The following is a 69,293-nucleotide window of genomic DNA, read 5'->3' as shown; positions in this document are numbered from 1 at the left end:
AGGCAACAATAATCTAATGACAAATCTACAACATGTGTCTTTGTATTATTATTATTATTATTAAAAGCACAGAGAGAAGAAAACCTTATAGATATGGGGATCCAGTAGGTTTTGTCCACCGTCAAAGAAAATGACAGTTTTTTTTTTCCCCACAGAAAATAGTTTGTTTAGTTAATTGTTTTGGAGCAATCAGAGTACGGCAATGGATTTATATAATTGATCCTACAATTTTATAAGAATCCAAAACCCTTTCCATTGTGATTAGACCGTCGTTATCGATATTTTTTTTTGTACTATGGATCTCTTTTGTTACCTTGCTTCTCCAACGGGACCTTTCTGCCTCCTCCCCTTCACAAAATTTAACCTCTACGTGTCCTTTTGATTTTGAATGTGAATGTACCAGTCTTTTAACAATCAATTAAAATTTTGGTCCGAGAGTATAAAGTCCTGCTAGAGTTTTTTTAGTTTCAAGTTCAAGTTTTAGAGGAGATATAATTGTAGAAAGAAAAAGTCATGAATCCTGAATTGGATTAGCCGAGTGATAATATAAAAAATAAAATAAAATTCAACTGTCAACAACTTGCAAGTGGTATTTAAACATATTCCTTTTTATCTTATTTATAAGATAAAGAGATAAAAAAATTTTTAGTTCTATTTATAGAACAAAATTTTTTTTCATATAAACATATAATTTTACCATTAATTTATTATTATCTTGACTTTGTTCTAATGAGTTATATTGTGTATTAAATATAGATAAAGTTAAAAAATTATAAAATTTTAAATGAGATTTAGTAAAGTATAAGGTTTTTTTAATACATATAAAACATGTTAGAAGTGACATGTAAATAAAATTATCAAAGTACTTTTTACTAGGTAAACTCAGAATCCAATCAGATTGATCGATCCAGCTAATCTGACTAAATAGACTATGGTCCGGTCTAGACATCTACAAAAATCCCGGCAAAAAATCAATAGCAAAGATATGTTAATTTGTGTTTTGGTTGGTTTTCCTTCAGTTTATATATATATATATATGATGGTTTATTGGTGATTTTGGTTAACCATAAAAGTTTAAAGCTAGTTTAATTGAAGAATTAATCTGGCACACTTAATTGACTTTAGTTATTTATAATAGGCAATTTATGGTATTTAAGTTGCATATGTATCAAATCATGTCAGTTTGGCATCTACGACACTGATATTAACAAATTTTCACAACATATTTAGGCATGTATGATGTATATCAATATTTATTTGTTTAAATTGTTTTTTGATATGTACTATTTTTATAAACAAAATATTATTTCATTTTTTTTAAAAAATATTTTTTACAACCGATCACAGTCTACCCACAATTCAACAAACACCGGTTGAATCCCAATCTGGTGGTTCTGACAACACTGCTATTTACAATAATTATTTTCAACTTTATACATAAGTTATGCACTCTAATTGTAGAAATAATCAACCTGTTTGGATCACAATTATAAATATTAATAAGCTTGTTTTACGTAAGTTGAAACAATATATTTTTTTATACACTTATCTCATATTCCGTTGGAAAGTGATAATTTTAGGTTCAAATCCTGTTATCAAATATAAGTATTTTGTTGGCAGATAATGTATAAAGACATACATAAAACTTAGTAAGTAATAGAAGATCAATTCACTGTATGAATGAAGCCGGAGTCAGACTGGAAATGGAGATGGAGCGAAGAAGGAGGGCCACGAATTTATTTCATTATCCCATCAATAATGGGGCTTTGATGGGATTGTATGATCTTTGGGTCCCTCCTTCCTCAATGTTGTTTCTGTTTTGGTCATAAAGCTTCTTACTAGTTTTGTTTGACTTAAATGGTATTTATTTCTTTCTTGGGGGGAAAAATAGTATTATTGTCACCATTGATTTGAATTGATTAGTACTGCCTAAATTTTTTTTCCAAACTAAAACATGGATGAAGCAATTATTGAGTTAATTCAGCTAACTACGTTAATTAAGTCACTGGCTCAGTATCCAATCAAACTTAATTTGATTTATTGAATTAATCTAATATCTATGAATGTTTCCAAAAAAAAAATAATTGGATTGTATGGAGAAGTTCATTTGAATAAAAGAATACATTAAAGTCACTGCCTCACCGTTTTAGTGCCTAAAATTGGCATTCATTAACTAAATTAATTTGATAGATTTGGCACTGTTTCCCTTCTTAATAATCTTGTTTTGGTTGAATTATGCTGAATTTGCTCAGCCCTAATTTTGACTTAAATACAATAATTCAAGGTTAATTTTAACGTTTGACTTTCATCTCCATTTTTCCCCATTTAATAACGATGTTAGATTTGCCGGCCAAAACAAAATAAAGTAAAAAAAAAAAAAAAAACATACTGATATATGTCAGATTAACATATATAGTTCGTTAGTTGGTCAAAATAAGATTAAGTGGTTGGTTAATCATAGAATAGATAACGTTCACATCGTCTTATGTCATCTTTATTATTTGTCATTTCCTCCTTTATAATTCAAATCAACCCCATCAAAACAATTAATTTGCAATTTCGTTTTCTTTCGGTTAGCAATTAAATGAACTAAAAAGAAATAACTGTTATATTAGTTTTTTAAAAAAATGAATTAAGGACACTATGGCCAAATTAAACCCAAAAAAAACAAGAGAAGACAGAACTACACTTAAATGAAATGATCTTTTCTGAAATAAAAATACTAAAACAGATGCAATTTCAGAGAATCTTTAATCGCTTATTTTTGTTTTACTCGTCTCCTTAATCTTTGCCCTGGTATTTTAATAATGTTGCTGACGAGGATACTTAATTTTTAATTAGTGTCTCATCATTGCAGCAACAAGCCAAATGACAACTAAAACCATGAGAAAATCCCACCGAGAAAGTAACCATGTTTAATAATTAATGGATTAAATGCCGATAAATTTTTTGTCGGCTAATTTCTCAAGAAATAATTTAATATCTCGGAAACTTCCTGATTGCTTGCTTGTATATATGTTGTTTAATTATTAAGAAGTCTAATATAATTTTTAAAGGTAAATATAATATTTTTAATGTTAAAGTAATTTTAATGAAATCTTACTTCGTATAATTGTCAAAGATAAGCTTGAAAATATGAAATAAATGTTAGGGAATTAAATTTTATTTGAAATTAACTCGATAAACTATTTCTGTAGTTGCAAGGAAAGTTGACGGCAGGACTTCAACTTTATTTACTTCTCAAGGGATCTAACCTTATTTTTTTCGAATTATTCCCTATCTCCATGTCATTGCTTGCTCCTTAACTATATAAAACCATTTGGATTTAAATTAAATTATTCATATTTGTTACTCATGTATTTTAAGTATATTAAGGGATCTAGCCATTTCCCCCTGACTTATTCCCGACTGACAGATATCTCCATGTTATGGCTTGCTCATTGATTATATAAACAGTTTGGATTTAAATTAAATTAAATTACATTATTCATATTTATTATTCATGTATTTTAAGTATATTAATGTTTTAATATAACCTAAGAAACTAAATTAAATATAATATCCTAATTTTTACCTTTTAAAAAATTAAAATTATTATTTAAAATTAAGATTTAACAATTTAAATTTATACCATATTTAGATAAACAACGAATTCAAACACATTCATGTGTGGCAAGGAAGCATTTGAACATTAGCATTTAGCAATAATCAAATAAATATATGAGGAAATTCAAAAATTTAGATTTGGAGCCATTGACAAAGAGCAAACATAATTTATACACTAGACAAGAAAAAGTTGAAGTTAGGTATCGTCAATATTACAATAGATGCTATCTTTTATAGTTCAAGTAACAAAATGATGGTTATTTAATACTACCTCCAATGTTTAATATAAAATTTAGTTAACTATTCTGAAGAAATAAAAAAAATTACTAAATAGCTTAATTATAACTTATTTAGGTTAAGATGTAAATTTGCTCATGAAGTTTTTATTTAGGAGCGTTGGACATCCAGAAATTTTTTTGGAATCTAATTTGCCTCAAAAGTTTAAAATCGTAACAATATTATTTTTATTGTTAAAAATGCTAATAGTCTACATCACTATTTTAATGATTAACGTAAGTTTTTTAATGGTAGATGCAATATTACTATGATTTTAAACTTTGTGGACATATTTGCTCCCCAAAAAACTTTCACATACACAGTGTTTCTAAATAAAAAAATTTGGGACAAATTTGCACCGTAACTTTATTTTACATGATCTAATACTTATGTGTATCATCAAATAATATATCAATTTATAAGTGATGTAAATTAGTATAGAGAGAAACAAAAAATATAAATATTTTAAAATAACCTAATAACTTTTTTAATTTTATCAAATTAGTCAATTGGATATTATTATAAAAAGGGTAAAGCTACATCCAATACCCTGATTATTTACGCTTCATCATACTCAATAGCAGTACTACCTTTGGTTCTTAATGGGATAAAGGTACATTCAGTATCTTAATCTTATTTTTTAGATATACCTATCAACCCGATCTTTTGTATGATGTATTTAGCATCCGATTTTATTTTTCTGGTACATCTAATACTCTGATATTATTTTCTTAGTTATATCCAGTACCATGATCTTTAGGGTGCTATATGCACTAAAAATAATATCATAGTGTTGGATACCAAAAAAAAAAAACAGAATACTGGATGTATCATACAAAAAATCGGGATGCTAAGTATACCTTAAAAAAATCAGGATATTAAATGCATCTTTACATTATTACTACTATTGATTACGATGAAGTGCAAATGAAACACGAATTATCATTCCCAATATACTGGTGTGTGTGTGTATAACAGTTACTGGGGGTACTAAATCGACTATATGAGAAAATCTATATTATTATCAACATCGAATCATCGATCAATTTCTTCTTATAAACAAACAATCATACTTGCTATTAATTTTCTTAGATTTTATACAGTATACGAGGAATCCCCGTATTTATAATTTATAACTAGATGTTAAAAAATTTAAGTTAAATACACTCAAGACTGTAATTCTTTTTTATGTTTATGTTAGAGTTAGGCACAAATGAAGCATCGCTTTCAATATATATATATGTATGTATATATGTATATGCATATGTATATGTGGATGTGGTGTATAATACAGCTCATTTGTGTTAATATACTAAATATACAAGAAAATTCATATTATTATCATTATCAACTCATTTAATATTGAACAAAATATCTACAACTAACTTTATTGCTATAAAAATCCAAAAAATGCTATTTTTCTTTTAGAAGCCATACCATATATATTAGAGGTCCACGCCAAATATAGGGATACCCTAAATTAAAAAAAATGTAAGTTAAATAATTTATAAATCATAATGAGTTTTATAATTATTACGCCAAAAAAATAATGTGTTTTGTAATGAAAGACTACCACCACATCTGAATGTGAGAACCAGTTTTTAATGCCCATTACGTTACAAAATGAATTTCATATTTAAGATTGGCAGTAGTCAAAACTATAATCACCATATCACTATAACAATATATTACTATATTGTATGATTTTATATCTTTTACGCAAAGTCGTTAATTTTTTAAACTAACGTGAACAAAAATAATTTTGTACAGAAAATTTTCACCTCTTGGTACTAGATTTTACAAAAATTACCATCATTCTAAAAGTTCAATTTTGAACATTTTGATTATAACATTCTTAATTATAGTAATAATAATAGCTATCTGTTTTTTAAAATTTGATGTGACATTTAATAATAATTTTAAATAAATTATATAATATTGATTGATGTTAATATTCATTTTATTATTGAAAAATAATTATATTTTTTCAAAATTAATTTATATAATTTTTTTGGGAAATATAAACATTTGGCAATAACTTTCCCTTAATATATTCACACCATGATTTAGGGAATCAATCATGAAAGCCATGGTTTCCAAATCTTGCTAGCACCACCTGTGTGTCTAGTAGCCGCAAAAGATGCTATTCTTCTCCCGCTTTACCAGTAGAGCACTGCGAACCCAATTAAGTATTTCCATCTCTCCCGTCATTATTTAGCTTCACATTACCTCTTGTTTCTGTGAGACTGTGACCTGTTTCTGTTCATCCTTCCTTTCTTCTTTCTTCTTTTTGTTCTCCCTCAGTTACATCACAAGTTTCTTCTTCCTCTTTTATCCTTTTCAATTCGTCGAGACATGTGGGTGTGGGATCACTCTTTGAAATCGTCATGAGCTTCTCGAGTCTTCTGTGGAGGTTTTTTCCACTTGTTCTTCTTGTTATTGTTGCTGTGAATCCGTGTTTTGGATTAAACAGAGATGGTGTTTTGTTGCTTTCTTTGAAGTACTCTGTTTGGAGTGATCCTCTGTTCTTGCTGGGGAGCTGGAATTACTTGGACCAGACTCCTTGTTCGTGGAAAGGAGTTACCTGTCGAGCTGTTTCAGATGCCACGAATTCTTCTTCTCAGGATCGAGTGGTTGGTTTAGCTCTTCCCAATTCTCAGCTTCTGGGCTCCATTCCTAACGATCTTGGTATGATTGAGAATCTCCAGCGTCTCGACCTTTCTAATAATTCTCTCAATGGGTCTCTTCCCTCTTCACTTTTCCAGGCTTCGAAGCTTGGGTTTCTGGATTTGTCTAACAATCTGATCTCCGGGGAGATTCCGGATTCCATAGTACAGCTTAGGAATCTTCAGGTTCTTGACCTCTCCGACAATGCATTGGCGGGGAAGCTTCCCGCCAGTCTTGGAAACATGCAGAATCTAACTGTGGTGTCGGTGAGGAATAATTACTTATCAGGTGGTCTTCCTAGTGGCTTTCGAACGACACAAGTTTTAGATCTATCTTCCAACTTGTTGAACGGATCTCTCCCTTCGGATTTTGGTGGGGACAGTTTGCGACTCTTGAACATCTCCTTCAACCAATTTTCCGGGGAAATCCCCAAAGAATTCGCCAGGAAAATTCCGAGCAGCGCTACAGTTGACCTCTCCTTCAACAATCTCACCGGAGAGATTCCAGATTCCTCCGTCTTCATCAACCACGATTTGAGTTCATTTTCTGGGAATCCCGATCTTTGCGGAGAAGGAATCAACAATCCATGTCCCGCTTCATCGTCACCAGCTCCTTCACCAAATGCCACTTCTCCGACATCTCCTCCTGCATTCGCCGCATTTCCAAAGACACTCGATTCTCCCCCGCCGGGATCAGGACACGGGACTTCGCAGCAAAACAAGACAGGACTTAGAAGAGGAACAATCATAGGTATCGTGGTAGGGGACATTATAGGCATTGGATTATTAGCTATGATATTCCTTTACGTGTACCAACTAAAAAGAAGGAAGCGCGCGGAGGATGCCCTAAACAAGGAACCTATCCATGGGCCATCATCACCCTCGTCCTTCGACTCAAGAGGGTTCAGAAGGTGGTCATGCTTGCGGAAAAAAACCGACGAAGAAGAAGAATCATCATCAGAATCCGCAAGCTCTTCTGACAACGAAGTGGACGCACAAAATGGGGTTCAGAGACAAGAATCATCATCGCAGAACAAAACAGGGACATTGGTGACGGTTGATGGAGAGAAAGAGATGGAGCCGGAGACACTTCTAAAGGCGTCAGCTTTCATACTGGGTGCTACAGGTTCGAGCATAATGTACAAGGCTGTACTGGAAGACGGCACGGCGTTGGCGGTTCGGAGGATCGGCGAGAGCGGTGTAGGGCGGTTCAAGGACTTCGAGGCCCAAGTCCGAGTGGTAGCCAAACTGGTTCATCCAAACCTGGTTCGGGTTCGAGGATTCTACTGGGGAAATGAAGAGAAGCTCATTATCTACGACTTCGTTCCTAATGGCAGCCTGGCCAACGTTCGCTACAGTAAGTCGCCTCACTCTTTCTGGCCAAATTTAATTGTAATTTTAATAAATGAATAATAGGGTCAATTAAAGATTAGAACATTCTGTTCTCGTGAGTTGAATGATCTTTTACCTCAGCATAGTAATTAAGTAGGATGCGGGTGTGCTTGGGAGGATGAGAGAGTTGACGGTGAAGTAGGTGCAACTGAACCCTTTTCTTTAATGCATGCTAGTCAATCTTTTCTGAGTCGCCCTGCTTTTGTGTATAGCTTTCTGATCACCAACCGCGTGCACATAATTATCAACACACTCCCATTTCTTTTTTTGTTTTTGGTCCTCTGACGATATAAAGTTTCTTTATAAATAGTTGGCAAAAAGGTTTTTTTTTTTTATATAAATAAGAGATTATGAGTTTTATTTCCCTTTTACTCCTCTTTTTTCATAGGAGATTCTCAACTAATTTTCACGTATTAAGAAATCAAAGCTAAAGTATCAAGTCTCTTATGAATTAATACTCTTTCTCTGATCTAATTAACTAGTTTGAATAGATTAAAGATATTAGTTAAATTAGTTAATATGATATATTTTTTTAAACACCTTGATTATCTTTCTTAATTTTTTTCTTCATCTACTTGATTATTATTGAGAAAATATCAATAAAATTAATTTTTAAAAAAATAATAAATTTATAAAATAGGTTTTATATTAAAAACTGGAGGATTAATTTGGTTTATGTTTAACCCAACTTAACTGATGTTGACAGAGAAACATAGGGTTCAAGAAGTTTATTAGCACTAAAATGCTAAAATTGGAAAGTAATAATTAGTGAGTTGGTTGATGGCCTGTATTTAAGATTTAAAGATATTTTTTTAAGAATATGGCTTATAATAATAATAAGGAGTAATATGAAACGGTTAGTGTCTATTTTTTAACTTTAAAAAAATAACTTTATACCTTTTAAAATAAAAAAAAATTATGTTACTCCCATTTGTCTTCTTTCCCTTGTCGTCTGCCCTTGCAACTGAAAGAAAACAAAACCTTTTTTCCTCTGTTCTGTCATCCATGTAACCCCACCTACTTACACTCACTCTAGCCGAAATAGATATAACTTGAATCTGGATTGAATTTTCCTTTCCTCGGATTATATGAATTGAATTTTCTGAATTCATGAAAATCAATAGATATTTCTTGTCCCCAGTAAAAATCGTTATACATGATAATAAATATAAAAATTATGCTTCTTTTTCTTGTCCCAGTGTCTTGGGGTGTGGATAGTTGTGTGAACAAAATTTCATGATAGATGTGCTTTGCGTGGCGTTTCAGGGAAAGTAGGGTCCTCGCCTTGCCATGTGCCATGGGAACTGAGGCTGAAGATTGCTAAAGGGGTGGCACGTGGGCTGGCTTACCTCCACGACAAAAAGCACGTGCATGGAAATCTGAAGCCCAGCAACATCCTCCTGGGCAATGATATGGAGCCCAGGATTGGAGACTTTGGGCTTGAGAAAATCGTAACAGGGGATGCCAGTTATAAAGCTGGTGGGTCGGCCCGTATCTTCGGCAGCAAGAGATCCACTGCCTCACGGGATAGCTTCCAGGACATTAACTTTGGGCCAAGCCCGAGTCCAAGCCCAAGTTCTATAACAGGTGTCTCTCCCTACCATGCGCCTGAGTCGTACAGAAACCTGAAGCCCCACCCAAAGTGGGACGTCTTCTCGTTTGGGATCATATTTCTGGAGCTACTGACAGGGAAGATTGTGGTGACTGATGAGATGGGCCAAGGCACGGGGGTGTTGGTGGAGGATAAGAACAGGGCCCTGAGGATGGCTGACGTGGCAATCCGTGCTGACATGGAGGGGAAAGAGGAGGCCCTGTTGGCATACTTCAGATTAGGGTATAGTTGTGTGTCCAGTGTCCCACAGAAGAGGCCGTCGATGAAAGAAGTGTTATATGCTCTTGATAAAATCACGTGCTCCTTTTCTTCCTCTTCCATGGGCTCTTTCTACCATGGACACTAAGCCCTGTGGCGTTCTGTTCTCTCATAATACATTTGTAGAAAGTTGTATTTATGATTGACCAATAGGAGTTTGAGTTCGGTACCAATGGTGTGCGTTCCGCTTGCATCACCCATATTCATTTCCCTAGTTATCTAGGAATAATCTTTCTAATTTTCTTTAGGTTCTCGTGTGTTGATTTAATTCTTTCCAAGCTACCAAATAAAAAAAAATTACTCGATTTACTATCATTGTATTAGATCCCCAGAATTAACCATTAAGAGAATATTACCTTCAATAAAAAGATACGTATAAATATTAAAAAAATTCAAGAATTATTTTAAAAAATCCGGAAAATTTTTTTCGGATTTACTAGTAAGACTGAAATGTGACATTAAAAATAACATACAAAGATTAAAAAGTTAATTAAGTCAGTGATTAAAAAATTAGTGAAGTTAGTAATTTAACTGCGATTTTGATCAAGGAAGTGATTCAGACAACTGTTGTGAGGACATGCACGTTTTTGAAAAACACTGAAAAGTAAGTACGAAATTTGACTCTGGGAAGCAGACTCAGAATTATTGCCTGGCTCATCTGTCACTTGGAAAATACCTCCCACTCTTACGCTGCGCACTCCGCTTTGTGGCTCCACAGTCTTAAATTCCCAACACCTACAAAATTCCTTCATATTCACACATTCATTGGTTTCAAGAAACATTTACACATTTGCTTCCCCTCTGTTACATAAATGCATTACTCCTGTATACAGTAGACACGTTTCCCATTTTATCTCATAGCAACCCATGTGGAGTTTCAATATTCCACACAAATTGGAGAATTTGACACATGACTCTGCTTGTTCCCATATATCTGGTGTGAACTTGAATCCAAAGTTTCCATTCACTTTTTTTTTTTTTTTTAATATTTCGTTTTTTTTTTTGGCCAAGAATGTAGTATAGGAATAAGAACATAATAACCAGAGTTGAATTTGAACGACATAATCGTTGTCAAATTGATGAGGAAAAGAAGGCTAGCTACCATGTTTGAAAATATATACTAACCAGCAGGCAAATTATCGAGGGGCATTAATAAGTAATAACATCAATATGAGCGGCTTAGAGCAGGCAATTGCATAGGCTGCTCCTGAGATCGGTTCTTCTTCAACACTGGCTCCTCTGCAACTGAGACTGTTCCTGAAGCCCACGAATCATTTGAACTATCATTGTTAAAGAACACATCAATCACACCATTTGGGCTTCTCGGTTCAGATCGGCGCTTGCGTCTGCCGTGAAGATTTTGAACGTCTTGGTGACAACATAGTATTCCCAGAACAAGTTCATAACACTGGTTCACTTGTTCCTCCTATAAGAGGTTACCATCAAAATTGTCCAGTAATTCATCAAATTTACGAGTATGGAAGTAAAACTATAGAGAGCAAACCTCGCTGATTTTGAGCAAAGCCAAGAGCTGGTTTCTGCATTCCACTACATTAAATGGTTCAATCTCCCGCATAACATGGACCATTGTAGCAGCAGCAATTATGGAGGGAAGATAACTCATGACCTTTGAATCTGAAACAAAACGAACCAATTCCATCGTTGGAATGCTATTTTAATGTAAATGTCTCTAGTTTGATGTCAAACATGGAAGACTAACCACATAGGCATTAGCTTACCCGCAAGCACTAAAAGCAGAACGCGTTCGCATCGCCAGAGGAATTCGTAATGCAGGTGGCTCTTTAAACGGAGTGCTCTCACAGTGTGTTCGAAGAAGGAGATTGGAGTCACAGGATTCATCCTCCATTGGAGAGTTGTTAACACTAGAAGCTCCATTCTCTTTAAATCCTTTGCTTTGAATTCGTACTTCGATTCCTCCGCCTGGTTCAAAGGCAAAATTCCCAACTTTTTAAGAACTGAACAAACAACACTGACCCGTTTTCAACAAATCCACCAACAATGTTATACGTACTTGAAGGTCTAAGAGATGTGACGCTTGGGACTCCTCCATTTTCACAGCCACATGTAAACAAGCAACTACAGCAAGCTGTGTCGTCCATGGCTTATCTCGCTGGAAGTTCAGACTTTGGACGAACCGATCGAAGTAGTTAACAGCAAGAACAGTGGTGAGAGCAGAGAAATTTTGGTGAGCACAAACCTTTAAAACCCATAACACAGCCTCTTCGCGAGCTTCCTTTAGAGGCTCATCGATTAATAGATTACCCGGACCGAAATGGGTCCCTCTTTCTTTTGAGATTAGAGAAGCAAGAACATCGTCGTCCAAGAAAACATTATTGTCCGACAAAATCAAAGGTAAAGACGGAGACTTTTCCCGATATCTCCCTCCTTCCGTACCATCCTCTGTCAAACCATCTTCCTCACAGAGAAGCGCATCAAGGGACAACGAGTTCTGGGCATCTTTTGTGAGAATCATATTCTTCAGGGAAAATAAAGGGAGAAAAAGCCTTGTTCACTCATTCATATCCTGAAGAGAGCAAACAGAAACATGTTAAATCAATGGAATCCATTGTTTGCTTGTGGCATTTCAAAGACACAGATGGCGTGCGTATCTGGGAAGGAGTGAATAACTGACGAAAGCGCATCATATCCTGCGTTTAAGAGATGATTGTCAAGACATGTTCCTTCCAATGTCAAAGCGCTTGTTGCACACGCTCTCGTTTGTGAGGCGTTGGCAGTAGAAAGTAGGAGTAGGAGCAGGATGTGCGTTCGCAGGGTGTTGGGTCCTCGAAGAACGAAGCGGACAGAAACTGACGAGGTGTTGGGGAGGTAACGGCTGCCACGCGCGAGGGAAAGGCGTTCGGGTCGTCAATGGAATCGTGAAGGCGTTGACGGTGTCCAACGAGGAGAAATGGAGGATCGTGCGGGGGCAGCGCTGTGAGATAGGTGAGGCGCCCAACGAAGCAGCGTTGTAGTCGTACTGCGGGACTGTTGTATTTTCTGACACTAGCAAAACGTGGACCAATAAAAACAGTTGGTCAAGCACGTTCCGATTTATACTCGGAAGAAGAAAAATACTCCATCGCTCCGACCAGAGCTGTCAAAACCGACCAAACCCATCAGTCCAGTCCTTTTAACTTATTTTAAGTAGAGGGTCGGGTTTATATTTTATGTGGTTTAAAAGAAAATTGAGTTTAAAAATACCAACTCTTTAGAGCCAAGGGTTAGTCTTTTTAAACCTGTCTATTTTTTTTTATTATTATCAGTATATTTATAAAATTATAGATTAGTCTTTTATGAATAAGTTTAAATTAGAAAAATACTTAGAAGAATCAATACTCAAGCTAGATAATTGAAAAGAATTAGATGTCTTGGACTTGTGGAAGAACAATTAAAATCAATTTTCAATTCTTTCAAGAATGGTAGCTGATATTCTTAACATTTTAATCACCATAATAGTTAGTAGATCTTCATTTACCATCGGTTTACATATCTTAACAAAGTGTAAAACTTTTCTTATTTAAACAAATGTTCAGACTCTTATTTGTACTTATAATTACTGCATAATTTTATTTTAGATAAGGTAAATGAAGACAAAAACTTTAATATTTTTATTACTGAAGAAGAGCGCACTTGTAGTAAAGAACAATCAAATATTGCTGATCTTGATGATACTGGTGAAGATGAAGATAAAGATAATAATGATATTGATATTGTTAATCTTTAACTGCTAGGTTTTTATCTTTCTGTTTTTTGTGTTTTGTTAGATTTTGATTTTTTTTTATTTTGGACAATAGTTTATTGGCTTTTTTTTTCTATACACCACTAATTTATTTTACTTATATTTATAATTTGAATAAAAAATCTTAGAAGTTTTGTTCTTTTATTTTTTATTTTAAAATAATTAAAAAAAATTTAAATTTTAAAAAATAATATAAAAGGGCTAGCCCTTTTAAGCCCTGAACTCGCATGTCCAAAGGCCGAGCTTTCAAGGGCTAGCCCTTTAGGGCCAGACTGGCTTTTATTGACAATTCTAGCTCCGATTATAAGTTTTGGAAAGGCGTGTTTTTTATTTTATAAGTTTTAATTTGATACTTGTTTTAATATTTAATATATTTTTTAATTTTATTTTTAATTATTTATTTATTTTGTTATAATATTTCTTATAATATTTTTTCATATATTATCTTTTTTTTCTTATTTATTATAAAAGCATATTTGGAAGCGAAAATATATTTCTAACCTATTTATTGTTTTTAACTAATTTTAACTAATTATTTATTATTTATAAATTAATTATTTAAAACTTATAATAAAAATCAGAAGAAATAATTATTAAAAATGTCAATAACAATTTAAACAGTTTATAAGTTTAAGAGTAAAAAATAACAAGTACGGAGACTTATTATGTAATTCTCCTTTTATATTTTTAAGTGGAAAAAAAAACCGATCTACCCAAAAACGTCGCGGTCCGAAATCGAACGGATGTTACTGCACAATTTTTTTCTTTTTTCTTTTCTTCAAAAAGAAATGCGCTACTATCTCCACTTTAAATTGCCTAAATTTATACTGATACCCTTACACTGTAAAATTTTCAAAAGAATTTTAGTACCGGTTACAAAACTAAGTTGACGTATATTTTGACGTTGCACATACTTGTTTTAAAGAGATTACGCCACCTTTATTATTAATTAGTTAATTCATGTAACTTTCCTTCAATTCAACTCTGTTGAAATTTAATGATCCAGAATATAAGTCAAGATTTAGATAGTTAAATACTCCTCCGATCCTTAATATAAGACTCATCTAACTAATTTGATTAGATTAAGAAAGTTAGGTAAGTTAGTTAATTATAAGAAATGTGACACGTTTTTTCTAAAATATCATAATCATCTTTCTTAATATCTCATCTTCCTCTTTTATTTAGTTATGGTTGAGGGAATATCCATAAGGATAATTTAGAGAAAACTGATAAATATGAAAAAACGGGTCTTATATTTAGGACTAAAACTAACTTAATAATTAAGTTCTATATTAAGGACCGGAAGAGTATTTTAAATTATCATTAATCAAAGTATGAAGCAGTTTGAGATTTTTAGGGAAGAATGCCAACCATTGATTAAAAGCAAACAAAAGAATAATTATGTTTACTGCAAATGTTTAACTAACTTCACTAACTTTAATTATATTTTATTTTTTAATTATATAAATGCTTTTTTTGGTGTAAACTTGGAGTTTTCCAAATTATTTTGGACATGAGAATAACCTCTATCAGATTGGGAGCATTAAATTAAAACCTGCCCAATTAGTATGTTTTTTGATATTTAAATTTGTATTCTTCTTTTTAGAAGGTGTCAATTTAACCAACAGCTTAGTTGTATATTAACATATTTTTGTTACCAGTATTAATGCTTTAAAGGGAATGTAATAACAAAGATTCCCAACTAGATTTTTATAGAAACCACTGTGAGCTTCATGGCTAGTTTTTTTTTTTGTTTTTTGCCAATGAGCTTCATGGCTGGTTTGAAAGTAAGAAATGAACCATATTATGGTTCACTATAAATTTTTCCCCCTCTAGAGAGATGTGAATTTAAATTAATCCAATGTTCCAAAACGGAGTAGTGAATTTAAAATTAAATACAAATACAAATAGCTAATGTGATTTTTCAAAAAGCAAATACTCCCCATTGTTATCATTTAGAAATACAGTTACAACAGAGCTAGAAGTTAATGATTAAGTTATTTTAAATTAAAATTTAGAGACAAAGTTATAACAAATTAAAACTATAGATATTAAAATCATTCTCATAATCATGAGAAGGAGAATTTAAATTCAAATACTAAAAAACATATTTATTGAGTGAGTTATTTATTAACTGTGTGAAACCCAAAAGAAATTAGTTTTAAGTATAATATAATTTGTGATATCCTTATTTCACTTGATTTTTCATACTTTTTGTTGGCAAGAAATATGGTGTTGGTGCGTGGGAGAAAGAAACGGGCAGAAGTCCAGAGTTGTTGTCGGCCATTTCCGAGCTTCGCCATACCTGAACTTTCTTCCTCCTTCTTCCGGGGCTCATATTTTATGGGAGTATGGTAACACAAAACAATAGGGCACTCAATTCGATCCTTTCCGCCAAAAAAAAAGAAAAGAAAATCATCCTTTAATACCCTACGTCCTACCCCTACATAGTCCTATCTACTATGAAGCATGAACTGGATCTTTTTATGATCCCTTGAAGAGATGAGAATAGGACGAATCGTTTAAATATTTTTAAAAATTAATTTTAAAGGGTACGTACGTCTGCAGGTCAAATGAAGTTTGATGACAAGGAGACATGAAAGGTTCATTTTCTCTGCTTAAGAGATCTCTGAAGATTTTTATGGCCTCCTTTGCTTTCGGAATCTGAGAGTCCTGCGTTTCCACAGTGTACTTTGTTGCTTGCTTTCTCTTTCTCTTCTTTCTCTGTTTCATGGCCCAAGCGGCCAAGTTCAGTCTTTCAAACACAGCTTAGCACTCCCGCCACCGGGAAGTCGAACTTAGAAATTTAATGTAATGAGTATTTAGATAAAAATTAAATCATAATTTTAAAAATAATTTTATAATATACAAAATAAATATGTAGAAGAATTTATTTCAATTTATAAAAAAATATTTTTAGAAAGCGTTATCACCCCCATCATCTAATACAATCGCTTCTCTTGAGGTTTTCCTTTCTCTTTCAATGCAAAAACCATTTCGTTTCGTCACTGAGCCAATCATATATTTTTGCCAATATATCCTCAACGCAATGACAGTCATGAGATATCTCGTTTGTGAGGGATGGAGTAACACAATAAATAAGGAAGGTTTTTATTTTCTTTCATAACTACTTAAAATTTAACATTTTTAAGTCAAATTTCAGATATGATTCATCTAATAGTACCTCTTGTTTTTAATATAAAAATTAGTTAGATATTGTATTAGATATTGTACTTGATCTTAAATTTATATGTTTTCTCTAAAATATCCTTATTAATTTTAAGGGTTTCTAATCAAGGGATAATTTTAATGCACCTGATTAAATATGGCAATTTATACACAAAAGTCAATACATATTTGTTATAATTAACTAATTTAACTAATTTTTTAATATCTCCAGATTAATTATCTAACTTTTATATTAAAAACTGAAAGCCAGTTCACCGCAGCTTTGCTTGGACTATATCTGGATCTGACTCGTGTCGCACACCTAGCTATAGTGGGTGAGTCTCCCAACAGGAATTTCTGCATACGCTGAGGCTCGAACTCGAGATTTCGCTTAAATGGTACCAAGCCGCTTACCACTTGGACCAACTTTGATGAGCTTTCTCTGGGTGCAGCATGCCTTATGGTTCTTCATCTAGGTTCTTGGCTGTTAACTGGTTTGTTTGGTTCTTTCATTTCTGTGGCTTTTTTACTTTCATCCAACTTTGGGTTAGTAGTATCGTTTTCTCTCTTGGTATGACTTCGGTTTATTTGCTTCATGATGCGTCTTTCTTCCAATGAAAAGCATGTGGCTTACTGTCGTAAGCATTTCTGGTTTCTTGAAGTTGTTGGAAGTAGCAAGGAATTGAAACTTCATACTTCTTCCAAGCTTCGGTCACTCAATTTTTTCTTATTGGCATGTTAGAGGTATGGTCAGAATTGTTCAGCAAGTGATGGACAACCTTTTTGTTATCTTCTTTGGTGATTCTCGAGAAGAAGTCTGATATTTTCTACATATGCTAATGGATTACGCGTCAAAGGGACGTCCTCAAATTAAAAAGCTTGACTTGTGGAGCCATGGTGAACCTCGGAACATCAAGCATAGAATGGTTAGTGCTGTGCTTGACATGCTTCTGCTCAGGCTACTCAGATGGTTTCTGTTCTTGCTTTGTTTTTCTGATTTTCGTCGGTTTCAGGTTTATGCTTGTTCATCTTGTTTGGCTTGAGGTTTTGGATTGCTGTTTTCTCCAGCTTCTGCAGCTTCACTTTCTTATCAGAAGACCGTCATATCGACTTCTGCGACCCCTTTGATCCCATGGGAGATCGATGTGAGGGGTTACTTCCAATTCGTTCATCGTAAGCCAGGCTTAACAATTCCGCATTTTGGGCTTCAAATGCAAAACCAGTTTGCTTTCTTGTCGTTTCTTTTGCTTTTTCTTTTTAGTGTAACGGGTCAATTTTTCTCTTCGAAATATCTGGGCTTCATCCTAAACGCTTTCCAGGTGAATAGTATTTTTAATTTCTAAAATTTGACTACATTTTGATTTGAATTTCTAAAATTTAAAACTAGTGTTTTTTATTTTTAAAATTTAATTTCATTTTAGTCTAGCTTAGTATTGTTGGTCTCTTGTTTTGGTGACCGAAATTATCAGTTTCAAATTTTAAAAACTACTACCTTCGATCCTTAATATAAAACCTTGTTTGACTTTTATTTTGGTCCTAATTATAAAATCTCAATCCACTTTGTCTCTCATATTTATGCAATCTTTCTCAAGATAGTCCCTCTAATAATAGTAGTTCTAACCAATAAACTTCATTAGCAATGATATTTTAGGAAAGACGACACTTATTTATTACAAATAACTAACTTAACTTATTTTATTAATCTCCTCAAATTATTCAACTAACTCTTATAATTAGGACCGGAAGTAGTAAAACCGAAGTGATGTCTTTTTTTTTTTTTGAGCAAAAGAAGTGATGTCAAATTTTAGAGACTAACAACAATATTATTTATGTTTTTATTACGAAAGCTGGCCCAATAAACTTATGGATCCTTTCGTGTGGCTTTTAATAAAAGTGTCTTTTCTTAAAAAAATGAAAAGAGTAAACCCATATGTTTGGGCCGGGTGGTTGGGTTCGTTGGGCATCCAAGACTGCCTGCCAAGATTTTTCGGATGGAAAAATGTCATGGAGACCGAAAGGCACATGCGTTTCTTTCTCATCAGCAATAGGTTTGCCATAAACCAACGGGATTGGGTCTAGCAGAAGAGAAGAGATTAGTTCTTCACAACATAACAGATTAAGATTTGAATCTCTGTTGGGAGAGATGCTCACATTTAATGCCCGACATTGTCTCGAATAGGATTGTCTCTATTAGGAGAATATCTATGTTTTAGCAAAAAAAAAAAAAGGTTTGCCATAAAACTAATGGAAATTAAGTTTTGCAGAAGGGATTAGTCATTCATAATATCACAAATTAAGGTTTGAATTTCTACTTAAAAAGATATCTATATTTAGTATCCGAAAATACCTCCAATAAAATTGCCTGCAACGAAAGAATAGTTATATATAGAATAGCATGAGATGGACGTAGAAGAAGCCGTGTTGCAGAGGCCACCTGATTTTTGTGTGGAACAGCTGGGAAAAGATTTGATTTAGTGGGCCCCTAGATGGATTGTGCTTATCTGGTTTAGTCGTAGTTTTATTAGGTTTCTACCTCTCCACTTGTCCGTTTTGTATTAAAAAAAAAAAGTTATATATAGAATAAAAGGCCGAAATTCCATAGATCTCAAATATTGGGATTTATTTGAGAGTTTTGTCAGAGAAAAGGAGTAGTTTTATTTGATTATTTTGTTCAAAAGTTGTAATAAAGTGAATCAAATTAAACAGATGATAACATTATTTTCAATATTACCCTCATGGTTTAGCTTTTTGGGGAAGAGAATGGTTAAATTCCTGTTGTTTTAGGCTTTTAGCTGCCTCATCTGATATAATAGCTCCACGTTGGCACCAAAAAAAAAAGGAATTAAAATCAAGTCCCACATAAGTAAAATAATTACTAAAAGATCCCAATAACAACCTCAACAGCTTATAATGACAAGTCCTATAGTGAGAATAACAACCTCTGAGAGTTATTTTTTAATTATTTTTCTTGTTTGGGATCTCATTGTAATTCTCTAAAAAAAAGAGACAATAACTCGACAAGAACAACTTTCAAGAATAAAAATCTGCATTATGCAAAAATTTATTCATAATTTATTTCTTTGAAGTTTCATTATGAAATGAGTTCGCGTCTCAGCATATCAAAAACCACCACACACACCACACACTAACTGAAGCCATACACGTTAACATAATGAGGGGAGCTTAACGCGCAAGACGGTGAAGAACTCAGAAGCCTATTCGTATACAGTTTTGGATCGAATAAAGCGTTAAGTTCTTGACTTCTCGGTAGCCTAAAATTCAATTCAGGCCAAGAAGACGATATATTTGTCAATAATGCAGGAATCGTTTTCCTTTTCTCCTTTTCATTTTTGACTACGTTGAACCAGACAGCAACACAGTGAGTTCACAAACCCAGAAGTCCATTGTTCTCTTTTCCAGACCATACTAAATTATTATAAAAAAAAGGGATCTAGAAGCCCACAACAGGTCAACATCACAGCTGACACATTCAACAAGACGAAACTGCACAAGAACATTCCAGCTACGTACAGAGTTAGGGTTAGTGCTTCAACAAAGCGAAAATTGACCAGCCCGCGTATTGAATTACGACTCAGAAGTCTCGTGGTAGGGGAAAAGTCGCAGCACCCATGTGTATGACCCTTTTTTAGCCTTTTTCCTTTGCCCTTTGCTTAAGTCGCTGTGGAAAAACATCATACTGGCTGGTTCTATATATCATAACCGAGAAAACTACGGCCCCACTTAGTTGTCTTCTTGATCATTGACTCCTGTCTTGGCTTGCATGCATTTGTGGAAACTTCCGATCGCCCCCGGCAGAAATTAATGTATTATGGCCAACCAGTTCAATCCCCGTGCAATGGACGGGGTATATTCAAGGTAAATAAAAAGTTTTACAGGCACTTTTTATTTTTTTTTACATGTAATAATTGTTGGGAAGAAAAAAAAAACCTGATAAGTGGAAGGATGATAACTCAAATAGAAAATCAGTTTAAATCCTTGATTTGATAATATTTATTTTTGCAGTTGGATCCACACAAAACTAAATAGATAGTTGTATGATAGTTGTAGCTCAGTATTTAGCATTTAGACGTTCTGAAAGATATGGAACTATGATCAAGCAACAGACCATATTGGTAATGACAAAAGTATAAAGCTATTTTCTAAGCTCAAGAGCACCTATTTTGCTACAACCTTAGACCAAACCAAGAACAATGACCAGATTAGGAGCATAGAAGTCAGTAAATGTTGTTGATTTACCAAACAAATCTGACTCTTATCTAGCAAATGCCTTAGCAAAAATTCAGTATATGTTTTTGCTTTAGTCTTCATTCTCACAATACAGGCAGATGGCATAGACCAGATATATTTATTACTTGGGAAGCAAATAGACTATTCTTTTCTAACCATATTGAAGCCATTTGAAGACAAGTATTTATTTTCTTCTAACAGCATATCCATAGCGACTCAAAATTTATTTCTCAGTCATTAAAAATCCAATTGTCATGAGTTGAAATACACCATTCACAAGACAAATCTAACCTGCCCAATATGGCTAGTTTCATTTTAGTACCTCAGGAGCCAAGTAAGGACTCCTAGCTATCTCATTAAATCTTTCACCTATAGAAAACGACAAGCATCAGTAAATGAATCTTGGACAGAGGCAACTGATCGGTAAAAGATAGATTTCTTGTAGTTATAAAATCTCACAATGACTGCAGTAGATATAAATTTATAATACTCTGTCGAAACCAGCTTCCAAAGGATCGTCGTGCACTAGGTCCATCCTTTTTTTATTTTCCAGAATTAAATGTATACACTGTTAGAAACAATCTCACCCAAGAGGGGGGTGAATTGGGTGAGTTACAAAAATTTTAAATCTAAACCGTGACAGTATTGAATAAAAACAGAGAGTCAGAGTAAGGAGAAAATTTAACCGCAGAGAGAGAAGACGCAAGATTTATACTGGTTCGGTCTAAACCACGTGACCTACTTCCAGTCCCCAGAACACCTCTGAGTATTTCACTATCTTCCAAGATCGACAGGGCTCTTGGTGCCTCGGTACAGTAATTGAATCGCTCAATCACTCCCCCTTACTCCCGTAAGGATACAAGCCCTCTCAAGAGTCCACACTCTTGAGTAACACTCAAGTTTTTAATAAGAGTAGTAATTGACTCTCTTACAGAGTGAATTTAATGATAAACACTGATGCTCGGTAGTAACGTGAAAAACAGAGTATTGAATGCTAGATTAGATAATCGCAGGTGGTAGTTCCAGTATTCAATCTCTTCATTAATGCTTCTTCGCGCCTTTTATAGTTGATATCGTTAAGTAGCCGTTAGACGGAAGAGCTTCTAGCCGTTGTGACTCCATTTGCGTGTTTCGCTGGTTTCAACGGCTCCGCCATTAATGCGTCTGAGCTTCTGACACTGTAGGTTGCAGTCTACGTAATCCCGTTGAAGAGCCGTTGCACTCGTTTTCATTAATCTGCATATTTTAAGCTTTGAACAAATGAGAGTTTTGCGGTGAAGACTTTAATCTTGAACAAGGAAGAAAAAACAAATTTATCATTCAAAGATTTTGTGACGAAATCATTTATCAGTAAGAAGAACAGAAAGTCATTCTGGTTTAGTTTGATCGAAAAGGTGATCGATTACTCGATGATAGATCAGGTTATCGATAAACAGAATGAAGAATTTTCGAATTAGTTCACCAATATTATCGATCAAGTGTTGGATCATTGACTCTAAGAATTATCATAGAAAGAGGAATTTGTTCCATGATCGAACAAGTGATCGAACACTTGTTTGATCGAACAGATTATCAATAATTCAAATGTTATTGAAATGAAACTTCAGTCATTGATGATCGAACAATTTATCGATAAATGTATGATGAATAATGTTATCGATAAACCATGGGTATGTATATATTCAATGAAAGACATAGACTATCTGAAGTGATCGAACAGTTGATCGATTAATGAATATTCGAACAAATGATCGAATAAAGTAAGAAGAGAAATTTAATCCTGTAAGACAAGGAAACTGATTATCGATCACGTTTTGTGAAAACATGAGTTTCAGGGAATTGAATGATCGATCATATTATCGAAAAACCAGTGATTGATTAGGTGATCGAAAAATAGTTCAACATAAATTAATGCGAATATAGCAATCCTTAGACTCTTTATCGATCATGTTATGTGAAAAGTTATTTATGCAAACAAGTTAAATTTATCGATAATGTTATCGATAATTTGGTTGCAGGAAAACTAAATAAGAGTAGATAAAGGCAATGATTATCGATCATGTGATCGATAATTTTATGATCAATAAGGTTATCGATCCATCAGTGAAGTTGATTACCTGCATTCAGAGAGTTAGAGCATAATGTTCAAACATGTGATCGATAAACAAATGATCGAGAATATGATCGATAAATTGGTAACAGAATTAATGTGCAGAACAAGTAGATTGTGTTACCTTTTATCGAAGTCGTTATTGATGACTGATTTATCGATCACTTGATCGATAAATACACTTCAGATTTGGTTCTCTTATCAGTAACTCGATTGTTTATCTGATATTATCGATCAGTTGATCGATAATTAACCATACTCTTGAGAGATTTTCACGTTAGCGATAATCGATCACTTTATCGATTAATTACTTATCGAATAGCTCTTCGATCCAAATACCTACTATAAACCTGATTTACATTTGAACAATTATCTGAAACCTTAGCGATAAACGATTGATCGATCAGTTGATCGATCAAAATACTTAACCCAGATTTTCTGACTTTGTTATCATCAAAACTATAATCCTAACATACACACATACGCTTTATTTTGAGGTGCATGGTAGAAAAAATTGAAACAGCAAGGGACAAAAAAAGAAACTTTTTAGAATTAAAAATCTACAATACTAATTAAGCACATACTTGAATGAAGACCAAAGTTGAATCAGTAGATAAATTTTCTGATAACTAAGTGATAGGATGGACTGCTTCATCTTGCAGACGCATAAGCATAACCTAATTTACCAAGAAGAAGGAAGCTAACAGCCCAAAAAACAAAAGAAGGCCTTTCACTTGTGAACTTGTTGAATTTTCTTTTTTGGTTGGATGTGAGCTTGTTGATTTGAAAGAGCTAATGATGGGTTAGGTCAAGAACTTAGAAGGAAAAAGAAAAGTGCATACCAGAATTTCAAACTGAGAAGAGATTTCCTCCTTCAAACTCAAGACAAATCTTCTTTACCCAAATCAATGGAATGAAAATTTGGTCATAGATAAATGGTCTTTATTTTTTATTTTGATTATTTTTTAAAAGCCACGTTTCCATGTTTCTACCCAAATCAATAGAATGAAAATTTGGTTCTTTTATTGTTGACTACAAAAAATTGGAGAAGTGGAGACTGAACAGATTGACCAAAAAACTGCCTTAAATCGGTTGCTTATAGCCACCACACGTATATACGGCTACAAAATCACACACACAATCAACCCCACTAACTGCAATCGTCGCTGAACCCACACCTATGACCATGGACTATTACCGTCGAAAAGGCGGATTGCTGCAAACCTTGCTACAAAGTGGAAACTACCACAATATAATTGCCAAATACAAAATTTGAAAGCCAAAAAGTATGCAAAGTGGGAAGGTCTGGTTGACGTGTACTCATGAATAACAGCCGCTGAAATTTTATTTTAATCTATTAATTAACCCAAACAATAGCCACTTTTTGTGAAATGTTAATTTTAATTAGAAAATTAAAATATTAATTTAAATTTAAAATCTGAATCATTAATTAAATTTTATTTAAAATATGAAATATTATTTGAAATTAGAAAATTTGAATACAAAGCAATGTGTGGGTGTAATGATCAAAACTCACAACATTAGAAATTCCTCCCAATTTTCACTTTCAATTAAAAAGATCTGCAAAAACAAAGCCTCAAAATATGAAATAACAGTAGGAATTGCTCTTATTTTCATTTTTCTTATTAAGAAATTCTCTATTTATCTAAGAGTACAGCCTGTCACGTGGCATGCTATAGAAGATTATTGATTGTTGATGAAGTTGAATGTTGTAAAACTTCATTTCCACTTTAAAGATTTATATTAATTTGAATTTAAAATATGAAATATTGACTTGAAATCTAAAAAACTAACCAACCTCAAAAAATTTCTCCCAAAAATGTAACAACATGGGCATACAAGTCTATTCAATTATTTTTTTAAATTTTATAAATATATTTGTAAATTCAAAATGATTTAATTGGGGGATGAAGAACCACTTTTTATGAATTATTAATTTTAATTTAAAATTTGAAATATTAAGATCTTTTTTTTGAGATTATTGAATTTAATTTCAAACCTAAAATATTTCTTAATTGGAATTAAAAAAACTACCCATAACAAGGCCGTAAGACTCGAATGTGTTCTAGTGATCAAAATTCACATGTTGGCTTGCAACCAACTCCTGTTTTGTAACCAACCATCAAATAATTGTGAGTTAGATCATGTTTTGAATTTTAAATTTTATAAGTACCTTTTTCCATAAATAATTTGCCCAAAAAAAATGAAAACACATGAGTAGAAATGTAAATGTATGAATAGGGGGAAATGAGTAGAAACATGGCTTTTACAAAAATTTAAAATAATTACTTCCATCTGATATATGCGCCATGAATCCATGATTTGTGATGGCATGAAAGGAATTAGAATTAGAAGATCATATATGGAATATTGTGAGTTATGCATGGGGACGTGCGGGGAATTTCAGTTTTTGTAAAAAAATAGAAAAATAAAACATATTTATCTAACACCACAGGTGAGTTATATGCAGGAACATGGGGAACATGGGTAGAAATATAGAAATGTGGCTTTTAAAAAATAATCAAAATAAAAAATAAAGATCATTTATCTATGCACAGGTGATGTCACATGTCATGCTGTCATCTACTTCTACCTTGTACTCTACTTTTATATATTTATAGTACTCGTGCAATGCACGGGTATGAATTGGTGGTTTCTTTCATATAAGATAAAAAATTGAATTACCACAAAATAATTAGTTGAATATTAAATTACTATTTTAAGTCATGATTTCAACTTAATTTAAAATAAAATATCATTAAGCTTTTGAAATCTACAGTACAAGTAGATCCATTATCAACATTTTTAGAAATATGCTATATATGTAGGTATATAAATGGATGTTCCTTTAAAAAGATTGAATTAATGGAGACAAAAGCGTTAATAGATTGAAACTCAAATATTTGATTATATTCAATAATTACACAGATAATATCATGGTCAATAATATTATATTGGACAAATATGATATTTGATTCTGTATTGTAAAAGTAGGCTATTTAATATAAGAAAAATTAATAGAGACAAAATCGTTACTGAGTTAAAATATTTTGAATTAGATTTCAAAATAATTCATAAATAAAAAAATAATAAATATTTTAGGCATAAATAATAGTTTAGATTTAGGATGTAGGATATTATTTTCAATATACTAAATTACTAATAAACCAGCTAAAATTAAATTTGAAGCATAATTAATTTTAAATAATATCATCAAATGTCAAATTATGAACATACGTCATGCCTCGTATATATGTCATGATTTTCGGGATAAGAGAAGTTATATAATTTTATTTATTTTTCTTAATTTAAAATATTGCATATAAAGGGTATTTTGGTTTTTACAAAAAATAGAAAAAAATAAGGCTCATTATTGGAGATAATTGCAATAAATTCTGTAATAAATCAGAATTAAATGAATTAATAAAAAAATTATAAAAAAGTAGATTTATCTACCATTAACAAAAATCATTATTTTATAAAAATAAATAGAAAGACATGAAACATGCACTCAAATAAATATGATCGAACTAATTTCCAAGAAAAACGCATAAATAGAGAGATCATGGGTAGAAATATGACTTTAACAAAAATAAAAAATAAAAAATTTATATGCAAACAATTCAACTAAAATATAAATAAACAATACATCCTAAGAATTCAACTAAAACCATTTAAATAAAAAATACTGCATTATGAGATATAACTAACTTATTCTACCACAAAAAGAAACAGATAGTTGGAATAAGGAGGAACATGCATCATGATAGTGAATAACACGTAAATAGGGAGTTGGACATAAAATTTTGGCTTTAGAAAAAAAGGAGAAAAAAAACCCATTTATCTATATTCTGGTGAAGCCAAGTGGCAGTCTGCTAGTAAGTCATGCAAGATACAATTATATGAAAAAATTGCCCATGTTTCTAGATTTTGTGAATATGCTTCTTCCTATAATTTATCCATTTATAAATCAATTTAATAATTAAGTGGCCAATTTAAATTTTAAGTTGCTTTACATTCCAAATACAAACTTTCAAAGTGTCTTTAGATAATATAAGATAATTCGAATACTTGTTCATATCCTAGAAAAAACGTTTAAACTAAACTAACTATCTGATAAATATATAATTAAAAATTGCCACACGTTTCCATATTTTGGGAATATACTTCTTCCTATAATTTATTCATTTATAAATCAATTTAATTATTAAGTAGCCAATTTAATCTTAAATGACATAACCGGGTTTTAAATTCCAAATTCAAACTTTCAAAGTGTCTTTAGATAATATAAAATAATTTGAATAATCATTCATATCCTAGAAAAAATCATGATATGTTGACTAGAAAATTCTCTCAAATAATAAACAGTTGGTGAAACGTGGGCAGAAACCTGGGTAATTAAATGTGGTCATTTTTTTTTAAAAGAAAAGAACATTTATCTGATCTTTGGTGATGTCACGTGTCGTGTTGTCAGATACTCATGCTTTGTATTCTACTTTTATATATTAATACATAGATTCGCCTTTTTTGTAGATAAAGCTACATGCATTAAAATTTATGCGTATAGTTTGCTCTGGAGTGCCATTCTCAAATTTGTAAATCCATTTTTAGCCAATCTTGAGGAGAGGGGAAAGTTTTCAATGCCAAGCTATCGTAGCGGCAGCCCCACCTTCTGTGCTTGGTTGAGATTCCAACTTGAGGCATCAATATGTTCTGTATGCAAGTTTGTTTAATTGTATAAATAAAGGGGAGGAGACAGATTTTGACTGCATAAAAAGAGAAGGAAAGACCATTTCTAGTAAGATTAATCATTCTTCTTTAAACCTTTGAGTAGCTCTACACTAGGTTTTTGTTATGAGTCTCATAGTAGGATCCTCACAGTTATGTTGGAGTTTGCAAATTTAAGGGGTCTTTTTTCTGATGGGCTAGGATTTGGTTTTTTTCTCTAGAATTCTTATCAGAAAATAATTGTCGTGAAAGCTCTGGGGAATCTATGCAAATCATTTGTGTCAAAAAGAGGCTTAACAACCTTGCAGCAACACATTTTCACCAATCTATCATACGTCCGGATCTACGAATGCTGTTGGCATTCTTCCCTGAATTCACTTCTTCTATAGCCAATCTCCTATTTCATCGTCTGGTATTAGCATATCATCATGTTTGTTCATATATATGTTATGTCAGAACCATGTAATTTCTTCCCTTTATTACTAATATTATTTGTTAATTTCAGCATTTTTTAAATTAAGTGTGTTCAGAGTTAAAGAAATTTAAAAGATACTTTATAATTCAAATTGCATTAATTCATTAAAATCAAACACATGGTTAATTTTAATCTGATGCTTCTATAAAATTCAATTACAGATCAATTATAGCTTGATTGCTGATGTTTAACCCACCGTCAAACCAATTACTGGTCGGATTTTTAAAGCTTGGTTGGATACGCAATGCGGCAATAGGATATAGAATAAATGCTCACGTAACAATATTTTAGGCAATAAAGATGACATGAGATGCAAAGAAAATTCAAATATCAATATCACCTTCGTGCTTGATATAAAAGCTAGTGACTTGATTAGATTAGATTAGAAAAATTAGTTAATATAATTATTTGTAATAAACAGGTGTTGTCTTTTATAAAATACCTTTGCTAATTATATGTATTAGCAAAAATTACCATTTGATGAAACATTTAACATGTGTAATTATTATAAAAACTACTTTGAAAAAGCATGAGTATAAGAAATAAAGTGAATTAAAATATTATAGTTAAGACTAAATTAAATATCAAATTCACTCTTATATTAAAAATTAACAATTACTTCCATTTGATTGAATGGGTGGAAACATGACCAAGGAAATTGGAAGATTGAGATGTGCATGAATTCGATTCTTTCACATTTTTTTTCCGTGAGAAAAACCAGAAAGGTAGAACGTGAAAAGTTTTTTTAAATATTTTTATAAGATAAAAAAATGTGTTTTTGGTCTCATGTTCTGAAGAACAAACTTTTTTGGTTAAATAAATTGATTTTTATAAAAAGTAAAAAAATTAAATTTATTTTAAAAAATAAAAAATCAGAACATCTTTTTATTTTTTTTATTTTTTGAAAAAACTTGCGAAGATACGGGAACATTGTATTTTTACTAATAATAATCATGCTAGTAAAATAAATTATCCTCTCACCCTTCACGTCATAAATTTATATATATATATATATATATATTATTTCTTGTGGAAACAAGGAAAAGATCTGGTACTTGCTGAAATAATTTTAAAGAAAGTAATACTACTATTTACGACGCATATCAAAAGGTGAGTAGAGATGGACAAAATTTAAAAGACTAAAGGTGCCTTTCACTGATGTAAAGAAATTGGATGGTAATAGCTAAGAAAATAGTAAAACTGAATAAAATAAAGTATGGAAATAAATTATTACTTTCGGTCCATGTTTTTTAATCGAATCATATGGTCTGCTCTTTTGATAATGGGAAAGAAGAAAATATGAGAATTATCCGTCAAACTCTGAAAAATAAAGAGCAACAAACACGAAACCGATTCCCGGTCGCAAGGTTTTTCACCCACTGGTTGTTTTTTTTTTTAATTCAAAGACAACTGCTAAATACGAAGCAAACAAGAGGATCACAAAATGGGATTAGGAGCCTGAGATGAACAAACTGAATCTCAAGGTCTCAGTTTAGAGAAGATTAATGATCTCACATGAATAATCTTGTCCCTCGAAGAATGAGATGGGCCACAGTCAACTTTTTTTTTTGGCCAACTAATTATTGTATAATTTTCGAAATTTTTTTGTATAAATAGTTTTTATCGGGGCCAAAATTTGTATAAATGGCTTTGACTTTCATAATCACCCAGTCTTATAACCGCGCACGAATAGCAATAGCTTGAAGTTTCGCAACAGTCACAATCTACAACCCAGTCAAGAGTTGTTCCTTCTTTGCTATTTCCTTCATCGTTGTGAAAGTCTCAATTATACTACCTTTTGTCTTCAATATAAGATCCTATTTGATTTTTATTTTGATCCTAAATATAAGATCCCAATCCACTTTGTCTCTTATATTTATATATTTTTTTTAAAATAACCCTTCTAACAGTAATAGTTCTAGTCAATACACTTGATTAGTAAGGATATTTTAAAAAAGACAATACCTATTTAGGACAAATAACTAAATCAATTTACTTCTTTAATCTCCTCAAATTAGTCAACTAACTCTTATAATTAGGACCGAAGGTAGTAATAAATACGGCATTAAAGATGGATATTTGTTTTTTTTTTTTTAATATTTGTTTTGGTTTGATTGGGCATGGCATTAAAAAATATGGATTCAACGTTCAAATTTCATGGACAGGACTCCTCACTTTACTCGATAACAATGATATCGAACGGTGGCGATGAATCATATGCCCAACGTAACACGCAAGCCCTCTAGGGCTTCCCTGACCAGAGTGCGTGAACCCACACGGTAGTCCCGTCCTCGCCGACTGCGACGATGGAAGAACCAGCACGCCCTTTCACCGTTTGACGGGTTCTATCATTTATATATATATATATATATCTACTGCTTTTCCTCTCCAATTTCACTTCTCTATACCGCCCCTTTCAATCTTCATCTTCTGCCTTCGTTTCTCAACCTCGCTCTTCTTTCTCCATCGTCTCCCTTATGGGACAGTCACCTTCCACCGCTCTGCCTTCTCTGGATTTGAATCGTCCGGAGATCTCTCCCAGCAATCGCTATAGCTATAATTATGGGGTCGCAGATGTGCCTCCGGAGTGTAACAGAGATGTGGATTTTACGGATGATTCCACCGGTGGTTTTGACTATACCGCTAATCTTCCTGACGATTGCTTGGCTTGTATTTTTCAGTTCCTTAGTTCCGGCGAACGAAGATGTTGTTCGCTTGTGTGTAAACGCTGGATGCGCGTCGACGGTCAAAGCCGGCATCGACTTTCCCTGAACGGTCAAGCGGGGATGCTGGATTTTGTTCCTTCTCTGTTTAGTCGATTCGACTCTGTCACGAAACTTGCGCTGCGATGTGACCGCAGGTCGATCAGCATAAACGATGACGCCTTGATACTGATCTCTCTTCGATGCGAGAACCTCACGCGTCTCAAGCTCCGTGGTTGTCGTGAGGTCACCGAAGTTGGAATGGCCGCTCTTGCTAAGAATTGCAAGGCTTTGAAGAAGCTTTCTTTTGGATCGTGTTTGTTCGGCGTCAAGGGCTTAAACGCCGTCGTCAGTAATTGCACGCTCCTGGAGGAGCTATCTGTCAAGCGGCTCCGAGGAACCCATGACGGTGCGGAAGTGGTTGGTCCTGTTCCTGCAGATTCCTCGTTGAAATCGATATGCCTGAAGGAGCTTGTTAATGGCCAAAGTTTCGCACCGCTCATAATTGGTTCAAAAAGTCTTCGGACTTTGAAGGTAATTCGTTGTATGGGAGATTGGGATAATATTCTTGATAGTGTTGGAAAGTTCAATGCTGGTCTAATTGAGGTCCATCTCGAGAAGATTCAGGTTAGTGATGTGGGTCTTTCCGGAATATCCAATTGTTTGGACTTGGAGACTCTGCACCTTTTTAAAACTCCTGAGTGTTCAAATTTGGGGCTTTCTGTTGTCGCTGAGCGATGCAAACTATTGAGAAAGCTTCACATTGATGGCTGGAGGACCAATAGGATTGGTGATGATGGTTTAGTTGCTGTAGCGAAGCACTGCGTTAATTTACAGGAACTCGTGTTGATTGGTTTATTTCCTACTTCTTTGAGCTTAACGGCCATAGCTTCCAATTGCCGAGAGTTGGAAAGGTTTGCTCTATGTGGGATTGGCACAATTGGTGATGCAGAAATCGAGTGTATTGCTACGAAGTGTGTGGCACTCAAGAAACTTTGCATTAAAGCATGTCCTATTTCTAATGCTGGGATTGAAGCTCTTGCTTCTGGTTGTCCAAATTTGGTTAAAATAAAGATCAAAAAGTGCAGGAAAGTTACTGTTGAAGTTGTTGAGTGGCTGCGTGGAAGGAGGGGTTCTTTGGCTTTTAGTTTCGAAGATAGTGAGGTCGAAGCTTTGGATGGCAATGCCAGTGATAATGGAGCTCAGGATAGCACGATAGGATTTACTACGCACTTAATTGGCCAAGAGCCAGTTGCTGAGGCTGCCTCAAGTAGTAATACTAATAACAACCGCTTGACTATGCTCAGAACCAAATTTGGATTTCTGGTTGGTAGAAATTTTGTGCCTTGTCCCTTCAGAAGATGGTCAACAGGTGATAATATTGCCAACGATAGCGTCTCATGATCTGCGAGAAGGCCGAAATGCTTTTTTGCCATGTTAGGGTGCCTGTGTCCAATTGCTAATTCATTGCAGTTTGATTGCTGAATTTCATTTTCCCCTGGTGAATTGCCAATAGCAATTCCTCTGCTTCATTGAATTTGTTGATTCGCTTTATTATTAAGTGGTTCTTTCAATTTGTTGTTTTTAATGCTAATATCAGTTTTTGGGTTACTGGATTCACTATTTGAAGTGAAAGTTGAACAGTGGACTGTTCAGGATCAATTTGTTGTCAGCATTATGAGCTAATGAATTTTAAGTCCCTATTATTTCCTTTGCTTGTTGTGGTTTGTTATGGTGTGCTCTTTCTCAATGTAACTTGAACATGCTTCCCCAAGGAAGCTTGTCCATATACAACGAGATCAAAGTAAGCTGTACCCCCTGAAGGAACTTGGAAATACCACGATCAAGTATCAGGGTTGCTTTTCCTTAATCATGAGGTAGGGAACAGGCTATTGGAAGGTGGAGGTTTCTGAATCGTTATGTTTGAAATTGAAGTATGTGTTTTCTTCTCACTGCACAGAATCTGAGTTTAAGAAATGAGTTCTGAATTCTGATGTTTGTGATTGTGTATGGTGCATCTTTTTATAGATTTTTATTGATATTTGATATGATCAAACTGATTTTAGATGCTATCATATTGGTAATTCTCCATAGTTATTTGAGTTTGGCTGCAATCCTCATGGTCTTTTCCGTCAAAATCTCTATTGTTTTAACCATCTCATATTCTCCTAAATCTTTCACGCATTCTGCTCCTCTACAAAGGGCTCTCTCCCCGCACTGTTAGTGGTGGCAAACAAGCAAATTCTGTCCCCCCCCCCCCCCCAAAAAAAAAGTAAACTAGCATCCTGTGATCTTATTTTTAGGCACAACGTCTTGATGTTGTTTTCCTGTCCAGCACCCCCATGTACCTGAGAAATAAGACGGTATTCCCTGAAAATAAATGTCGGGTGTTTGATGTTATTTTACCTTCTTTTGGACAAAAGAAGCAAATTCTTCGGCCGTGTCTTTCTTGCTTTGCGCTGTTCTGATAAATATCACTTCTATCCTCTTTCCATTTCAACCCTTGTTTGTGTCCAAATCACTACATATGTGCTTTTGCCTCCATTAATACGAGGGCGTGGTTTTCACGGGAAGCCAGGTTTTTATGTTTTGTTTAAACATTTTTTTATAATTTCAATATTTAAATGTCCTTAAATTTTCCATCATAGGGAGATCGATGAATCATATCATAATTTGAAGGAAACAATTTGTATGGGTGAAACTATTCGAGATTCGGACTGCGATTATCCAATTATGGGAGAACCTAGTCATCGATATAAGGAATGTAGCCTCAAAAGCATACCCGCGCATTAGAAGTAATGCAAAATTGCAAATCAAACATCGATATTTCCTCAGATTGCAATCTCGAAGGCTTCAGTCCCCCAAAAAAGGAAAAAAAAATTCTCCAAGGCAAAGCAATCAAGCCTCCACCTCCTAGTTGATTGGAATCATAAATGAAGCGTCCAACGATTATTAGTCGAACGAAAATTAAACATTAAAAAATAGAGATTAAAATAAAGGGGATAATGGCTAAAAATAATAATGCACTGCATGTTATTATAATATATATAATAATTATTATAAAATACATTATAATATATATTTGTTAGTAAAGAAATAATATATATTGCATCTTTTTAGATAGGGTCAAATGGACAGGGTAGTATACCTTGTCGTTAGGGGTGTTCAAATAGGCATATCCTAGTACCGACCATATTGGGATGGGACAAAAAATAGGTCTAGGATGGGACATGGTCGTCCTGTCCTAGTCTTGTCCTAGTAGTATTATTTTTTATTTTTTCATCATATTATAATTATTTAGTGCTAAAAATACAAAATATTTAAGGTATGTGTAATACAAAATGTTTATATTTGTAGCTTTCAAGACATATGTAGTCAAATGATTATTATTTATTTAGTGTTTTTATAGTTGTTTATAATTTTTGGAATGGTGAAAATAAATTTTGGAGTTATTATGTTATTGATTATTATTTATTTGGACCTTTTTTTTTTTAAGAGAGTTAAGCCTAAAGAAATAAAAAACAAAAAACAATGCTTTCAAAAGGGATGAGCCCAAAGAATTAAAAATAGAAGGAGAAAAATAGCTAAAATTCATTGCAATAGGTCCAACCACAAAAAAAATATTTTTAAAAAAACAAAGCAGAACGTACTGGTTCTGTCCTATTCCTGTTGAGACCGAGATAACACCAGGACAGGACAGGACACGAGACAGATTTTCTATCCCTCCCTCAGTCATCGGGACCATTCCGGTCCCATCTTGTCCCGTGAACAGCTTTACCTATTGCCACTTAGCTCACAGCCTGGCCCGAAGTTGCCTTTTTTTTTTTTGGTAGCATATTTTTGGATCGGATAGGCAATTTTTTTTACGGGCTCGGGCAGATGTATTGGGCATATAGGCTCCATGCACACCCCCTAGTCCCCTACTTATGACTGCTGATCCCGACAGATTCTAATACCACTTCTGATTTTTAATATAAGAACTAGTTTGATATTTAATTTGATCACGAATATAATATCACAATACATCTTATTTCTCATATTTATTTAATTTTCAAAGTAATCTTTTTAATAATTGTATATGTTAAAAGTTTTATCAAATAATAGTTCTAGTTAATACACATGATTAGTAATGATATTTTAAAAAAAATAACACATATTTATTATAAATAACTAATTTAATAAATTTTTCTACTTTAGTTAGATTAATCAATTGGCTTTTGCACGGGAGCTAACATATTTTGTCTCTAATAAAAAGCTGTTTTCCATTGAATTCCCCACTCATCGGTGAAGTAAAAGAAATAATAACGGCCCGGCACCCCGACCCGGGCCGCCATTTATTTAAGAAAATTAATAATTTTTTTCAATAGAAATAGAAAATTTCATAGTTTTCTAATGCTTGCTGACTTGCTGTTTTGCGCCCCTTCCATGCAGGCATAGAACCCTAGTCCTATATTGGCATTTCCCCTTTGCCCGCTTCCTTCCCTGAGCTGTTTTCGCTGGGTCCGCGTTGCTTTGTCCTTCCTCTTCTCTCTCACTCTCCCTTAGTCCTGCTAGTTGCTGGCAGTCAGGCCTGCTAGCCAGGTAGTGGCCTCTCTCTCTCTCTCTGTGTTTCTTTTTTGGTTTCGTCGATTTTCTATGACACAGCTGGGACTGTAACGGGGTAATGTTACTTACTGTGATGCTAAGTCTAGTGTCTAATGCTTGTTTCGAAAGGTGTGGTGTTTGTTTCTGATTGTGATTCATATTATTGATACATGTTCAGGATTTTATATCAGGACTGATTATTTTGTTATGTATCGTCGCTTGTTGGTTTATATAATTTTTTTTTTTTTTGGTGGTAGGCTGGATTGTTTTGTTTCTTGCAGCTCGCTCTTTTATATGAATGTTTAAGGTATCTAATCTATCTAGCCTCGGAACTTCGAAGAATCTACAATGGAGGAGAAGATAGACGTTGCAGACAGAACGGTCAGTTCCGTTCTTCTATGTTTACGTTACTTCTGCCCTAAAATTTAGTTGGTTCATGGATGTCAATTTTAAGTTAAATTCATTTGCTGTGCTCTTTCTTTGGGCGATGATGATCAAGCATGTTGTCAGCTACTATTCAGTTACATAGATCGCTTCTGATTCATTCTTGGTCTTTGACAAGTATCTGTTTTAGCTTCTATTATTTCTAATGAAACAATAAAGGAACATTACATAGAAAAGGATCACGGTATCATTATTAGTACATATTGGCTTAGGGTGGTCCTTTTGTTATATACAAATAATTATTAGTTATTTCATCTATGCGAGCAGGTGCTGGTTGATATTGTAAAATTGGTACAAAAAAGAAGAATGCAGGGTGCGCTGGGAGACTGGAAAAACTTCTTAATGAGTCATGATAAAAAGTTTGGGTCTAATCTGAGTGATCCAGCAAAGAGGTCCCGTGAGACATTGGTTGCATTTCTAAAGACGTTTTCGAAGGAGGGTGATTTAAAGGTGAAGAACATTTAAGCTAAATGCCCTTGATAAGGGATAGTCCTTCTCATTTGTTTCCTCTGTGTGTTAGTGTGTTGGGGGGGGGGGTGTTTGATTGCTTTTTTTACTAAGTTTACGCATTTCCCTGTACTCAGATATTTGATACCATCCTGCGACGCTATTCTAATAAAGATTTATTTGGGTTATTCAAAGATAAGTCTTGTGACATCCCTGAGCAGGTATGTTTCGTAGTGATTGTTATATCCAAGACCACACGAATTGTTCTTGAACTTGTTTTCCAAATTGAATTGCAATTGATATTCTCTTTCTTGACATGATAAAATTGGTTGAGTCATTAAATCTGGGCTTTGCTTATTAATGATAGATTCTTCTCTTGTATGATATTTCAATTGATGATTTAATATCCATTTCCCAAAGGCCAAACTTGCTGTATGCATTCTAGATTCTGTGAACATATCATTAGTGCTTTATCAAGTGACTGTGTATATAATTTCATAGTAACACTCACTCTTTTGATTTTTCTTTATGCATGCATACCTTATGATTTATCTATGAAACTACCCATTATTCTAGTTATAGTTTTATAAACCATTGCTTTCTGAATTTATAACATCTAAATCAGCATTCCATGGTAAGGTTGATTCATATGTTAAGGATGTCTCAACACTGCAATCAAACCCAAGTTTAGTACCTAACATACAAGTGACCCTAAGTGATAATGTGACTTTTCTGAGATTCAGCAAAAGTAATTTTTTGGTACGGGTCAATTTACTTATATCCATTACAACCAATTCTCCGATCAAATCTCAAGAGTTGGATTTTATAATAAATATAATTATAACCCATTATATTTAAGTGAATGATGAAGTGAGGAAAAAATTTGAGACTTGATTGGAAATTCGGTTGTGATGGATGTAAGCAAATGCACCTGAGTTTTATCCTTTTGATATAACTTCAACAACTAGTTATATTGCTGTTTTGTTACTTGTTCTCTCCTGTTTATTGCTTGAAGTGAGGAATGGCAGAATGTACAAGTTTGTATATGATATGCCAATCTTTGAACGTGGGTATAATGTCTTCGAACAACTTTGAGTGGACGATTTTGGTCTTCACAATTTTAGTGGCGTTAATGTAAATGCCTTTGTTTCCTGATGATTCTACTACAATTTTTAACTTCTTTTATTGACAGTGCAGAGGCTCGTCCAAAACACTTTGCAGCACCCATCGTATCCATTGGATTATGCATTTGAAGAACTTGATGAGGTTTGCTCTGATTATCTATGCTCGAATCTTCTGGTCAACTTATTTACGTTTGAAATGCTGATGAACCCTTGACTGTTCTTGAGTATTTGTATGCATTTGGAATTGTCTTTAAATGTGTATCTCCCAACCTGCAAGTGATATATACCATGGTTATCAAAACGAGATACGAATCGTGAATCGGAAAGCCTATTTTTTGAATCTTGAATCGTAACGTATCGTGAATCGTAAGATTCATGAATAACTATTAAGGATGATATATAGGTAATTTTTGTATAAAAAGATATCAAAAGTTTGTAAATATTAGTTATTTTAAACTCACAAAGAAAAAAAAAAGCCAACATATGAAATTCTAAAGACAAATAGTCCTCAAAATCAATTCACAAAATCAAAATCCTAGTTTAAAAAGACTAAAATCACTGAACATAAAATTCAATTCCTCATTTATCATCTCCAAGATCAATGTCACTCAATTCATGATCATCCTCCATTAACAATGTCACTTCTTCATCATCCTCCTCTTCCCCATCTTCAGCATCATCTTCATTCTCATTCTCTTGTCTTACTATAGATTTTCCTTTGTTATTGGCTTTGGCATTCAAGTTTCTTGGACCTATGGGAAAAAAAACTTAATAAGTATGATGGTATATATTTAAACTACAAATTAACTTAAGTTTAGCTTTGAAATATTATACCTCTCTTTCTTTTCTTACTTGGAGCTCCTTCATCAAGAGTAAAACTCTCATGTATGTCCATCCATGACCCGTCCACTGGCAAGCATGGATTTTCTTTTTCAGTGATCCACTCATCATCAGATTCAATATCTGATAAACAGATTGGATCATATGTCTCTCCTTTTTCCTCTCTAATCTTCTGCCTCATCTCAAGTTGAAGGTTGTACTTGACAAATACAAGTGCATTTAACCTTTGTTGTTCTAAACGATTTCTTCGCTTAGTATGCACTTGATCAAATGTGCTCCAATTTCTTTCACATCCAGTAGCACTACACGTGAGACTCAAAATCCTCATAGCTATCTTTTGCAACTCCTTGCCCTCTCCTCTATAACTTTCCCACCAAAGAGCTAAAAAAGATACAATAATGAGAAATGATTTCAAAAATTCATATTTATTATTAAGATTAAAAATTACAGTCTTCTAAATAGAATAGACTATAGACTAGAGAATGGTACCAGGTTGCTTTTTGTTTCTAGTATCTATTGCCATGCTCCTTCCAAAAAGCCCCTTAGCAGACTTAAATGCTTCAAGTTGTTGATCAACTAAAAATCTTGTCTTTCTATCTGGAATCATTCTCTCAATAGTTTCATATAAACCAAAATAAACTTCCTGGTCCGCATTAAATTTTTCATCATAATGAAACCTACGAAAATAACAAATAAGTTATGTTTTTCTAAGTTCTAACATACAATTAAACAATAATATTTAAATTTTAAAGTGTATAAAACTTACTTAGGATTAAGAAAGTAGGCAGCCGCATGGAGGAGTCTATGTAATTGCAAAGTCCAACGAAGATATTCCGTATTTTTTTGTACCTTGATTCCTTCTTTTTAAAATTGTCAGCAATCTCTTCTTTGGCTCTGTCCATTGCTTCATAAATATATGGCATAGCAGGTTTAGAGTCACCATCTACAAGTCTTAAAACTTTTACAAGTGGACTCATAAGGGATGTGGTCAAGCAAATAGTGTGGATCATAATATAACAAGATTTGGACTCATAATACTAATACACTGTATATATAGTGTGGATCATAATATAACAAGATTTGGATGTGGTCACTTGCAGAAGGGTTAGCATGGCATCTATTGGGAAAAAATGGCAAAAAAATCCTTTTGAGGTGGTTTAAACAAAAATTTGGTTTTTTGATAGGGCATAGTGGCATCATGCATTCATGCAGCTGACTCTACTTAGTGGGATAAGATGGTTGTTGTACTATTTGATTAGCAAGACATTGGATTTTGTCTTGTGGATAATGTACATTGTCCTTGAGTTTTATATGACTTCAAGTTGATGCTTACTGCGTCCTTACTTTATAACAATCAACTAGCATTGGCTTTATATATATTGCTTATGTGAATTTTTATTTAAATAATGCAATTACTTATTCATTTTTTCTGCCCTGCTTTTTGTTATTGAAATGAAGGACTGGGTGGTTATAAACCTTAGGAAAAAAAACATGTTGCTGAAATCTACCAAGATGGTTGCTATTGATTGTGAAATGGTTCTCTGTGAGGATGGGACTGAAGCAGTAGTGAGTCTCTGTGTGGTTGACCGCAATTTGAAGGTATTTTGTGCCTGCCCCTTCTCTTACTCTCCCCATTTATATGGAAGCATGGTTGGCAGGTTTTATTCTTGTCTGAGACTTCAATGTTGTACTTTTGAATTAGTATTTCCTTTTTGGAGCTTAGCCAGCTGAACTATTTAGTAACTTTACGCATTGACTTTTCAGGTTATACTGAAAAAACTTGTACGCCCAAACAAAGCAATTGCTGACTACAGATCAGGGATTACTGGTGTCTGTCCTCAGGATCTTGAAGGTGTCACTTGCTCATTGGCTAACATACAGGTAAGATGCTGTTCACTTTATGCATTATCTTTATCATGCTTTCAAGTGCTTAATTGAAAGTATATGTTGTTTTTTCAACAGAATTCCTTGAGAATGATGTTACTGGATGGAACAATATTAGTGGGACATAGTTTGCATAATGATTTACGTGGTAAGCATCATGATGTTTATATTTGTTTGGTTCTGTCTGAATCTACCTCCGAGTTTGGTGTATATGAAGGGGGCATTGCCTCTGAAATTCTTTTCCTTGGTTACAAATCATCGACTAATCTCTTTTGGTTGCAGCACTGAAGCTAGATTATGTTAGAGTGATTGATACTTCATATATCTTCCAATACTCTGATGGCAATATTCTCAGGAGACCTTCTTTGAATGCTTTATGTAAGGCAAGTATGAAGTATATTTTTGTGCCAAGGACAAGATTTGTATTGCATGATGCCTAGTTTATGAAACAGTATTATGATTTGCTAGTTGGTCCATCTTTGGAGGGATTCCCTATGGTACATTTGTCATCTATTTTTGGCAACGCTTATTTATAATGTTGAGAATTTCCAGCAAACATGGATGATGTTAGATTCACATTTAGTCACCAACTGTGTTTGGCAGGCTGTGTTAGGCTACGAACTTAGGCAAACAGGTGCTCCGCATAATTGTGTTGATGATGCAATGGCGGCAATGAAACTTGTTCTTGCTAAGATAGAGCGTGGTGTGGATAATGCGATTCCCTTGGCTCAAGAGCCCGTAAGTCTTTGTGTATTAGCATTGGTATACTGATCTTATGGTTGGTTGTAACTTTTTGGTCCTATTATCGTACTAATTTTGCAGGTTCAGGTTCCTCAAAGCGAAATGGCTAAACTTCTTCTTCACAAGATATCATCTGGGGTTACTAGTGAAGAACTGTATAAAATTGTTCCTGGGGACTTCATTTTAGAACTGAGGGTAGATTATGTCCTCTAAATATCTCTACTTTTTTATGGAAGAGCTTGACTTGTAATTATCAGAATGAGAATGTTTTCTATTTGGCACCATTTAGATCATCCTAACATTATGGTGCTTTTTATCAGCCTTGAGTTGTTGTGACTTGTGAATTCTGCTGCAGCCGCCTAAAGGGAACAAATATTCTGCCCTCGCCATCTTCAAGAATCCGCAAGAGGCCCATGAGGCCTTTGAAAGTCTCCAAGGCAACCAAGAAAAGGTACACATAGTTCTATTCACATTTGCTTCTTGTTAGTGCAAGGTAATGCTCGACTGTGGTGTGCATTTTAATGCACCAATGCATTTGTTGGATGTCCTCTTTTTTTATTTCCCAACACTTGATTTATTTACTAGTTTTTATAAATCTTTTAAAGCCCGTTTGGTATGCTGGAATTGAGAGGGTGGAGATGGAATCCAGGTAAATTGCATTTTTGGTTCATTCCACCAAAATTGATCGGACTGGCTTCCTTATGGGGGAGCATGGAAATCCATTTCCACTATTCCTTGGACCATGCGGGTGGTCATTGGTGCCTTGCTGTGGCCATGGTCATTGATGCTTCAGTATGGCCGCTTGTGGCCTAACGATGGTCGCCAGTGCTTCATTGATGCTTCAGTAACAAGGGCATTTTTCCCTTTCGGTAATATATATTTAATGAAAATTTTATAAAGAATTCCATAATGATGCCCAACGCATTTTTAAACCCCTGTCCATATCCATCTCTATTTTTATCAAGATCAGTTCCAGCATGTCAAACGGGGCAATATTTGCATGGATAAGAAACTTTCAGTGAATTGGCATTGCGGTTACTGCTTGCTTGTCATGGAAGCTGTGCTAATGCAACATGTTTTTGAACTAATATTGTGCAATTATTATTTATTGACAGGATTCATTTGGACGTCCACAGAAACATGTCACATTCAAACTCAAGGCAGGTGTAAATGCCAGTATATTTGTTCGGAAAATGGCACCTGATGGCCCCAATGACTCTAAGAGAGCTTTAGAAGCGGACGAAACAACAGTGTTGAAGAAAGCAAAGATGGATCCCGAAATTGAAGGGAGAGTCTCAAAGAAAACAAAGATGGATCCAGAAATTAAAGGGAGAGTGTCGAAGAAAGCAAAGATGGATCCTGAAATTGAAGTGAATGCCACGGCCATCTCTAATAAGTGCGACTGCGACACCCACTTGAATGAGATTGAAGCACTAAACCAACGGCTGAAAGAAAATGATTTGGAGATTGAATCGCTGAAGCAACAGTTGAAACAAAAGGATTGTGAAATCTCCATATTGAATAAAATGGTATCTTCCTTGAACAAGAAATTAAGGAAATGATACGGCCTTCAGGTGAAACTTATGGTTTGCTTAAAATTATTTGGAAGATGCTCTGATCTTTAACACAGGGATCACCAAATGTGGGTTTCAGAAAACATGCGGGTTCTGCCCGTGAAATTTTGGGATTGAGGTTTTGTTGTACTCTAACACCGTATTTTTTATTTAATTGCGATTCTGATTTATGGCTTTGACACGTGTAAATGGAATATGAGACTATAGCCTTGACCATATCGAGAACAAAGCATCCTTCCAATCTCTCGTGTCCGGACTTTTGGCTCAACTAGGTGAAATATCTTGAGGACCTGGAAGATGACAGGTAATAGCATATGTGGAAATTAACACGCAGCTTGAACAGGATGTGAATTATATAATAGCACTAAATTTGGTCAACATATACAAGGAAAATGGAATAAATATTGTAATTTCCAGTGCGTTTGCCACTAATTATGACTCTTTTTGGTAGTTCAACTAGGTGCGAAATCCCGAGCAATCTAGTAATTCCGAAGAATTGATCTCAGTCGCCCTCAATCGCTTTCAAAATCTTCATCTCCGAAAGAAAAAACTGAAGCATCGGCTGCCATGGCCTTGATCTCATTTGCCTCAGCGTACTCTATTTTAGGGCTCCGGGGAGTTCTCTGAATTTTCGGACTATTTGATCCTTCTTCGTAAGCATTATTTTGTATACGTTCTTGATGCTGGAGTGACAGCTGCTTTGTCCCTGAGGTCAAGGTTGCCTCATGGTCTGTAGTGGTATCAGATGCTTGATGACCTTCCCCGTCTCTGAAATCAGATGTGGCTTTAGTTTCCCTGGTCTTTGAATCTTTGGCTTCCTCTCCTTCACTATCTGAGAAGACGTCATCATCCCCGTTTGTAGGAACCTTGCTCTTTCTTGAATCAGAAGCAAGCCTCGGATCTGAAGCGGAGACATTTCCTGTGTTGCTACTAGACCCTTTGCTGGCGGGTTTGACTTTTGTACGAGGAGGTAGGGTGCCGTTATAATCTGCCATTACCACTTCGACCTGAAATCCGGGAGCAGGGATCTTTCTCTGGATGGCAAAGTAACAGTTTATTTTGGGTTAAATAAATAATTGCCAAGCAAAGAAATAACCAACAGGTGTAAAATGGGCAAGGACATGATCGTGAAAGAAAATTGCTTTATACCTTGTCAAAACCATCAAGATCCGAGGCGTCCAAGATTTTTCTGTTTTCTGTCATGGTTGTATTTAACCAACTGCCAGAAAAAGAGACATTTAAAAAACTGCTCTTCTATGTCTTCAAGAAAATTAATTTCCATATCCGGCTTGAAAGAGAGAAATAACACTCATAGTTCTGATAAATTTGAGTTCTCATTCACAAGTAATTGTGAGAGGCAGAGGCTAAGTAATTGGGGGTCAAGAGAAGTAGGTGCACTATACAAACCAGTAGAAATCTCCCTGTCCATCATTAAAATAGATTTTGAAGTCCCCAGCCAACTCCGTTAGACCAGGCTCCCCAGGCAATGCAAATACCACAATTCCTTTCTTCGGAATACTGATCCAAAAGTCTTCCGGCTACAAATGAGTTAAGGAGAACAATTCAAGAATTAAATACTGGCATTACCCTTCAATGCCTTTTTTTTTTCCGTTCTTTTTTTTTTTGGGGGGGGGGGGGAGAGTGGGAGTGGGAGTTTATCTGATCAAATTCTGTCATCCAAAATAACATGCTTACCATCAGATCCTTTGTTTTTGGATGCTTTTTTGTGGTGAAAAGAATTCCTGAGGATTAATGAAGGCATCAGCAAGGGGTTATAACAACTCGACAGATGACATTTCATCAAGACGAGCACAAACTTGCGTCCGCAGATGTAGGAATGCATGTCAATTGCATTAATATAGAACAGTTCCAAATTGAAAAATGTAGGCATATTCGAGGACTAAGTTAAGCATATGTTCAATTTCTAGATATAATAACAAAACAATATGATACATGGCAAAACCTTGAGAAAGCAAAACAGCCAAATGCTCCTCAGTTCATTCACATCATTACATCCAATAGAGGTGTCGCTGGGTTACCTGATAAACTTTGGTCAAATCCTCTAAGTACCCCGTGTTCTGATTCCCTAACTACCCCTGCCCTTGATTTCATGTGACACAATGCATCAACATGGACTCGAAGCTTTTAAGATTCACAAGCTACTTGCACACTAGTTAGGGTTCTAATGCGTGATTTGTCCACCGGGCCAATGAAACTTAAAGTTTAGTATGAAGACAAAAGGGCAATCTATGATACTGTAGTTCTAAAATTAAGTGTAAGACTCTCCTAAGATTGTGCTCTCAAGTTTAATAGGAAAACTGCGCTGAAAGTGGGACTAAAGCTAACGAAAAGCTCAAACTATTCATCTTCTATATCTCTTTCGTTTGTGCATTGTTTAATCAGATATTTTTAAACATCTTTTTGAACTCTGGTTTTTATACTTTATATTAATTTTCTACTCAAGGGGCAAGTTCAAACTTGTGGGAATTTTCCACCTCTGCTTTACTGTAGTTCAATGTGCGATCGGTTTCCATAGATGATCTTCCGAATATAGCTTCAGAGTATGACAAAGAATCACATGAAAATAATGTACAACTACTTACCAGTATGATCAGAAATCGTAATGGAAGGCCTGATCCAATAAGGGCATTTGTGAAGCCGAAATCCTCTTAGCATGCACCTGTAAGATTCTAAGGTAAGAAATTAAAAAGCTTTGGTACATTGTGAAAAAAAGTACATCTTACCTCCGTCCAGGCTGAACCTCTCCTTTGAAGTGTGTTAACGTCCGTTCAAAGTATTTGACATACCTCTAGAAAAACCACAGAAACATTTAATCAGGAAAAAATGTCTAGAAGACGTCTTAAACAACATAACAAACTCGTAGTAGTAGTAGTAATAATAATAAGAAGAAGAAGAAGAAGAAGAAACAGACAATCTGACTAGGAAGAACTAGAGCTTTCCCATCAATGCATCTTTTCTGGTTAAAGCAATTAATGGCCTCCTCAGCAGTTGGGAAGAACTGCAAAATTACTGCTGAAGTTATTGACAATCAATATACGCAATGCATAGAAACAAAAAATGTAGCCAGTAACAAAGACTCCCAATCTTTTGAGACATATAAACAAAACTTGCCTTAAGAAACAAAAGAAGGCTACAAATCATCACCCCTGTTCTCCCCATGCCAGCTTTACAGTGAACAACTACCACATTTTGAATATCCTCCTTTAACCATGAATATGCACTTCTACAAAATGATGCTATAAGTTCAATAGGAGGGCAATTATGATCATCAAATGGGAAACTTGCAGCCTGAAAATAAAGTCAAGAGATTAATAGGGCAAGCATGGATCATGCCATTGTACTTCGATGTACCAATAATGACTCAATTAGTAGCATACAAATATTGTCTATATATTTGATACTTTCTTATTGACAGCACAGAATGATCCCAGGGATATAGAAATTCACAAACAAACCGAATTGGAAATACGGGATGCCTAGACAAAGTTTATGATTTTTATGAGCAAAATTGTGCATAATTAAATACTAGTCTATTGATGTTATGACTGAAACCTGAACATGCATATATTGAACCATTGAATGTGGAATTTCTGATATTTACTCTGAAATAAATAAGCAGAAAGCAAGAAAGAAAGAGAAGCCAAAATAGCGTTTCTATGCGTTTGAAAGGTACATTAAGGCCATAAAAGTAACCGATGTAGAGAAGGGTAACACGACAGCGGATGCAGCACGAGCACTTAATTTGATATAAGACTAAGTCGATTAAAACAATCAAACTTGATATCGAGTACATAGAAGAATATGCGCTTAATGCAGTAGAGAAGAAAGTGTAAATGATAGGTCCTAGAAATCTCACACGATCATCCAGATCCATATGACTAGGTTGTCCTCTGTGTGTGTGTGTGTGTACCAAGATATCAATTAGAGTGCTAAAATTAAAATTAAAATGGAATCATACCTTCCCCTTGAATAGTGATGCATCATACAACCTCTCTGAGCAAAGATTATATACTTTGTACTTTCCCTGCATTCATCAAAGAAAAAACTTAAGCACTATAGCGAAGCAAAATGTGGAAAGAAGTTTACATAAGACTAGACCAGACTCTTTCTAGATATAAATGCTGAGGAAAGTCAAGAGTAAATGATTTTGCAGGTTATAGATGCTGCCAAAAGTTGAATTTGAGGCCCTGAATATTTCTAAAACTTTCTTTCTGTAACGGGATATTCTTTTTCCTCTGGAAGCTTTATCAAGAAGTTCCGTTTGAAAATTTGTCATGAACACCACTTAGGCCAAAACTATTAAGCACTGAAAAGTTCCAATGCATGAATTATATTCCTTTGCATTGTGAGAAAAGGGATTCTTCTTTCATTCTACTAAAAACAGGCCACGAATATATTCATTCTACTGATGTTATTACTACTCTTCAATAACACCTTTCATTGCTTAAGTTATTTTGGGTAATATTTTATTACTTACCTTTATCTTTGGCTACAAATCATATGTCATCCAGAGGCCACCCACTAAAGAAACCGAAAATGTTCCCGAAAGCCCAGCTCTCTTTATTTCATGACAAGTTGTCTAGAATCCATAAATCTCTAAGACATTTCTTTTTTTTCTTTTTGGTTGTTGGGTGAATGTAATAGGCAGACATTAAGACCTTACAATTGAAGCAGGTATATCTTACCTCATGACGAGTTTCGAGAAATCTAATCACTTCTTCCATGTGATTGCGATAGAAACCCTGTTCCAGAGCTCTCCTTTAAAATACATTGAGTGACAACCAAACAGAGCGAACTGAACATTATATGCAAGACAATATATAAATACATATAGAGATACCTCGATATATCCGAAAACTCCAGAGCTAGAATCACCAGCTGGAAATCCCATAGCAATTATATTTTCGGTAATGTATGCCAGATCCAAATCGAACTCTTCATCCTGTTATGAAGATCAAAGAATAAGAGATATATTTCAGTTGTAAACAACATCGCGCATCTTTTGGCCAAAAAAAAAAAAAAACAACATCACGCATCTGAGTCAGTTTTCCCAAAAACTTCAAAGATCAATTCATTACAAGTTGAGGGGGGTTTCATTTAGAACACTACTCAACAGATTCAACACAATGCTGTTAGTTGATAACCTATAGAGCATCACATATAGAATAGTATCGATGGAATTGAATTAATACCTATGCAGGACTAAATTCCATTTTCAATCATCAATCACCGCGTTTATTTTCCATGACACTAAAGGAAAACCAACATATTCTGAGTTCATAGGAATAAAAGCGGAAAGCTTCACTGTATTATGAAGGTATGATTAATCTACGTAAAACTTATGTGAATAGGCCCTCTCTGCTACTAAAATTTTTGTGTCTCTAGTTTATACAGAACTCTGAATTTAGATATGAGATGCTTTCCTCGAGCATAAGTCATATCCATGCCCTTGCAGGAAACAATTAACATGTCTAAATTTTGATGTATTGGATAAATTATTATTAGATTAAAAATAAGCAGTGCTAATACTGACAAGTGAGAGTAAAATTCAGTGTGCTCGACCTGATTAGGTAGTCAACGTATGTTTCATCAAAGAACATTCATAGGTATCAGTTAATTATTTTCAAAAGCTATCAAAATTACTCTCAACTACTGTAAGAACCCAAGAGCAGCGCATGGACGATGCAAGAAAACCATCTGAAGTTTTTGCGTAGCGTTCATAATTAAAACAAGACAAAAGCAAGCCAAAGTTAACAGCACTAAAAGTAGGATTGATATAACAAGCAGCTTGATTCAATCAGTACAAATAAGGCTATATAATCAGGATTTAGACAATGAAATATATGGGATTCAGTTGAAATAAGGGAAGCAGAGGAGCCACATCACATTTCAAGTCCAGCACTTTGGGCACAAGTTATAAAAGAAAAATTGTGCAGCACGTTAACCCGGACAGGAGAGCTAGAGATATTAAATAGTAGGATATTTAACCATGGCAATAATAAGATCGAATCAGGAGTATAGGTACTGTGAAAACTCACCTGGTATCTACGTTTGTTTTGAGAGACAATATGGCGTGCCTTCACCTGCATCTTCTTTACTGCAGTCTTTGATGAGTCAACTAACCCTTTGGTAAATGATTCAATTAAATTAGGCTTCTCAGCCCCTGAATCGACCGGAGCAGTCTCATTGCTAACAGATGGCATTGATAGCATTCGTCCAAGCCCACTGGTAAGGAAAGAAAAATTTGACATCCCAGTATCTCCAGTCTGGGAGTCTCCTTGTCTTAATCTAAAGGCCTGTGAAAATTTCAGATTTGTCACCGGGGATGATTTGTCAGTAGCCGATAATGAGGGTGCCGGGTTATGGGCATTGTCATTTTGTCCAGAAACATTGGTGGAATGATGCTCAATATTGGGAGCTGAATTGATAGGTTGAGATGATGAATCCGCTGATGCTGGCTCCATGAGTCACCCAATGCTGGTCCGGAAACCGGTGCAAATTAGAGTTGGAGCGCCGCGGAAATGGCTAGCAGTACAAGCAACAGGAAAAATTAATTAACCGACAACTATAAAAGAAGGCCGACAGTATAGCCCTGTGCAATTACAAGATGAACGCAATCCTGAACCAATAACGGCAGAAACTACGACCATCCTCTGTAAATTCATAAATGTTCCATCAACTTCTAATAATCCAATCTACGATAACCAAACGTGGACAGCACAATTTTCAGATAAATCATAACTCTCATATACGGATCCTGACTACCATTACTTGATAAGCTAGTTAATTTCATTCCAAGTTATAACTCAACCCGCATTAGTCATGAATGCAAGCCCTTGAAGCAGGCACCTACGTCACTTTCTCTGATGTACAAAAAGGGATCTGGGAAAAGATGCTTGAATGATACAGAATTAGATACATTCGCGTTATACATGAAGATACGTGTGAGAACCTCCATTAAAACTAAGCACACCTATTTGTAAAATGCTGGATGAGTGAATCGCTTACCAGCAAAGGCGAATGATTCGATCTCTGTTGCACGAACTATAATGAGATAAACGGATGCACGTGAATGCGGATCATATGATGTGGAGCTCGGGATTTAGATAAAAGGACGTTGCCAGTGAAGAGCGTCGAAGGCAAGCGACAATTCAACTTTTGCAATATGAAGAGGAAACGTGGTGATTTGCTTAAACTGGCTTGTCCTGTGCTTGCTTGGGCTGAGCTCCGACCTTAGAGCGAGTAGGTAATGTAAGCTACAGATAATCACGACGTATCTCATTTCATGACATATTACTTCCTTTTTAACAAAACTCAATTCTGTTATTAGAAAGTTAGCATGTTTTCCAATTAAAATAAAAATATTATAATTATCCATTTTTTGATATGAGAATATAATAAAGACGATCGATTAAAAATTATACAGTTATTTTTGTAATGCTTTACCACTCGTATTTCAGCTCTGTTAAAGTTTAATGGAATTCCATCATCTCTTTATTTGATATCACAACAGTGCGCTTTTAAGTCTAAAATTAAGGATAAAATGCTTAATGTTACGAAAATAAACCAATAAAAAAAGTAAAGTATAAAAAAGAGAATGGGAGTAGAATAGTAGTGGGAGTTATTTGATAAAATTAAACAGCAAGAAGGGATGAACATCTACATTGGTAATATTCACAACACTCAATTTTCTCTTATTTTTAGGAGATATATTAACTATAGACCATAAACCACTTGTGTTCAGAAATGCCTTCAATTTCTTTTCTTTTTTTGGGATATAAAATGCCTACCATTTGTTTGAAAAAGAAAAGCATTACCCTTTTCGGCCATCATAATAAAAAGAAAATTACCCTGAAAAATGTACTCAACCAAATACTGCAATTTTAGGCACGCGACCAATGTTGTTTGGGTTACAAAGTTCATGGGCTCAAGGAGGCCCAAATTTTAAAGATCAAAGTAAAGAAACTCAACTGGCCCAAGATATCGGGAGAATCAAAGACAATATATTTTTGTTTAAAAAAAACCAAACCGTCTTGTAGCAACAAAAAGGAAAAAAAAAAAAAAAAAGGGCCAAACAGCCGCAACGATGAACCATGTGCGATTCGTGACCCGGGAACGGAGGGATCTCGTACAATACCAGATGTGCCATCCGCGATAGTTTCATTTCTACGCAGGCACTAAGGGGAGAAGGAGGAAACAAACAAAGAAGCGCCTACCATTTTAAAAATAGCTACTGCTGGGCCTTCAATGGACGCGGGAGCAGCCGGCGCCGCCTCCGCCACCGATGATCTTCCGATGACGGCTGCCATATCTCGGTGGAAATTCGCCGTGTCCCGGCAGTATCAGTATCTGCTCGACAAAGCGACGCCGCATGTCCTCCACCGTTGGATCGCCTGCTTAGTCGTGGCCTTCATCTACGTCATCCGCGTCTACATCGTCCAGGGGTTCTACATCGTGTCCTATGGTCTAGGCATTTACATCCTCAACCTTCTTATCGGATTTCTCTCCCCCCAGGTTGACCCCGAGATCCGGGAAATCTCAGATGGTCCGTCTCTTCCCACCAGGGGGTCCGATGAATTCCGTCCTTTCGTTCGCCGGCTCCCGGAGTTTAAGTTCTGGTACGTTTTAGAACTCTCTCCCTTTTTTCCCTTCAATTCACCCTGTGGTTTTCGATTGCTGTTTGACATTCATGATTGACCGTTTAGGGTCTCTGAATACTTACTCGGAATGATTCTTAGCCAGATTCTTTCTTGACGTACTTATGGAACATTGCTGTGTGCTTGTTCTGGGTACAGAACCAGTTGATTTATAAAATTCTTGTTTAGGGTTTTGTACCAGTACAATTAATGGGTCGAGTTTGTGCATGATCTTTGCTTGGAAGTGTGAGCGTAGTGGTTCAAATTGAAAATTGAGAGTTGAGGCATTTGACGACTTGGACTTGCCTGCTATTAATTTAGTTTGTGATGGGTTCCTGACGCGATGTTTGGGGCGGGGAAGCAATTGGGGAAATCAGGATATTGTGTGGATCAATGTGCTTCGTCTGTAAGCCTGACTTTGTTTTATAGTTTTTTTTTTGTATCGCCATACCCATGAAGTTCAGCTCGACGGAGCTTTACCATGTCTTCTGTGGTTTTTTTTTTTTTTTGGTTGGTTACTAATGTGTTATTTATGGTATAACTTTATGTTTGGCCCTGTGAAAAGGCCTGTGGAAAAATTTATTTGTTGGTTATTAATGTTGCTCGTACTGAAGCTGCTTAATTTTCATTTGTTGCAGGTACTCGATTACAAAGGCATTTTGCATTGCGTTTGCGATGACATTTTTTAGCGTATTTGATGTACCGGTGTTTTGGCCAATTCTTCTCTTCTACTGGGTAGTCCTATTCTCGCTTACCATGAGGAGACAGATATCTCACATGATCAAATACAGATATGTGCCATTCACATTTGGGAAACAGGTAAAATGTTTGCTGTTTTTAGTCGTCACAGATGTGGTGTTCGTTACTGAGCAGTATACGTTTTAGATCATACATGTTACTAATTATGGTTTTGTTTTCATTATTTTTATTCAGCGCTATGATGTAAAGAGAGCAACGGCAGAGAGCTCAACCCTTCTTCCTAGGGACTGAATCCTTCAGGTTGATTGAACTTTATTTGCTTCATTTAAGTGGCAGACCCACAAGTTACTTGATTGCATATGCAGTATTCTTTGAACAGCTGGAGCAATCTGAGTTTATTATGCCTGACTACCTCGAGGACGGGTTTGGGCGTCCTGGATGTGCAACTTTCAGTTGAGCACTGATGTGCCACCTGGGAAGATTCTACATCCGAGTGAAAGATCTAGTTTTGGGGAAGGAAAAGGGTTGCTGAAGGCTCTTAACCCTTACCCCTAGTTTTCTTTTAATATTTACCTTTTTCTAATTTCTTGGATTTCAATATAGGTGGGCAATTGCCATACTCCTTTTGCTGAATTCCTATTTAAATGACATGAAATTCTATTAAGCCTGTGTAGAAGGTCTCCCTGTCATAATTGCAATGAATTTATAGTTATAGTGATCGATCTATTGCAATGAAAGTAATTTTGGCCAATCTGTTTTGATAGCTGAACTGCGTTGCCGCTGCTTCTCATAGGATTCATTTTTCTTGATATTATTCTTTCTGTTATGTCAACCTACTATCCATATGGAGGAAACATGTGAGGACCTAACCCTACTGTTAAGACTTTCAAACCATCATAAACAAATTGAACCCCATAAGAATCACTGAAAAAGTCTATATTTTTACTAGACACCCGAAGAAAGAAAGAGAAAAAAGTGCAATTGCTCCCCTTATAATGTTTTACAGTGGAAGTAATCAAATAAATAATTCAACAATGTGATTTCAACCTCCCCGTATCCAATCAGGATTACACAAACACTCAAATTCCTGGTTGTTTAACTTGGTCTAAAAGAATGGCAAACCCAGACGATGCGTTGATGAAAGCGAATTGAAGGAAAATGACTAGCCGCCAGGTCTGTAATATGCGTATATGGTGTAATATGTTTGTGCAAAAGTCATGCGCAACAAAACCACGGCAGCAACCAAAGAAATAATGGCCCAAGGATTACTAAAGTAATTATGTTTTAAGCTAGCGCGCCAAGTATTCCATCTGTGATCGTAATACCGATTCACAGCCTCCGACAACGGCGAGAGGTAGCTGTTATTGATGTCAAACACAACTTCTTGGCACAATCGATTAAAAAGATCAGCAACTTCAGCGTCACTCCCAAGCCAATGCTCTATAATCCCACAGTAATGAAGATACCCCACATCCTCCGGAGAGTTAATCAGATTGTCCATGAAGACCGCATACGAGGTAATATCATTACTGCAATCTAGATGACTCTGCTCGAATGCAATAAGGTTTAAGAACAGAGACTTGGTGCCATCATGAATCATTAACCTGGGCATCCTCAGAATCCCATTCTTAAATTTTATATCCCAGAATCGATCAGTCTTCCTTTTCCTGAACTTGATTCCGGCCTCTTTAAGCTCCGTCACGCAATGTATAAATTGTTGTCGTCGTTTGTCAGCAACTCTATGAGAATGTGACCATCGTTTGATCCAAACTCTGGGTGATCTTTGAGGCCCGTACGCAATAGACTTCTCCGAAACACATCGAGACAGTGAAGACCATCCTGATCACCTAAAGGGTCAAATGGGGTGGTGCTTCGAAGAGACGATTCCAATTTGCTTATGTCACTTTTGGTCAAAGGTTCATCTGTTGGCATCAATGGGTCGAAGAATCTGAGTGCTAAATTCGCAACAAGCCCCTTCAAATTTGGGTCACCGATCTGAATCCCCAGAAGACGATCTAGCACGAACAACGGAAGCTGATTCTCCAGCATTATCATGTCTCTCTGAATCGAATGCATGGACCCACGCATCGCGAAAATGGGATCGTTTCTGGAATATCCTAGTGTCTTGAAACCCTCTGTGGCTCCCCTGAACAGCTCGAGCACGAAGCAACCATCAAGAGCCAACATTTCCACGAACTCGTTGCTGCTTAGACTGATGGGTCCTTCATAACAGGACCTTGCTCTTTCTTCAATCTCTTTCATGGAGTCAAGGTAGAGCTTTATGTCATGGTTGGTTCGCTTAAGAACGTGCTGAAGTGAACGCCATTTGTGACGATCCATTTGGCGAAGTCGTCTTTTGCCATGGTGATACGGACCCAATGACACGATCTGGGGTACAAAAGCCTTGTCGTCGCCCCCACTTTCTCGTAGGTAATGGGGAATTTTGTAGATTGAGATTTTAGACCATGAGCTTTCTGCGTCATCTTGACGAGCCTGATCGAGTTTTTCCTTTATGAAGATGACCCATTCAGAATCTGGTGATTTTTCCTCTTCAACGTCGATGGGAATTTGTAATGATTCTGAAGGTTTCTGCTCTGGGAACTCAATGGATCGGGTACCCGAAGTTGGAAAAGATGGGTTTCCGGGTCCTATAGTTTCTTTGAGCTTAAGGGTGATAAGGTACCAGCTCAAGAGATCTTTGTTGAATACGGCGACCATCTTTGTCAGCCAGTGGCTTCAAGGGCTTAGTTCACGTGATAAAAATGGAGGAGGAGGCTAACTTTATGTTGCCAAAAAGAGTTGGATATTTTATTAAGTAAAATTGTTTAATTGACCTGAACAAATTTTGCAGCATATATTCATACTTCTCCGGTTCTAAACGTAAAACTCTTACACATATTAGTATAAGACTTTTAAATTTAGGACTGGATGAGTATTTCATTAATGAAGTGAACAGCCTGCTGCCTCTATTATGGAATATAAATTGGCATCAGAGGATGATAATTAGCATCTTCAAGAAGCACACGACCAAATCACTTCCTAAGCAATTTTCTCATAAATTTTGGGGATTATGTTCACACTTTCTATTTTTCATACCACTCACATCATACTTACGTACCTGACATTTTCATATACATACAATTGACTTGATTATTGGCCTTTTTCTTGGAAACTTGGGGCATAAGCAATACAAGATTTTTATAGTCATTATCAGTACGTCAATGGTAGTGTAAAAAATTTATAACAAAGACATTAATGTGCATATGAAATATCAAATTTATGACAAAAATACTATTAAAAAAAAAGAAAAAATAGCAAATAAAGACCCTTAATATATGAAATTGCAATTTGGGGCTCTCAATTTGAAAAATGGCAAAACAAAGGCCCGGTTTCATATTTCAAATATGAAATCTTGATAAAATGTATGAAATGCCCTCAGTAAGTTGTGATTTGGTCTGCTAAAGTTATCATTCATTAAAGTGAACTTGTCATTTCTCATAGTCAACTTATCATTTGGCATATCCTTAGCCAAGTTGTTATTTGGTCTACTGAAGTTGTCATTCACTAAAATGAACTTGTCATTTTCCATAGTTAACTTGTTATTTGGCCAAGGAGCATTTCACCAAGACTTCACATTTGCAATATGGGACCGAATCTCTATTTACTATTTTTTAAGTTGAGGGTCCCAAATCGTAATTTTACATATTGGGAGGTTTTTATTTGCTATTTTTTCTTTAAAAAAAATGTGAAAATTAACCAATTTCTCAAATTTAAATTGAAAATAGAGGGTCAGCTGAAAAATAAAGAATTCTGCACATGCCAGGTCCCATTTATTAATAATTGAGGAAGGTGGGTGGATGAAGTGACGGGGAACGTGAAAGCAATTAACATTTAAAATTATATAATAATTCCAGCGTGTCTTCTTCGTTTAAAGGCTGAATTAACTTCAAATGACCATAATTAAATATTTAGTTTGTGATTACCCACGCTTGCAGGCGTGTGATGAGAAGAGGAAAGGAAACGTAACAGCACAATAGATACTTCGATTATAAATTTTACTATTTTAGATGTCCAATCTCTAAAAAGATGTGAACCGTTTGTTTGCTGCAACGGGAAGGGACTCCAAGTTCCACACTTTTCAGCTATATATAAACAAATTTCAACTTTCCAAAATAAAAGTATTACATAATAAGTTAGTTAAGCATACATCTAATTCATTAATCACCAAATAAACGTTTTCTTTGTTATGGTCAAATCCTTCTTTTCTTTTTTTTTCAAAAGCATCTAATAGTTAATACTTTAACATGCCTTAGCCAATTAGAAATTGTTTAGTATGCGTAATAAGATTATAAAATATAATTTTGAAAAAAAATGTTTTATTCTAATTTTAAAATTATAAAAAAAAAATCAAATACTTGACTATCCAACTAATGATTATAGAAACATCAAAGAAAGATACTCTTCCGGTCCTGAATATAGGACTCAATTCTTGAGTTGGTTTTGGTTTTAAATATAAGACTCATTTCTCATATTTATCATTTTTCTTTAAATTACCCCTATGGATACTCCCTCAGCCATAATCAAGTAGAAGAGGGAGAGAGGGTATTAATAAAGATGATTATGATATTTTAGGAAAAATGTGTCACTTTTCTTATAATTAACTAATTTACCTAACTTCCTTAATCTAATCAAATTAATTAAATGGGTCTTATATTAAAGACCGGAGGAGTATTACAGAGAGAAGCATAAAAAACTATTGTTGCTTCCAGCATGTCCGACGAGCCAATAGTCTCAACAGAATCAAGAAATAAATAAAAACTAATCATAGTGACATAAGCTACAGCATGTATTATTCATGCCTGTGTTGACTATAGCATTTTTGCTAATTAGCAAACTAAGTGTATGCATAAAACTTTATCCTTTCCATAACTAAGTAAACCTCATCCTCTTGGCCGAAGGAGGGGACAAAATTAGCTCTTACCATTAAAGTCCGTTTGGGCCTCTGGTCAATAAAATATCAGAGTCAACTAATGGAATCCCAATGACAGACCCTTGTCCTCTTTGCTTTGCTCCCTTACTTCAATGTGATTATTGAAAGATCACCTCAAGCCAATTATAATCCAATATTTGAGCTTTTGATCTAATGGATAAACAATTAGGAAAATAGCAGTTTGATACTTTCCTAGTTCTCTTTGCATCAATCATGTGCCTAGAGTCATTGATTTAGAAGAAAGTACAAATAGTATGTCAAACTTGCCACCTTGAAGAACAATTTGAGGTACAGAGTCCTAGGAAACCAATATGAATATGTAAGGACGTTGCTGTACATAGAGCTAACTAAGGATCTCAGAATAAACATTCAAACGAAGTAACATCCTCAAGCGGCAACCACAATAACAGACTTCCAGGTTTAGTCCTTATGTTCATGAATCTATATACAGTAACCATAATATCAATGAGCACACCTAAATTGTCCTTTAGTTAACTTAAAAGACTATCCCTGATACAGTGAGCAGAAGGTAGCATAAACATCAGTTTCTTGCACCTTTTAGTACTCATTCCTCTTCCATGTCCAAAAGGGATAATGCTGAAGCAGAATGCAAATCAAACACTGCTGATCTTCATTTCATTACTTCCGTAAGTTGAAATAGGATTTGCAGAATTAAGGCCGTTCTTAACAGGGTACAAGGCCTCCATTGCGATCCCACATTTGCCAGTAAAGGTGCTTCGGACATTACGTTCTATCTTCATATAACCATTCTCACCCCAGACAGTTCCCCAGGAGTTCCTCACCAGCCAATAATCCAGACCATTTTCAGTACCATATCCCACAATAACCACAGCATGGTTTATGTTTGTCCCACATTCACCAGTGAACACCCCCTGCATATAATAAAAACACATTGTTAGTCATCGCCCTCAAATCTTAGGCTTGTTGTTCAATAGTTCACTGTCTTCTCAGAGAATTCACCAGTGACATCATGTTAAGAGATTAGCAGAGATAAGATACTCCTATAATTCTATCCTATGTCCTAAGTAATAGGTAAAATCAGACAAGAAAGCCCTCCATTTTATCAATTATCTAGAGACATCGCATCAGTTTGCAGAAAGCACTGCTAAACTAATGATAAAGATTACATGTTCTTCTCTTTTTTAGTTTTACCAGATACTAGGAAGGTAATTTAGTAAGCTTACTGAGTGATAGAGCTGGAAATCCCGGCCAGTGGCTTCAATACCAACGCTAACAGGCTGATGAGCTACGGCTTTCTTCAACGCATCCTCATTAAACGGTGGAACGCGCTCGTACCCATCAATTTTCACCACTCTAGCATTCTTCTGCATCAGGACAATAAAACAAGCACCACCAAAATTAATCAGAGAACGAACCGAATCGACCATAATGATCGACACTTGCTCAATTCGACATACGAATACGGACCTTCATTGGATCGCATTTGCCATCAATGCCCAGGTATGGGTAGTCATCTTCTGAGTCGATGCCGCCATTTTTGACGATGAAGTCGAAGGCGTAGCGCACAAGACCTCCGTGGCAACCATTGTTGTGGGATTTATCGCAGTCCACAAGCTCTTGCTCTGACAAAGAGACCAGGTCGCCTGTGACAATCTTGTTGATCGCTTCCACTGTGGCCACTGTTGAGAACGCCCAACAACTTCCTGCTCACATCAAGGATCAGCGAAAATGTCAAACGGTCTGGGCTATATATATATTGGACCTCCTTAGCCCAAAAGTATGAAAATGTCCTCCAAAATTGACCAACGGGATCATCTCAGATTATTTTATTAATCTAACAGATTGCTGGTAAAGAAAAGAAAAGAAAAGGGTCTGAGATAGAACTGACCACAAGATCCCTGGTCTTTGATTGGAGTAAGGGCAGCTTTCAACCTCCAATCTACATGTGACGGCAACTTATCACCGTCGTTTAAAGCATAACGACGAGAGGCACTGTTGGCCTTGACGACCCTGCGCTTAGGGTCGCTTACAGTGCCCAGGTACATGGTTGCATATTCGTGGTTCGTCAAATCAGCAAAACCATTCAACCCAAGTTTATAGGTGTGGTTTTGAGAGTTATGGTCATCTATATATTTGAGATTGTCCTTGAAAATCTTGAACCTCCTAAGCTTCTCTCCCAATCCATTACTGTTTGATGCTTTTCTGTGTTTCACTAGCCACTCCTCGTATATGCTCATGACTTCCTTGTCGCTTCTGGTGGCCAAAGATGAAGTGAATAGAAGGAACGAGAAGAAGGTGAGTATGGGCATGGCAGGATCCATGGTTGGTAATGGAATGTGGAAGAAGAGTGAAAGAGTATCAACGAAAGCTTCAAGAGAAAGGGTCTGATCAGAAGAGAAGGCTTTGTCGCTGAAGAGGGCTGGTCAGTGAGGATAAGCGGAGGAGAAAGTTAGTTAATAGGGGACTCATCACTGGTGGGTTTGACAATTTGGAAGATATCACCACTCGTAGGACAAGGTAGAACGGTCAAAACATTTCTTCCAAGAAATTTAATTCATCATGAAGAATCGATTGTTTTTTAATCATTTCCCAGTTTCTCTCCGAAAGCTTTTTGATTTCCATGAGCAGCTCGAAATCATTAACTTTTTACAGTGCATTGAATAGATTTTTAATTATTAATATACATATATTACTATAACATAAGAAATTCTGAGTGAGGTTGGAATTGATTAAAAAAAACAAAACAGGGAGAGATCAGCTCATTTAACATGTGAGACTTCTCACTTTTTTTTTGTTTTTTTTTTAATCTTATGAAATTTACTTGCCATCCTACCCGAGCAGACTGCAGAGCCATTAACTTGGACGACTGGGCTTGTTTGTCACTAGCCTATAACCATTCAGAGGAAGAAACGGCATGCCGTTTAGTGAATGAGCTTCCAGTCGTTTTATCAAGGGAAGGATTTCCTAAACCCCACTTTATCGGAGACGTAGCGTCATCGTAGTCTCCTGCTCAAGACCTTCAAAGAAAACTACCTACGGTAATACTCGTCCTTGGCGGCGATGGGTTGCTTGGGGATGCCCATCGTGTGCCCATGAATTTCAAACCCCTCCCTGTTCCCCTGTTCTCTCTTCACTGTTTTCATCGTCTCAATAGGTATTTCTCTGCAGCAACCCCTCCTCTAATGGATTTTCCTCTTGCCAAAACCCCAACTCAGATCCCAACTGATTCTCCCTATTCAAATCTCGCCGAAGAACCTGACAATCTTATTGGCTCTGATCATAATCAAGACGAAACTCGACAAGAGCCAGAATGTCCACTTTATGCGCCAGATATGGGGACTTCTTGCTTGGATTCTTCGGCGAGGTGCTTGACAGGTGTTTCTCGGGTCGAACGCGCCTGGGCTTATTGGACTAAGTTGGGTCGACCCAAGTACTTAGTCGCCCCGATGGTTGATAATTCGGAACTACCCTTTCGAATGCTCTGCCGCAAATATGGTGCCCAGGCTGCGTATACTCCTATGTTGCACTCTCGCATTTTTACCGAGACCGAAAAGTACAGGAAAGAAGAATTCACCACTTGCAAGGTAATTTGATATTCATCTGACTGCTTATGTCAAAGGACTTGCTTGATGTTCCGTCTGGCTACGCGATTTATTTGCATTACTTTTTTTTTTTTTTCATAATATGGGGGTAACTGCAGGAGGATCGACCATTGTTTGTCCAATTTTGTGCGAATGACCCTGATACATTGCTGGACGCCGCGAGGAGGGTTGAAGCGGATTGCGACTATGTTGATATCAATCTAGGGTAAGTGATCTTTTGCGTACTATTTACTCAAAAATCTACTTTGTGGTTATTGTATTTATTATTCATTCCACTGTTCAGCCAGAGTACATATGGTTCCACAATGAGCTGTTTCTCATTGAAGTTACTTGGTAGGACCGTAGCATGGGAAATGGAAATAAAGGGGAGTCTGCTAAAGCTGAAAAATAGGCCTAGACATGCTTGAAATCTAACGCTTCGTGTTTTGACTCCTTTCAATTCGTAATCCAAAAGATGGGTTAGGTTTATGTCTCTGATCCGAGGAATTAGCCCTTCCAAAGGTTTTGCACGAGTAAAATCAACAGTTATCAGCAGCATTATTTGCTTGCACTCTCCCAATTTCAGTAACATAAAGTTAATGATGTCTGAAATATTAATGAGAGAATACAGAGAAGTACCTAACCTGGTGCCTGTATTGAGATGATCAGTTTGATTTGCTTAGACTGAGATAACAGTATCCATTTTGTATTTTATGTATCCTATATGGTGTATGCTTTGACTTTCCTAATCAAACTTTTGGTGGAATTATGCGGTTCTGTAGGTGTCCTCAGCGCATTGCTAGACGAGGAAATTATGGTGCCTTCCTAATGGATAACCTTCCTCTTGTAAAATCTCTAGTGGAAAAATTGGCTCTCGACCTCCAAGTACCTGTATCATGCAAAATTAGAATCTTTCCAAACTTGGAAGATACATTAAATTATGCTAGGATGCTAGAGGAGGCTGGTTGTTCGCTTTTAGCTGTCCATGGCAGGACAAGGGATGAAAAAGATGGAAAAAAGTTCCGAGCTGACTGGGAAGCCATCAAGGCTGTGAAGAATGCTGTTAAAATTCCAGTCCTTGCCAATGGGAACATCAGGCACATGGACGATGTTCGTGACTGCTTGGAAGAGACAGGAGTTGAAGGGGTGATGTCAGCTGAGACTCTGCTTGAAAATCCAGCCCTCTTTGCTGGATTTCAAACTGCTGAATGGGTGACGGGGAGTGAAGTGGCCAGTGTGGATGGAAATCTGGACCAGGCAGATTTGCTTGTAGAGTATCTAAAGCTTTGTGAAAAGTACCCTGTTCCATGGAGAATGATCCGTTCTCATGTTCATAAATTGTTGGGAGACTGGTTCAGCCTTCAGCCTCACATTAGAGAGGATCTTAACCAGCAGTCTAGACTGACTTTTGAGTTTCTTTATGACATGGTCGATCGGCTTAGGGACACAGGTACGAGAATTCCACTTTATCTCAAAGATAAAGAAACGAGTTCAGCAGTAAATGGCCAAACATACTGATACGGCCGAAGGCCAACAAGCGGCTCAGATTTAAATTAGAGCCCCATAGTTTTTACTCGTTATGCGGGAAGATTACTCATTCTCTTCAGATGCAGTTTTGTAGCGTTAACAAATCACGTTGTTTCAAAATAGGAATTTTTCCATGTTGTAATTGACTTCATTCTTAAGTTATTTGACAGTGTTGTACCCGTAATAGCGTCAAGACACCGGTTTTTGTACTGAGCTAACGCATGTGATTGGCCAAGTCTAAGTTGGTTAAGATTTCTCTCTCTGCTTTTAGATGATTAATTGTTGAATTGGGATTTTGTTGGTTATGATTCTGGATTTGGCGAGAGCTGCAGCTTAGCGACTAGCGTATAACAAAAGGGAGTCGAATGGTTTCTGGTAGGATGCTGTGCAGTGTTACATGTCATACATAGCAGAAAAAACGTCTCTCTACTATTATACATGTTACTGACACTAATATTAGGCACTGGTATATCCACTCATGTAGAAGTTCTTTTTTAATGATTTTGATCATGTTTTCTGAGGTAATGATAACAAGGGGAAAAATCATTGAAGAAAACAACGTTTGCTTCAAATTTAAATTACACCTTGTCTTGATTGCAAAATGTATATGTCCTTGATTTTGTCCTTCGGGTGCCAAACAAATTAGCTTACTATGGTAAGCAATACCGATGTGCAAATCTGAGAAAAATAAACACCATTTTTCCTGCTCTTTATTGTGTCTTATTCCTTACTCTTGGGATCATCATAAATCGTATATATCTTGGATCCAGCTTCTCTCCGTTGCTTTTCTGTCCGTGACTTTACTGTTCGCTGCTCCTCCGCTACCCTGAAAATTACGACGGATGCAATGAAGGGCGGGCCGAAGGACTGGAGTAGAGAGGAGAGGCACTGAGAATATATATAATTTATTAATTATTAATAAATTTAAAAAATCCCAAAAAATAGAAAAATAAAAAGGCAAATTAACTGGGTGAAAAAATTGGGTTAAACAGCATCTAGCACCAAGTATTTTTATTGACTGCATCTAAAAAAATAATTTAATGTCTTGAATTTACTAAAAAAATATTTGCGGATACTAAAAATCATTTTAGGATATTAGGTATTATTAGAAAAAAAATATAAGGTAATGAATGGGTCAAAAAATTACATTAGGATGTTCAAAGCTATTAGAAAAAATATCCTAAAATAATTTTTATTACAATTTTAATCTTAAAATATTTTCTGAGTAGTAATGAGCACCATAAACTTGTGAGTGTTTCTTAGAAAATACTTTAGTGTATTGAATGCATTAAAAATTATTTTATGGTATTAAGAATTACTTTAAGATATTGGTCATTGAAAAAATAGTTTAGAATAAAATGCATTCAAAATTAGATTAGGATATTCAATGATGTTAAAAAACGCTTCAAAGTACTACTAAGAAAATATTTTTAAAAAACAAAATTGCTCTAAGAATCCGTATAAGATATGGGGTGTTATTAAAAAAATACTTTAAGGTAAGGTACTTGATCTGTCAAAAGTTACTTTATGATATTTAGTGCTATTGAAAAAATATTTAGTGTTAGATTTTATTTAACCCAACCTGTTTACCTAGTTAATTTGTTTTTAATAAATTATTTATATTATCAGAGCCATCCCTCCTCTCTGCTTCAGTCCTTTGGCGATCCCTTAACTACGTACGTCGTCGTTTTTAGGGCAGCGGACAGAGAAGCAGCATAGAGAAGCTGGACCTTATATTTTATCGTGATAATATTTACATCAAGTTTCTTATATAAATTGTGTCAAGTTTTTTAATCACGCATGACAATATGTCTTATTTTTAAAATATTATTCTTTTGATCTTTAATATAAGACCTATTTAACTAATTTAATTAGATTAAAAAGATTAAGTAAGTTAGTTAATTATAAAAAATATGATATATTTTTCCTAAAACACCATAGTCATCTTTCTTAATATCCTCTGTCCGTCTTCTACTTGATTATGTTTAATGGAATATCCATAGAGGTAATTTAAAAAAATTAATAAATATGAGAAATAAGTCTTATATTTAGGATTAAAATCAACTTAACAATTAATTCCTATATTAAGGACTAAAGAAGTAACATTTAATTATAAATTCTCATGAAATAAAAAAAAACACATGGCCATGTATTATTGAAAAAATTGGCCTAATAAATATAAGAAACTTCACCTGATTATAAATTCTCATCAACGTTGCCATATTTTCTACTCTACTAATCATCATTATCTCTTTCTTTTTTTCCCGTCAAGCACTCACTCTTGTTACTTCATCCGTTTCTTTTCGATTGTTGCTTTAAGTTATTTTTATTTATCTATCATTTTAAAAGTCTAAAACATTATTAATTACTATTTTTAATCATATTTTATTTTTACTAACTTCAATTCTAGGGTAAGTGAGATAATCAAGGGGAAAATAGATAAAGTAAATTAATGACATATTTAAAAATTTTAAGAGAAACTTTGACATTAATTATTGATCGATCACATGTATTTTTTTATTAAAAATAATTTTATCTGAGACAAAGTCAGATTTTGACATTAATTATATTTCTTCATTTGGGCGCTAAAACTTTCGATTAAAAATAAAAAAGAATGAAGTGATTAAAAAAAAAAAACAGAGAGTAAAAACTAAGGCTAATGACAGGCAAGGCGACAAAGCTTCTAGGAGCAACTTTGAGAGAAATAACTTGGCTTCTCCAAACCTTCTTCTGTTTTCGTCCCCCGGGGTCGAGGGATGACTGGCCACAGCGAAGGTTACACTTGGTAGCATACCAACAACGAGAAAAAAAGTATATTATCGAAGACCAAACAAATCTATATCATATTTATCATTCTTTTGTTGTTCTTACACAAAAATATTTTTAATTAATTTTTTTGAATTAAAATACAACAACCATTTCTCATCGGCTAGGTTCACTTCTTTTTTTCCCCCTTTTTGCCTTTTCATCCAATGCGTAATTGATGTCTTCTGAATAATCCGAGTTTTTGCATTGGCTTATTCATTTAATCAATTGGTAAGTTCACTTATGACTTAACCAACCATAGTGACGTAAAACTCAAGAAGCTTAGCTATTGCACCTAATCCTTGGCTGGGCTTTGAGAAGCCAACGTGACTACTGGTGCTGCTCAAAATCTCAATTCTTACCAATGGGATTGGGTCTAACGGAAAAGACTAGTCCCTCATAATATGGTGAATCAAAATTCGAATCTTGATTAAAAGAGGTACTCACATTTATTGCCTGATAGTGCCTCAAATAAGATTGTCTCCAATAAGAGGATACCTATACTTCAACAAAAAAATCTGAATTCTTACAATCTTCTTATCCCCACGTAGGCACTGCAAGTCTGCAATTGCTTATTAACGGTTGATCATAAAAATGCTGAATATTGACTCCTTTCCCTCTTATTCCTCAATGTAAATTAAGAACCAGTTTTGATGCTCATAAATTATGGAAGAAAATCCTATTTTAGTTTCCTATATACTCAAATATATATAGGATTTCAAATTTCAATTGTTATCTTTACTTGGATTTCACTTAATGAGTAAAATTAAACGATTGTGATGTGATGTGGGGGGACAAATTTAAAAGTGCAAACAGCAAATACACAATCTTTCTCTAAATTAAAAGCAACATTCTCAACTGAAATTTGAATGGTTGGATTCTTTGAAGAGATTACAATTTGCAGTGGAAGAAAAGGGAATGGAAGGAGGAGGAGAAAAAAAGAATTATTTTTTACAAGCCCCAAGCAATATTTGAACAAAATGAAGCAGCAACCAAAAGGATCATGATAAATACCCAGATTGACCTGTTTGTGACTAGGAGGACTAACTGAGTAACTTTATAGTAATAAGAGTCTTGACGGCAAACACTTGAAAAGATTAAGAAGACGAAGAAGATGACGAAGACTGGTTCTTACAGTACTGAACACTGTTCTCATCCATCCTCTCCAGCACGTAATGCCCCAGAGTCTCACTTTCCTCCACCAAATTCTGCTTACACAGAAACTCATTCCCATACAGCTTCTCCACTTCTCCACCAAAGTCATGCACAAATACGTGCGTCTTCGGATTCCCGCCTTTCTTGCTTCTGGCCAGCACTCCGGCGGTGAATATTGCCGCCATCCTTCCCGGCGCTTCGGGCCAATCCCCGCGTGGCCCGTCCACCAGTATCACGTCCCAGCTCAACTCGTACACATGGTTCGGAAGGTCATTGAGTCCCAGCTTACATTCTGAGAACAGCAAGTTCTGTACTGGCTTACACTCCTTTGTCACCTGCTCTTTCGTTGAAACTAGAAGCTCCTTCATTTCACTCCTTTTGGTTGTGTACTGCACATCGTAGGCATCAATTTCAGGGTACAATTCTTCGTAGTACGCTGCGTAGTAGCGGTTTTCATCGATGAACACCGTTCTTCCATTGTGATTCAGGGCTTTCCACAGGAGGGTCTCGTGTGTGAGGCCGAAGATGAGGAGGTTGCAAGGGGAAGAGCATTTTCGAAGCACATCGGAGATGGGCTTGAGGTCTGAGTGTGGCATATGGAATGTGTCATTGGACTTCGAAGCATAATGCAGAAGTGTGTTTATCACGGTGACTGGTAACCCAGAACCAGGGGTTGGAGAAGAAGAGGATGAAGAAACTATGGAGATTTTGGATACCTTGGTGATCGAAGAAGATGATTCTCGGGTGTAAATTAGCGTACCCAGGAATGCTAGGGTGAAGAAGGAGACAAAAGCCAGAAGCCATATCCGATTGGAGCTTCCTTGTTTTTGGATATAAGGGTGAAGGAGGATGAGTTTAGTGTAATTGTTGGTGTTCTTCATTTTTGTTCTCTGAGAGTCTCTGAGCCCTGAGAGAATTGTGGGAGAATGGTTTGATTATAAAGAAGGGTTAAAGCAATGGTGAAGGGAAGATTGAGAGTGACCTGACGACATTTTATTACAAAGACCCTCCGTCAAGAAGATCCCTGAACCGAAAACAATGGTAAAAAGAGAGAGAGAAATGAAGCGATCAGGTCTAAATTACTTTTGGCATAACTTGTCTTCATCAGATTCAGATGGGGTTGGTTATATCTACAGTAGTTTATTTCCCAATGTGGACTGTTCAATCGATGAGCGGTTGGTTTATTGCTGAACCCAAAAAAACACAATAGACGAGAGAATTAAGCAGTGTTAGGGAGTGGTTGGACCTGAGATGAGAGGGATGGAACAGGCAGAAGTAGCAGCGACCCAATAACTAATTACAAGCCACAGGTCGCTTTTCCTTCTTGATTTGAGCTTTATTTCCTACGAAACCTCTCATTCTCTCTCTATTATTGCAGAAATTTTCAAAACAATTGGCTGCTTTGAAGGAGACAAATCACCTGCCACCGGTGAGTGAGTGCTCTTTGAATTAGTGCATGTGATAATTGTTTAATTTATATAATCGCCAGTGGATAATATGTATGTTTATATACACACACACATACACACGGGGGGGACCTGGAAGAAATTAAAAAGGCATATTTGTAAGGTAGAAGCAAGTTTTCAAGCTGGTAGTTCATACCCAGTGGGTAGAATTGATACAGAAAAACACAAGCCTGTACCTTCCTTTGTATTCAAATCAGCAACTACTACTGCTTGTGACCTCAAATGTGAAACATCCTGAGATTAAGTTTCTTAGCCTCACATGTCTTTTCTAATGTTTTGGTCAGAGGAGTAGGATTAACAACACAGCAATCACAAGATGAAAAGCAACATCAGAGACAAAAACAGACAAGTACTACCACAGAGTGTATCATATAGCCTCTTCTTCTCCTTCCTTGGCGGCATTTCCAGTGGAAGAATGATAATATCGTACAGGAATGTCTTATGTTTAGCATCACAGGTAAAAATTACCTCTTTTTGTCAAATATTTAACCAGGTATTTTGTTGCCAAGAGTGGCTTGTTATTGTTTAACGTGGTTTTCTTCCAAAAAAGAAAAGGCCTTTGGCTTTGGCCCAGAAGTGACCTTCGTCCTGTGCTGTGGAAAGTTCATGGCTATGGAGGCTTTTCAGAAGAGAAGAGAAACAGAGAGGGTCCTCCATGTGATGTGATACAGTATGCCTCATAATTTAAGCATATGGCCAATCACAGATGTTGAATAATTGGATTCCTTTTAAAACTTTAGTTCTTCATGACGTTCCAGAAATCCCTGTGCTGTGTTCTTTTGAGTCTTTTTCTATTCAATTTGAAAGGTAAATTTGGGAGGTAAAAGAAAAGAGGAACAAGGAGAGAATGATGAGGTGATCGAAAACAACAAAAAGAGAGAAGAAACTTTGTATATTTTTGAACTATTGATGCTTAACTTGTTTATTGCATATAATACGACATTGTAGTTAAATATATTGAGGACAATCTCATAGGGCAACGCTCATCCCCGACAGAGCATAGATTTAAGAGATTTGAATTTGTTTGGTACCAATTGACTTGGGAGATAGTCCAAGCTCCCTTCCCATGTTATCATCGGACAAGCTCTGAAACCAAACTAACAAAAGCAAAATATTCAAATAATAAAAATATTTATACATCAAACATATTACTCCTCCGGTCCTTAATATAGGACCCAATTCTTCAATTGGTTTTGGTCCTAAATATAAGACCCATTTCTTATATTTATCAATTTTCTCTAAATTACCCCATGGATACTCCCTCAACCATAATCAAGTAGAAGAAGGAGATGAGGTATTAAGAAAGATGATTATGGTTTTTTAGGAAAAATGTGTCATTTTTCTTATAATTAACTAACTTACCTAACTTTCTTAATCTAATCAAATTAGTTAAATGGGTCTTATATTAAGGACCGGAGGAGTATATCATATTAAATTATTTATATAAATTAGCCCAATACCGTCAAGAGTTAAATGTGAACATCCTTTTTAAATGGAATTCAAATATTAATCGTTGAGATTGGGAGAAATTGGGAGGAATTGTCTATTTTATTAAACCCAATCCTGTTGGTGTTGTTGTTTTGCTTATAATTTTAAAATCAAAATCAAGTGGCGGTTTCCAATGAGGATAAAATGTATAAATGAGATCCAATAATGTAATTAATGGGTGAAAGTGGAGATCATGATTATAATTTTATCTTCTTCTTCTTTTTTTTGCGCCAAATAAAATTGAAGACTTGGCCTTCACTCAAAGCTGCTATCTATTAAATTA

At 35.3% G+C, this 69,293-nt stretch overlaps 9 protein-coding genes and 1 pseudogene across 15 annotated transcripts; 5 read left to right on the top strand and 5 right to left on the bottom strand.

The window, feature by feature from the left end:
* Nucleotides 1-5,998: 5,998 nt before the first annotated feature.
* LOC114719204 (probable LRR receptor-like serine/threonine-protein kinase At4g37250) lies at nt 5,999-10,073 on the top strand. The gene is made up of 2 exons (XM_028904661.1): nt 5,999-7,905; nt 9,207-10,073. Exons 1-2 carry the CDS (start codon nt 6,270-6,272, stop codon nt 9,896-9,898), a joined length of 2,328 nt encoding a protein of 775 aa, XP_028760494.1. The 5' UTR covers nt 5,999-6,269; the 3' UTR covers nt 9,899-10,073.
* A 783-nt stretch (nt 10,074-10,856) lies between these two features.
* On the bottom strand, nt 10,857-12,630 carry LOC114719203 (cyclin-D3-3). Its single transcript, XM_028904660.1, has 5 exons — nt 12,464-12,630; nt 11,843-12,355; nt 11,550-11,751; nt 11,315-11,445; nt 10,857-11,236 (listed from the first exon to the last, which is right to left on the bottom strand). The coding sequence occupies exons 2-5, from the start codon at nt 12,302-12,304 to the stop codon at nt 10,976-10,978; spliced, it is 1,056 nt and encodes a 351-aa protein (XP_028760493.1). The 5' UTR covers nt 12,305-12,355; nt 12,464-12,630; the 3' UTR covers nt 10,857-10,975.
* Nucleotides 12,631-30,568: 17,938 nt separating this feature from the next.
* Nucleotides 30,569-33,124, top strand: LOC114719242 (F-box protein SKIP2-like). Its single transcript, XM_028904709.1, has one exon. It carries the CDS (start codon nt 30,798-30,800, stop codon nt 32,424-32,426), a length of 1,629 nt encoding a protein of 542 aa, XP_028760542.1. The 5' UTR covers nt 30,569-30,797; the 3' UTR covers nt 32,427-33,124.
* Nucleotides 33,125-35,452: 2,328 nt separating this feature from the next.
* Nucleotides 35,453-42,903, top strand: LOC114719223 (small RNA degrading nuclease 3). 6 transcript variants are annotated; one of them, XM_028904686.1, is made up of 13 exons: nt 35,453-35,603; nt 35,947-35,987; nt 36,318-36,500; nt 36,635-36,718; nt 37,695-37,763; nt 39,920-40,060; nt 40,226-40,342; nt 40,424-40,493; nt 40,628-40,728; nt 40,949-41,083; nt 41,168-41,281; nt 41,442-41,537; nt 42,202-42,903. In XM_028904686.1, exons 2-13 carry the CDS (start codon nt 35,955-35,957, stop codon nt 42,646-42,648), a joined length of 1,590 nt encoding a protein of 529 aa, XP_028760519.1. In that variant the 5' UTR covers nt 35,453-35,603; nt 35,947-35,954; the 3' UTR covers nt 42,649-42,903. The 6 variants fall into 6 exon arrangements, with proteins under 6 accessions (XP_028760519.1, XP_028760516.1, XP_028760518.1 ...); XM_028904683.1 differs by having other exon boundaries at nt 35,864-35,987; XM_028904685.1 differs by having other exon boundaries at nt 35,454-35,603; nt 35,888-35,987.
* A 92-nt stretch (nt 42,904-42,995) lies between these two features.
* Nucleotides 42,996-49,862, bottom strand: LOC114719222 (phosphatidylinositol 3,4,5-trisphosphate 3-phosphatase and protein-tyrosine-phosphatase PTEN2A). The gene is made up of 13 exons (XM_028904682.1): nt 49,690-49,862; nt 48,720-49,206; nt 47,522-47,623; nt 47,367-47,423; nt 46,640-46,705; nt 45,793-45,969; nt 45,593-45,679; nt 45,405-45,469; nt 45,264-45,340; nt 44,356-44,402; nt 44,068-44,198; nt 43,810-43,879; nt 42,996-43,694 (listed from the first exon to the last, which is right to left on the bottom strand). The coding sequence occupies exons 2-13, from the start codon at nt 49,143-49,145 to the stop codon at nt 43,173-43,175; spliced, it is 1,827 nt and encodes a 608-aa protein (XP_028760515.1). The 5' UTR covers nt 49,146-49,206; nt 49,690-49,862; the 3' UTR covers nt 42,996-43,172.
* A 951-nt stretch (nt 49,863-50,813) lies between these two features.
* On the top strand, nt 50,814-52,779 carry LOC114719206 (protein RER1A). Its single transcript, XM_028904663.1, has 3 exons — nt 50,814-51,299; nt 51,956-52,136; nt 52,251-52,779. Exons 1-3 carry the CDS (start codon nt 50,929-50,931, stop codon nt 52,305-52,307), a joined length of 609 nt encoding a protein of 202 aa, XP_028760496.1. The 5' UTR covers nt 50,814-50,928; the 3' UTR covers nt 52,308-52,779.
* A 246-nt stretch (nt 52,780-53,025) lies between these two features.
* On the bottom strand, nt 53,026-54,734 carry LOC114719250 (UPF0481 protein At3g47200-like; annotated as a pseudogene).
* Nucleotides 54,735-57,238: 2,504 nt separating this feature from the next.
* LOC114719226 (zingipain-2) lies at nt 57,239-59,434 on the bottom strand. 2 transcript variants are annotated; one of them, XM_028904692.1, is made up of 4 exons: nt 58,877-59,434; nt 58,456-58,691; nt 58,212-58,349; nt 57,239-57,899 (listed from the first exon to the last, which is right to left on the bottom strand). In XM_028904692.1, the coding sequence occupies exons 1-4, from the start codon at nt 59,307-59,309 to the stop codon at nt 57,621-57,623; spliced, it is 1,086 nt and encodes a 361-aa protein (XP_028760525.1). In that variant the 5' UTR covers nt 59,310-59,434; the 3' UTR covers nt 57,239-57,620. The 2 variants fall into 2 exon arrangements, with proteins under 2 accessions (XP_028760525.1, XP_028760524.1); XM_028904691.1 differs by having other exon boundaries at nt 58,212-58,352; nt 58,877-59,432.
* Nucleotides 59,435-59,913: 479 nt separating this feature from the next.
* LOC114719225 (tRNA-dihydrouridine(16/17) synthase [NAD(P)(+)]-like) lies at nt 59,914-62,401 on the top strand. The gene is made up of 3 exons (XM_028904690.1): nt 59,914-60,572; nt 60,689-60,795; nt 61,352-62,401. The coding sequence occupies exons 1-3, from the start codon at nt 60,081-60,083 to the stop codon at nt 62,085-62,087; spliced, it is 1,335 nt and encodes a 444-aa protein (XP_028760523.1). The 5' UTR covers nt 59,914-60,080; the 3' UTR covers nt 62,088-62,401.
* Nucleotides 62,402-65,700: 3,299 nt separating this feature from the next.
* Nucleotides 65,701-67,133, bottom strand: LOC114719251 (protein IRX15-LIKE-like). The gene has a single exon (XM_028904720.1). It carries the CDS (start codon nt 66,935-66,937, stop codon nt 65,999-66,001), a length of 939 nt encoding a protein of 312 aa, XP_028760553.1. The 5' UTR covers nt 66,938-67,133; the 3' UTR covers nt 65,701-65,998.
* Nucleotides 67,134-69,293: the final 2,160 nt, after the last annotated feature.

Source organism: Neltuma alba, unplaced genomic scaffold (assembly GCF_004799145.2).
Source record: "Neltuma alba isolate B1F8T4 unplaced genomic scaffold, ASM479914v2 tig00011899_pilon, whole genome shotgun sequence".
NCBI classification, from domain to species: domain Eukaryota; kingdom Viridiplantae; phylum Streptophyta; class Magnoliopsida; order Fabales; family Fabaceae; genus Neltuma; species Neltuma alba.
This window is presented reverse-complemented; position numbering and strand designations above follow the sequence as displayed.

What these genes read in the sequence shown, in the direction of transcription:
- LOC114719204 (XM_028904661.1), top strand. Translation starts at nt 6,270, where the DNA reads ATGAGCTTCTCGAGTCTTCTGTGGAGGTTTTTTCCACTTGTTCTTCTT. An exon ending in CCTGGCCAACGTTCGCTACA is followed by an intron (nt 7,906 to 9,206) that starts GTAAGTCGCCTC and finishes GTGGCGTTTCAG; the next exon opens with GGAAAGTAGGGTCCTCGCCT.
- LOC114719203 (XM_028904660.1), bottom strand. Translation starts at nt 12,304, where the DNA reads ATGATTCTCACAAAAGATGCCCAGAACTCGTTGTCCCTTGATGCGCTT. An exon ending in TCTGCTTTTAGTGCTTGCGG is followed by an intron (nt 11,446 to 11,549) that starts GTAAGCTAATGC and finishes GTTTTGTTTCAG; the next exon opens with ATTCAAAGGTCATGAGTTAT. An exon ending in CTTTGCTCAAAATCAGCGAG is followed by an intron (nt 11,237 to 11,314) that starts GTTTGCTCTCTA and finishes AACCTCTTATAG; the next exon opens with GAGGAACAAGTGAACCAGTG.
- LOC114719242 (XM_028904709.1), top strand. Translation starts at nt 30,798, where the DNA reads ATGGGACAGTCACCTTCCACCGCTCTGCCTTCTCTGGATTTGAATCGT.
- LOC114719223 (XM_028904686.1), top strand. Translation starts at nt 35,955, where the DNA reads ATGGAGGAGAAGATAGACGTTGCAGACAGAACG. An exon ending in GCTCATTGGCTAACATACAG is followed by an intron (nt 40,343 to 40,423) that starts GTAAGATGCTGT and finishes TTTTTTCAACAG; the next exon opens with AATTCCTTGAGAATGATGTT. An exon ending in TTTGCATAATGATTTACGTG is followed by an intron (nt 40,494 to 40,627) that starts GTAAGCATCATG and finishes TTTTGGTTGCAG; the next exon opens with CACTGAAGCTAGATTATGTT.
- LOC114719222 (XM_028904682.1), bottom strand. Translation starts at nt 49,145, where the DNA reads ATGGAGCCAGCATCAGCGGATTCATCATCTCAACCTATCAATTCAGCT. An exon ending in GAGTTTTCGGATATATCGAG is followed by an intron (nt 47,424 to 47,521) that starts GTATCTCTATAT and finishes GCTCTGGAACAG; the next exon opens with GGTTTCTATCGCAATCACAT. An exon ending in ATCTTGATGGTTTTGACAAG is followed by an intron (nt 43,695 to 43,809) that starts GTATAAAGCAAT and finishes TTTGCCATCCAG; the next exon opens with AGAAAGATCCCTGCTCCCGG.
- LOC114719206 (XM_028904663.1), top strand. Translation starts at nt 50,929, where the DNA reads ATGGACGCGGGAGCAGCCGGCGCCGCCTCCGCCACCGATGATCTTCCG. An exon ending in CTCCCGGAGTTTAAGTTCTG is followed by an intron (nt 51,300 to 51,955) that starts GTACGTTTTAGA and finishes CATTTGTTGCAG; the next exon opens with GTACTCGATTACAAAGGCAT. An exon ending in CATTCACATTTGGGAAACAG is followed by an intron (nt 52,137 to 52,250) that starts GTAAAATGTTTG and finishes ATTTTTATTCAG; the next exon opens with CGCTATGATGTAAAGAGAGC.
- LOC114719226 (XM_028904691.1), bottom strand. Translation starts at nt 59,309, where the DNA reads ATGGATCCTGCCATGCCCATACTCACCTTCTTCTCGTTCCTTCTATTC. An exon ending in CAAAGACCAGGGATCTTGTG is followed by an intron (nt 58,692 to 58,876) that starts GTCAGTTCTATC and finishes TGATGTGAGCAG; the next exon opens with GAAGTTGTTGGGCGTTCTCA. An exon ending in ATTTCCAGCTCTATCACTCA is followed by an intron (nt 57,900 to 58,211) that starts GTAAGCTTACTA and finishes TATTATATGCAG; the next exon opens with GGGGTGTTCACTGGTGAATG.
- LOC114719225 (XM_028904690.1), top strand. Translation starts at nt 60,081, where the DNA reads ATGAATTTCAAACCCCTCCCTGTTCCCCTGTTCTCTCTTCACTGTTTT. An exon ending in AAGAATTCACCACTTGCAAG is followed by an intron (nt 60,573 to 60,688) that starts GTAATTTGATAT and finishes GGGTAACTGCAG; the next exon opens with GAGGATCGACCATTGTTTGT. An exon ending in TATGTTGATATCAATCTAGG is followed by an intron (nt 60,796 to 61,351) that starts GTAAGTGATCTT and finishes GCGGTTCTGTAG; the next exon opens with GTGTCCTCAGCGCATTGCTA.
- LOC114719251 (XM_028904720.1), bottom strand. Translation starts at nt 66,937, where the DNA reads ATGAAGAACACCAACAATTACACTAAACTCATCCTCCTTCACCCTTAT.